We start from the raw sequence: 71,277 nt of genomic DNA, 5'->3' as shown, positions 1-71,277 counted from the left end.
AACATCCTTTGCCAGCTGACCCATCACCTAGACGTGCCAGTCGTGGACCCTACAGAATCACTGGCTTTCCCATTTCACGTAATGGCGCTGCTTCCATACCTGCTTTTGAACTTTGATGACCCTGCTCCATTGTGCGTCCGTGCTGCAAAGGCCATTGCCCAGGTGTGCATGGAGAGATCGCAAAAGCTGGAGAACCTTGCCACAGTAATGACTCTCTACAGCCAGCACTCATTCAGCAAAGAGAACCTGCAGTGGACCAAGTGTGTGGTCAAGTACCTCTATGATGCCTACTCTCATGTATTCATTAGCATAGTCTCTTTCCTCGTTGAGACAGTGGAAAAAGGACCTCCCTCGTTAATGCAGCATATGCTCAACGTCCTCTACTGTATTCTCCTCTACATGGACATCCAAAGTGCGGCACAGACAATCAATGCTGACCTTCTGCGAGCCATTGCTCGCCACGTGGAGGGCTCTCACTGGAAGGACGTGTTAAAGATCTTGAAGCATGTTGTGGCTCGGTCATCCAGCTTGGCTGCACCGCCTTCATCAGTTCCTGCGTCCCTTTCGGGTGTAACCACAGCTGATTGCATTAGTATTGCCTCCAGCACTTCATTTGCTGAATCGGAGTTTTCTGCCAAGCGAGAGCTGCCCGGTCGCACCATTGATTTTACGTTTGACCTCTCCATAACCCCCGTCGTAGGCCTAAACCCCGACACCAAGGAGGAGACAAATGAGACCAAAGAAGAGAAGAGCTCCCCGAGGCGCAGCTTGTCGCACAATCATTCCTTCAGTGAAAATGGCTCTCTCGGTGGCTGGAGGCGCCCTTGGCTGTCGCAGGGACGAACTCGCGAGCACCTCATCAGCCTGTTGACGGCCTGTGGCCAACGTGTTGGGCTTCCTAAAAGTCCCTCGGTCATTTTCAGCCAGACCAGCGACGTTGCCGAGCGTCAGTCCTCCATGTGCAGCAGTACAGAGGAAGTGTCTGCCACCAACAACGATGTCTCGGCTGACAGCAAGCTGGACGATGGCACACACAGTGACCAGCAGTTTGGCATCTTTAAGGACTTTGATTTCCTCGAGTACGAGCTGGAAAGTCAGGAAGGCGAGAGCATGGACAACTTCAACTGGGGAGTGCGGCGCCGGTCGCCCCCCAATTTCGAGGTGCAGTGCGCAGGTGTGGTCCAGCCCTCTGGATCTGACTCCAGCATCACTGTGCGCTACAGTGTCGCCACACCCAGGCGGGAAGAGTCATCTGATGACGATGCTGGCAGTGTTTCACCCCTCTACGATCACTCGGAGCTGCCAAGTTGCACAAGCAGCCTCGTCTTCCCCGCAATTTCACTGCCTCTCAAAGGCAGCTTTCGGAGACCTGGAAGCCCTGTGTCGGTATCATCGCAGAGCTTTGTCAGTGATGGTGACCTCACCCTTAGCAATACTTCGCCGAGCTTCTCTCCACTGACTGCGACTGCACCGCCACTTGATGATGCGGAAGATGCCTGGAGAGCGAGCCTACACCGCCTGATGGCTGCCTCTTCAGAGGACACCAGTTCCATCTACCAGACGCTGGGGCGCCTGCTACGAGAGTCATTCCGTAAAGTCTCCCGCATGACACGAGAGTCCTGCCAGCTACTGTCCGGCACAGACTGCCTCCGCCGTGTGACTGCCCTGTTTCTCAACGTGCTTGATGTGCTGGCCACTCAAGCAGAACTGCCCTTCGTCTATGTGGACCCGCAAGTGACTTCCATAGTAAGTGGCTCCTCTAGGGGCACAGCTTGTGTATTTATTTATTTATTATTGCGATAGCAACTATAGGGACACTCCAGGCACATTTATGCTGTTGCCATCGCTGTGAGGTTCCGTGTAAAGTCCAGTGGCGATAAAGTCATCGCTGCACGCCGTATGCTGCATGTGCGAGAGAATGCGCGCAAGGGGAGCCGACAATTGCGGCTCAGTCTGGTGCGTGCACGACGGAGGAAGGCAGAGAGCAAACGCGAAGTCTTCCGTCGCGCGAAATACTGTGGGGGGTGGCGTTGTGCTCCGGCACCAACTGCGTATTTCGCGGCCAGGCACAATCTTGCGCACGAAAGGAGGAAAGCGGGGAAGCAGTGCGGGAGGGAGGGGGCGCGGCTCGTCTTCCGCCAGCAACTGCGCACTTTTGGCGGTCGTGCACACCGTATATTGAAATCGATCTGCAGATGGCTCATACCTTTGTGAGCGCTGTGTTTTCGCTGCTCAGTTTCTGTTATAGTGATAGACAGCATAAAGGTCACTTCGCTCGCTGCTGCTGCCGCCGCACTTGCTCACGCTTGCGTTTGGACAGCAAGTGTCCATGGTCATCGAATGTTATGTGTTCATGTTTGCTTGTGCGTGCTGACACTATGCTTGTTAATTCAGTTAGTAAGTGAATGTTTCTATGTTTATACCACCGATAAAACTGCTATCCTTACTTCGTATAGCTGTCTACTAATTTGCTATCGCAATCGATGCTTCGCCTTTTGGGCGAAACTGCTACTTTGTTATTTTATTTATTAAATGCATAAGCATTTCTATGCCTACCCAACGAGGAAACCCGTCCGTCTGTCACATAAGATGATCGCTTTCAAATAGGGCCCACAGCAACGAGTGAATTGACCGTCGTGCTGCTTCTCACTTCAGCGCACGAACTAAGCGGTGAGAACGCAGCGTACACGAAGCTGTCAGCACTCGCCACACTCTGTCCCCATCGCAGATCGCTTTCAAGGTAGGGCCCGTGTGGCCGTGCTATACGCAGCCACCGCTGGAGTATGGTTGATAACAGTTTATAACGCTTCGACGTGGATGGATATGGCACTAGAGAGCGATAACGGCTTGTAATGATCGGAACGTCATCAGTGCACCTGGCACCGGCACCTTCATTAGTTTGCTTGCGTCATCAATTCACCTTGCGCCGCCATTGGCAGCAGTTCGTGTTTCCGCAGCGCTGTCGCTATACTGGTCGGATCAAATTTTATAACATTGATAATGACACCGGGCTGTGTGGAGATGAGCAAGTGGCACAATGCTTACGCAAACTTAGACAACTCCCAGAAGAATTTCTACGTGAATTTTTTAATTTATTTACATTTGCAGAATAACTTCGTGGCTGTTATTTGTGGCAACAATACCTTTTGGTTTGGCTCAGGTTTGGCTCAGTTTGGCATAAAACCTAGCTGTGATTAAATAAGTCACTAAGTCACGGTATATACTACGACCTTATATGTTCCTTTTTTTCCCACTTATCTTGCATATTTTCGCCTTGGTATCGGTCTTCTGCTGGAAACTGGGGGTGTGCGAATACTCAAATATTCGATCTCGAATCGAATTGTGAATGTTCGAATAATTCAATTCACGAATCCAATATCTAATATTTGATTTCGGGAATATTCAATTTTTAGAATATCGGTACTTACCTTCAGTGAATGGCCTGGCCGGGGTCGGTACCCTGATACACGCAGCATTTGTGTTTCGCTCTTTCATTGAAGACGGCTGCAATGGCACTCTAGATGACGCGAGCCAGAAGTGCTGTGTTTGAGTACTACAAAAGCACCAATAGTCTCCATTAGTTTGAACAGCATCTGTGAGAGAACACTGCAGCTTTACTACTGTCACTCAAAACAATCTGTCTCACTTGTAAAGTTCCAAGGAGTAAAAAGTGAGCATTTCATATTTGTAAATAAATATTTATGTTTCACTGAATGAAATTTGCAATCATATATTTGTACTTTAAACATGTTCTTGGAGCATTTCACATCCGAAAAGAAATATGAGGCCTGAAGCGGTTATAACAGGCGCCACCAATGACTTCACATGAAAGACGATGTGCGAGGTTGTAAATTCACTAAGCACAAATTAAGGCTTTGTGCCTTAGTAGTGCCCCTGCTGCTTCTGGTTCTGACTTCTCATATAACAATGTGCTCTGTCCTTTGACTCACACAAATTACATGTTCTTCTTTCTCTCACTGTGCAATCAGGGCCGCGGAGGAGCAGTGACAGAGCGTCTGCGATGCCTGGTGCTGGAGGAGCAGGAGCACTGGGAGACGTTCTTGGAGAAGCGGGAGCATCTGGCGGAGGCAGCGGATGCCGTGCGTTCGGGTGCCAAGCTGGAGGCCCTCGGTGAAGCCCTCTCCCAGGAACTCCTCCTGGAGCAGCGCCTTGACCTCTGCCGTGCCCTCTACCGGCTACACTTTCAGGTCTCTGGAGCTGCCTTGTGATGGCCCTCTGTACTCCTCTGAAGCAGTATTGATCAGCCAAGTGTTAAAGGAAGATCAGTTAGCCCCTTGTGATATTAATATTTAAAGCGAAGCTTTCATTGTGGTGTCTGGCTGGCTTATACCCTTGACACATGGGCGAAAGTGTAGTCCTTTGCAGTAAACCCCTTTTGTTACTCCGAAAGACCCTTTGCAGAAAGGAGTTGCGCCGATAAACACACGGCACTGCACCAACTTCTTTAGGTAGTTCCTCAGATGAAAGCCGCAAAAGAGAATAGCACTGCTTGTTGAAGCAGCAAGAGAGAAAATGTTTATAAAAAGCTGCGTATGTAGATTACATTTAGCGATTGTAGATTGTACAGACTCCATTTCACGACACAATCACATCAAAGACGAAATAGCAAATGCCACTGCCGGAATTCAACATGGCGGCGCTAGCGACGTGATGTGAGCGTTTGAGAGTATAGCTAGAGTAAATCTTCACTGTTCAACAAATTGCATTACCGCCAAAAATTAAAACATTTTCGCGACATACAAAAAATACTTACGGGGCACCGTAGTTTCGTGACAGGTTTCCTTCTATTGATGAGTTATGCTCGCTGTATGCGAGAGTACACCCTTTCCGCTCGAAAAGTAGATGCGTGATCTGCCTTCCCGTAAAGGAACTTTGCCAGAAGGGAGATACTCCTTTGTCATGTGTCACTGCACTTGAATACCTTTCCGGTAGATGTCCCCTTACCTAAAGGACTAAAGTGCCCGTGTGTCAGGGGTGTTAGATGCTTTGGTCAGTTGGGTTGGTTGGACTCTAGAGAAAAGGAAGAGGGGTGGCACCAAGAAGAAGGCAGGCGGATAGGAAGTAGCACATGCTAGTTGCTTGGAGCAAGCGTTAACATCATCAGGCTTTCACCGTAAAGTAAAAATGGCATGAGCATTAGGGATGACGTGATAAACTAGCACTTGGTCAGACACAGTAATGGAGTGGACTTGAATGCTTCACTTATGGCGTCTTCAGATGGTCACTGTGATCTTTTGAATCCAAATGAACCGATTCTGGAGCCACTTTGGATCCAAGTAGGAGATATCTTGCACCACCCGCATAGCTGACTGCTTTTTGGAGCAGTGAGAGAGAAGGAAGCAAAAGTTGAGGGGAACTTCCAGTAGCGCAGCCAGCGCTGCCACTGGTGCCGGCTGCATTAGGCGTAGATGTAAAACATGGTGGCATACGAGCGGGAATCCCTCTTCAGCACAACCACAGGAACAGATGGAGTTACATGACCAGAAATTGACCATATTTCTCAGCTACTTTGACGCCAATACTGGGAGCACCTTTCGGCACTCCGATCTAGAGTCAGGCAATCTGGAAGGACCATCCCATGCAGGCGGAGCGTTCCTTTTTGGCCATCTAAATGTAGCCTTTTGGGAGAGCTTTAGCGCACTAAAAAATGACCATCCGAAGGTGTTATTAAATCGATTCTCATAGTGCGTGGAATGTGCATGTTTTTTTTTTCTTTTTTTCTTTGTATGTGAAGAAAGAATAATATCGTAATTCCACATGAAAGTGCTTGTATGTGCAGTCAGAACGACAATTACTTTCACTCCACGTGATGCCCTGGGGAGAAATATCTGGGTTCGTTATGAATAAAACCGGAAAAGAAGCAGACGTCTAACACAAAAGGATGCCTTTTATGTGCAAACATTTTCTCATTGCATTGCTTTTGACATGGAATGCAAGTTGCCTCAATCTTATGGCGTCTTGTACGACGGCTAGTATTGTGAATGTGAAGCTTTCAATTTATGCAAATGATTTGTGCAGCATTGTGACACCGTGGCATACTGATAGTTATTAGACAATTACACACGATGTCTGAATCCAGTTTTCACTCAAGCATTCAGACCCAGTTTAGAAGCTTAGAAACATTGCGTAGCAGTGTTTATTTGGCTGGCTGGCTACATAAAGTTACATGGACTATAGACTGGCCAGAAATTTCTGACCCATTTGCAGGTATGCAATTATGCCATATCTGTGCTTGTGTATATTGTTGTGGAGCGATCCATACATGGATCAGCACGATGCTTAGCAGAGCGACAAAGACGACGATGAAGACGCTAGCACTTGGGCCAGATCGGACATCTCTTGCCCTAGCCTCCTATGTATATATTCTGTAAATATCTCCTTCGCCTCCATCTCGCTTCCGTCACAATATCTGCAGCACACACCATGCTTTTCCCTAAATACAGGTGAGTGATGGGGCTGACTTAGATACGTGTCAGCTTACAAATAAAGTGACAGCCTTTTTTGAAATATTTTTCTGTTTATTTCTTGGTAAGTAATAGAATTACTAGAAGTAATTGTAGTAATAAAAGCTAAGGTGAGAGATGTAGTAGATATATATTTGTGTCTGGTTGTGTTAGTATAAATAGGGCTTTATTTGTGTAATAGATGTTGAGAGGTAAACAGTGCAATATAAAATGGTTGCCACATAGTGCTTCCTTTGTGCTTAGTATTCATCATGTTGTCAATTTCAAGACGAGTGACTTTTTTTTTATTGTGTGCAATTGATGACACAATTGATGAGGTGGGCGCTCCATTTAAACAGGCTCTCCTTAGTTCAAACTCCGTCTTATTAGAAATAACTTCAGGACCCCTCGGAGTTCGACCAAAATTCTACTGGTATATGTACTACCGCGCTCAATATAAGTTGCAACATGAAAATCCACTTTTTTGGTGTGTGTAGGCACTGCCATGCAGTGCCCGTATGGCAGCATGGAAGTGCCGACGCAAAAAAATTGCTGAACACAATTCCGATTATTGGTAGCACCTTGTTTACAAAAAAAAAATGGCACTTGTCATTTTTATTGTTGAAAGAACTGACGGGTGCATGCCCATGTTGCAACTCTTATTGAGCGCAATAGTACACCAAGCTGTTGAAAAATTAACAAAACTGGTTTGCTGTTCATCACTCATTTTGTGCTCTAAGAACCATCTCCAGTTGGTTGATTTGTCAAACATGATAATACGAGACAAGTTTTCTATGTATGCCGCAGTATTATGCAGTGTTCTACGAATGTTCATTGGAATGTACATTTATTTTCCATCTGCTTTGCTGTCAGAAGCATAATTTCTGAGTCTAGAAAAGACGCAGACAGGAAATGTAGGGACAACGCGATCACTGACTCATGTGTATTCCCTCTAATCTCTCTTTCATGCTCTAACGCCATGAATGTATTCAAACCTGTCCAGTTCATGGTTATTTTTAATTAAGCAAACTTAAATAATTTGGTGACCTAGCAGGGCAACCAAAATTATGGATTTGAGTTGGACTGATGGAAGTTAATGAATTGTGCAAGTTTGAGTCAATGAGCCAACTGTGCCCCAGTTAATGGGGCAGCCAGATGATGTCACAGGTGTTTTAGTTTACTCAAAGCTAATGTCTAGTAGATGACAATGGCATCCGTGTTTTCCACTTACCATGGTTGTCATAAGAACCATGCATGGTGCGTTTACTGCCACCAGGTACAGCACATCTCAATTCCCTCTCCTTACCTACATTTTTTCCTTGCTTCCTTTTTGCTTTGTATTACCCATTCACCAATTAGCGCTCTGGCCATAAGAGACAGCATCATCTTATCACGTCAACATTACATGCAATGATTGCAAAGGCTTGGCTCACTTAATACATTGGTGCAAACATTTAGCAAATTCAAGAAATGTCTGAGCTCATTGAACCTCTGCCGAGATGCGTGCCTTGAATTGTGAAATTTCCTTGCACCCTACGGGTGTGCTGCTTCTGCTTTGCATGGAACAAAGGTGCTTCTGGCTTTTCTGAGAGACACAAGCCTTAATCAAGTCCTGTAGGATTTAATCCACTCATGTATCTTTTTTATTAGATGGTTTCTTTGTTTTTGGTTGTTTCTTTCACAAATGCATGTTTTTTAGCTTCTTATTCTTTCATTTAAGTGATGAATGGATGGATGGAAAAACTTTATTATGGTCCATTGGGTCGCAATAGTTTCCTAGCCCGAAGTGGGCCGCTCCCACGTTGGGACCGAAAGGCCTAGCCTATCGGCCGCTTCGCAGGCCCGTCGGACTGCCCATAGCTGTTCATCTAATGTGAGACTAAGAAGAGTCTAAAGAACTGGGCTCTTTCTTGTGTCTCGGCTATTTCCTCCAGTGTATTGTGCATCCCTAGTTGCATGAATCTTTCGGTTTCCATGTACATAGGTAGCCCAAGAACTACCTTGATTACCTTCCTTAACAATGCATTGAGTTTGTCTCTTTCGGATCTCTGCCACTCGTGCATGGATGCTATGTAGGCAAAGTGACATAGCACAAAGGCGTGAAGCAGTCTAACGACGTTGTCTTCTCTAAGCCCATGTCGGCGGTTAGTTACTCTTTTGATAAGCTTAATTGTGTTGTCCACTTACTTAGCGATACATAGAATCCTTTGATTATTGGACCCGTTGGCTTCAATCATCAAGCCCAGGAGCCAGATGGAGTCCACCCTTGGGATGATGCTTCTGCTCCTGGTATAGAGCGTTATATCGTTCTCCCCAGGAGGAATCCATCCCCTGGGTTTGCGGCCTCTTCTCTTAGGTCTGTATAGTAGTAGTTCCAATTTGTTGGGTGAGCATTGGAGTCCCGTTGGGATGAGGTACTCTTCAGTGACGTTTACGGCTTCTTGTAATCTTTGTTCTATTTCTCCGTCGCTGCCTCCAGTACACCATATCGTGACGTCATCTGCATAAATGGTGTATTCCATGCCTTCGAGTCTTCTAGCGAGACCATCATGGAGATATTAAGGAGAGTGGGCGAGATGACCGCTCCTTGGGGTGTGCCTCGGTTGCCTAGCTTCATTGTATCTGATTTTAGGTCCCCGGCCTTGAGCGTGGCCATCCTTCCACTGAGAAAGGCTTCGACGTATTGATAAATGTGACTACACAGACCGAAGTTTGAAATGGTTTTGAGCATAAACATATGGAGGATATTATCAAAGGCTTTCTCCATGTCTAGTCCCAGTACTGCTCTCGTGTCCCTAGTCTTGTGGCTGATTAAGGTTATTTTCTTCTGTTCTGTTCTATCTTTTTGGTCATATCTTTCCGCCTACTCAACTGTCGTAGTATGTCAGGCATTTCGCTTGGCTAACCCCTCCAGCTCTCACCATGGTCTTTCTCCCTCTCACTCTTCATCACTGTCTATCGTTATCACTTACCTTAATCACCACTACTGCTTACTTCATGTGGCTCGAGTTACAAGTCATTGGAAAATGTGGTCACTTGCCAGCCAGTCTGGATGACACAGTCACTGCCCCATGTTGTTTCCAATGAATGTAAAGATGACAGCCTGCCATGTCACTACTGGGGGTTTCTCCTTTGCTTCAGTAGTTTTCGCTGTGCATTCTCACCTGAGAGGATAATGCCAGCTCACTTCATGATTAAACGCTTTGCTACAGGTCCTGCTGCTGCTAGAAGGCTACCGGCGCCTGCTGGAGCAACTTGGCTGGGCTGCGCCGCAGTGGCAACTAGCCGACCTGTCCCAGGAGCTGACGGCCGTGCGCAGCGAGGTGCTGCGCTCTATTGAAGACACTGAGAGTGAACGACTTTCGCCACCACCTCCTCAGGGCGCTGAATCTGCCGACCCCGAGGACACCCTGGCTGCACTGCTGAACGAACGGCGGTGGGCCGAAGTGGCCAGGCACCTACACGGGTGGGCCTATGTCTCACTTTGCAGTGAACATTGACAACAGACACAGCAGATGTGACTTCCTCTCTTTGCTTCGATTCAGATGATCATGGTTGAAAAGCTGTCTTTTGAGCTTTTGCCTAAACAAAATCATGAGCTTTACACTGTACAGGGACATCTACATAAACAATAACGAACCTCTTTTACAGGCTCGGCAATCACAACATAATTATGAGCACAGATGCCTTGGCTGTAGTGCTCTTCATCTGAAACACACCCAGCCTAACCTTGCCTAACATAATTTGACTCTGACTTGCTTTGTCTTGGTTCAGACTAGCAAAATCTGACTATCCTGTATTCCCTAGGCAGGCTGTAGCCTAAACTACTTTACCCTAATGTAAACTAACCTAACCTATGGGCTTTACTCAGGAAAATGTTACGTAGCTCGAGTAGGAGAACCAGTGTCTTACCATTCACGAAAATAAATCCCTGTTGTATGTCACCATGGACTCAAGAAAGGTGAATTGAATACTTTTATCGTACACACTGTGGGGTCTCACGCATGCTCTTGGGACAAAGGAACGACAACACAGTAGTGCAAACAATCAAGCACCGTTCATACACTAATACATGCTAGCCGAATTACTACCAATAGAACATTCAGATGGGCGCGCGACAAATCAAGGAAGTCCGACTCACCGCGACCGGATAGCGAGCGAATATGTTCGCCCCATACTATGACACCATCGCCTAGTCGTTCACGTGTACGGTCACGCGATAGGTAGCGCGTTCGAATGATCCGTGTTCATCCATACCGGTGTCCTGCTCTTAGCCTCACAAGAAGGTCCCACAAAGTGGGCCGGCGCACGCGCGGGACGTTCGCATCGCACACCGACCCCAACCCGAAGAGGGACCGCGTTCTCCCCTTTGCACCCACCTAACCCCCCGCCGTCGTCAGGTGGCGTTAGCAGCGCAACACTAGCGCCATCTCTTGTAATACACTGCAACTCCGCCGCCGTAAAGCTACGCGGTGAAGCCGGATTACAGGAGCCATGCGGGGAAAACAACATCAGAGGACACGTGGGAGTCACGCATCCCCACAGCACACAGGCTGTAGTGAACACTGGTTGGATGACATGGAGGTATTGAAAGCAAATCACTTGTGTCCCTTGTATGGGAGGTAAACATAGTTCTTACTAGTCCTGTGTTAGAGTTGTAACTGAAAAAAAAAAAAATTAAATTCTCGGGTTTTATGTGCCAAGACCACAATCTTAACATGAACCATGCTGTAATGGGGGCTCCATATAAATTCTGAGCAGCTGGTCTTCTTTAACATGCACCTAAATCTGAGTACATGAGAGCATTTGCATTTCACCCTGATCGAAATGAGGCCGTTGCGGCGGGGATTGCACATGCGGCCTCGAGCTTAGCAGTGCAATGCTATAGCCACTTAGCTACCATAGCAAGTGAGTAGTAACCGAATGTGAATTTTGAGCACTTGATTATGCTGCGCAGCCAACACAGCCCTGGAGAGGAGGAAGACCTAGAAGCTGTGCTTGCCGCCTACTGCCAGCATCTTAGCCAGCAGCGAGCGGGCATGCCGCCATTTTTCGCCATGACCCATCCTGATCCAGACCTGGCGGTAGTTGGACAGCGGCTGCGGGAGCTCAGTTTGCAGCTGTCCTCTGCACTGCATGCCTTGGATATTGGCGCTGTGGCAGGCGCCATGGTAACATCGCCGGACCACACCTGCGTTTTTGACTCCTCGCTCTTCCGCAAGTCTGACTGCTGAAGACTTCAGTCCCAGTGCAACGTATAGATCACCACGGCTTTGGCCCATCTGCACTGCCACCCTAAGGTTGTTGGCCTGTCAGTAGAAGCATGTTGGGACTGTTGCTTCCACTGATGCCAATATGGTGCACTAGTGCTATGCCAAATGCATCTGACTGTCTTGCTCTTTACAAACTGGCTGTCAACACTGAGCATTAATAATATACACAGCTTCCATACTTTTTCTTTAAAGCTAGTCACTTGCGTCAGCCACTTACCACCAGGCCTGTCTGTCTTCCTTTAGATTTCGGAGGTTACTTAATTTTACGTTGGTTCTATTGTTAAGTTACTCCAACCCTATTTTCATTAACTATTGCCTTCTCTGATTTTTTTCCCATCAGAGTCCAACACGGTTCTGGCATATCATAATACGACCATTTATGTTTGCAGATTCTGTTGTAGTATGTAATTCTCTAAAAAGAGGTTCATTTGCATTGCAATCATAGACGGAAATGTGTGCTCACGAACAAATAAGACAACGCATATATTGACATTTTGGCGCCCCCTACAGCCACATTCTTCTGAAGGGATGAGATGTACAGGAGCCACGATAATGTGCGATAAGAGTGATGAAATGTGTGCAAATATCTCTCAGACAATTTTTATTAAACATATAGTAGTTACATTTGCATTTCTAGTACTACAGTGAAATCCCGACAATTTGAAATCTCTTAATTTGAATCAGCGGATAATTCGAACTTTCTTTTGGTCTTGCCAAAGCCCTATGAATTTGAGTAGATAATCCCGTGAATTCGAACTCCAAAAACCCTGCAATGGTTATATCGAACAAAATCTCACACTCCCATGCACTGCTTCTCAGACAAACCTGACCCAAAGGCGAAGGTTTGATGCTTCGCTGCTACCGTAATGTCAGTAAAAATGAAAAGGAAAGACGTTTGGGAAGCCAAGACCAACCGGAGCAAGCCAAGCAGCGTGTGCCCTCCTTTCCCATCTGGCTTAAGAGGAGCAAGAAGACCTCTCAGTACGCACTTGCTCACATTACCGTGTGCTCATCTGCCCCATTTAATCACATTACGCCATGCCAACGCTTGATCACGTCATCTTTAACACTGAGCACACAGGAGTACAGTACGCGTCAAACCGCTATCCTTCTCATCTCACCCTGGCAGTTTTCCTCGCACCGACAGCAAACAGCATGCAAGGTGCTATCTTATCACACTAGGACCTTATATGGAAGCTAGGCTTCTTTTAGTGCATGTTGCTCATAGATCGTGCAAAAGTTACACTTTTTCAGTGCGAGCCCAGTGACGATTTCAGTTTTGCGCACTGTACCGCAGAATTGATCGGGTGCTATATTTAAAGGAGCTCTCCTCTGTTTTATTCGAATAAACTCCTGGTCCTCTTGGAGTTCTAATTAATGAGATTCTACTGTATCATGCATTTGCCATTTGTGGCGTTCATAGAACTCGCAGAGTTCACCTGCAGTCGCACAGTTCAGATGCACAAGCTTTTTCTACTGCAAGCTTTCCTTAGCCCATCTTCTGCAGGTGTACTTTGCAAATGTAAAAACTATTGCTTTGATTACAGCACCGATCGTGTATTAAGCTTCAATTCTAAGCCGATACCAGTGGTAGAAGAAATTGGTGGTAGAAAAGAATGCACAAATTTTTCGTACCAGAAACATTGTTCATTAAAACATGTGCATTACTTATCTTACTTACGTCACACAATCACTCGTCTTCCTCATCGACACCACTTAAATGTTTCATGCTGATCAGTTCCTAGTACGCAAAAGTGTTTATGTATTTAAGTAAAATGAAGGCTTCCATCTTGCGATAGCTACAGAACTGGATCACGTTAGTTATTGTGCAATCTCTTGCTCCACGAGGGGCAAAGTGATTTCATTAGTGACACACGGTCCACTGCTCTATCTTTATACTGGTGAACTTCGATATATCGAACATGGGTATTACAAATTATCGGGTATAATAAAGTAAGTCTAAACTGTGTTCTGCCGATATCAGCGTGTAACAAATACATTTGACTTCCGTTAATTTCACCCTGATAGGACTGAAGAAATTGATCGAAATATCCGGCAGGTCAAATTAAGCAAGATGCAGAAAAAAACACCAAAACACACCGCTCATTCATGTGGCTGTATTTTTCCAATTTGAACACGCCCCCGAATAATACGCACGGCCACTTTTACTGTGTGTCCAAAGTAGAAAACTAACGTAGAAATGACATTAAAGAAATCTAACGTGCGCACATTTTTTTAGCAAGAAAAATGGGCAAGAGTCTGATAAGTGCTGCACGATGGCAGCCTGTTTCCTAAAGTCAGCTTCGCCGCAATACATCCGTGTTATGCGGTAAAACATACGAACGCCGCGAATGCGGTTTTGGTTTCGTATCTGATGCGCACCGTGCGAGCAATTTGTGTCCGAATGTTTCCAGAAAAAAAGAACAAGGCACGTGTTAGAATATGGTAAATTCTATAATGAGACATTGTGCACAATGGTTAGTGCTTTAAAATCTTCCTAGAGTCGGTCAAAAATAAATGTTTTCAACTGGAGATGACGTGTCTTCAACGCATTCACCGTCCCCTAAATGCCGCTAAGACGCTTCCACTAAAAGGGTAACTATTGGGGTTACCATAAGGGTCAGGCACATGCGTGCTGACTGGTCATGTTCTAATTATCCAGTGAAGGCCACTTTTAGGATTGAAATAACAAAAGTTTGGGCCCATAGAAATGCATGGGCACCGGCTGGGACTTTCGGTTGGGTTCAAATTAACCCAAAAATTTAATTAACTAGAGTCTAATTAACGAAAGTCTACTGTATATGCTTATAACAAATATCGGATATAAAAAAAAGTATTTCGTGTTGGGTGCTACATTGTTATAATGTGGTGGATCTATGTAAAATAAAATCCGAGTTTCATTTTGCCTGTATAGAAAAGAATACTTGGCTTAGACTCGAGTAAATATGGTACGCCAATTAGTCGAGAAGTGTGATGGCTCTGCTTTTAATGGTTTGTTAGAAGCATTTCTGCCATCAGCTTTGAGCACTAAGATGTAATTGCAGCTGTTGCTGACGAGGAGTGGTTAAGTTAGTTTGCAGGGATAAAAGCAGATTTACTGTCATGAACAAGTAAAATAAATAGGAAAGTACAAAATAGAACACCTCTCACGAGTAATAACTTGAAAGTGCAACGATGGCGTGGGCCCAGGCTAAGCATGCAATGCGAAACAATGCTGACGTCACACAAAGTAACGAATGTGGAAACAGAAGACTGTGTTCGAGTTAGTCCTGCTTTGTTCACAAATCATTTGTCTACAATAATAAGGATGCATTTGGCACTGCACTAATGCATTCATTTTGGCACCTCCCCTTGCAACTGTCAGGAATTGTTCCCATTTAGTAACAGTAGAGCATTTTCACTATGGCAGCCTTGCATCAAATTTTTTAAAGGGATCTTGGGAAGGTTTCGATTAGTTTTTATCAGAGAATGAAAATGTTCCAGTGCTCCTGCAGTGTGTGTACTTCAGCAAACTTAGCTCCGCATTCTTTCAGAGACCTCTTAAACCATGGAAGTTTGTAGTTCAGTTTCCAATTTTTTGTTGTATTTGGTTGCAGTTCACATAAAATCAGGTGCAAATTATAGCCATGTATAGAGAAACAGCCATATAGTGGTAAAAATCAGGTCAGAATCGGTAATCATGCTCAGAATAATTAATAAGTGATAGAGGCACTGTTGCATGGAAGCTGATTATTCTTGACCAGACAAGCTAGGTCAAACCCTAGAATTCAAAAATGAAAAAGCTACTGCAGTGGAGGCTGTGTGTCAGTAAACTTGCATTTGATACTTTAATATAAAGGCAAGCACTCCGGCAGGTTCGGTGGCCACAAAAGGCAGCAAGCTTCTCTCAATGGGAGAGCACAGCCTCCCTTCTTTAAAGCTAGCTCACAAATAGTGCAATCTTCTGTGTGCATGTGTGTGTGAATCCATTGCAGGGTACTTTCACGTGCGATCGGTCTGTATGTAGCCTGTAGTCATTAGGTCTCAATCACAGGACCTTTAGTCTCCAACCCTCCTTGAAATTGAGCACATTTGGTGAATGTTAGTCACTATACTTTTGGTTCCTCAAGAGCAGTTATGCCTATTCCTACATTCACCAAACGGGCTGTAACTGACACTCTTACACGAAAGTGACGCGTGACCTGACTAGGAGAAACAGTTTCGCCTTTCATAAGAATGAATGCTTACTGTACGCCTGTGTGAATGTGAAAATGGTGGAATTAAATGTCATGTAAAACTCTTTTTGCATAGCAACACGTGTCTGTGTACATGGTTTTGAAGTAAAATATATTGATTATGCAAAATATATGTCTAAGCGTAGTTCTTTGTGTGGCATTCACATCGATCGGTAGATCAGTGGCATTTAACATGGCAAAAGAATACAGCGGCTACGAGAGAGGCTGCAGTGGAAGTTCCCTAATGATGTCAACATGCACCGAAAGCGCGATACACGAGTGTCATCTTTGTGCTTTGCCCCCATCGAAAGGAAGGTGTCACTGTCTGGAATCGAACGTACAACTTTGTGCTCGATATGCCATAACCACACAATGGGTTGTGCAATATTGTAATATAGAGAAGGGAGATGGAGGTTGGGTCACATTTATTCATGAAGAGACAATAAGGTCAATCTGAGGGAGGCACTTGTAACCTTCTATGCTGCACCAGGGGAAGGGACACGGATAAAAAGTTATGGTGGGCTTAACAAAATTATTGGCACAATTAAGCCACAGGATTTACTTAAGCGCAAAATACGAAGGCTCACAAACATTGCTTGGTCTTTTCTTGCTGCTAAATGCTGCGATGATCTACTAGACAATGTTGGGCAGAAAGCAATAAGTTTGGGACCAATTGCTTCTGAGTGACTTGGTGATAGCGTGATTACACACCTCAGCAGAAAATAAAATAAAATGCCAGCCTGTGAACCAGATATCCCGTACATTCCAATTGTGAGACCAGAAATTTTTCTTGGGCTAGAGGCAGTATCCTATGAGAACAGCTGCTGCTTCAGCAGTGATACAGGATTTTGTGCTTAGGGGTTTCGAGTTCTTAGGATGGTACACACTCACCTTCTGGCTGCAAGCCAGGACGTATTAAGTGGCACATTTTACATATTGAACCACAACAGAACTGCTTGTATTGTCAAGTAAGCTGCTATAAACACAGACATTTTTATGCTTTTCAGATCAGCTTTAACTTACATGTCAGCTAATGAAGGCAATGGTGCATTGCGTTCACCACTTGTGTCTTGCTTGCGTTCTGCTTCATAAGATCCCCTTTCCACCTTGTTCAATAGGTGCCAACTCCACACAATAAATCTATTCGTGAAGGCCTGATGGAGTATTGGGCTGCTGTGCTGGAGGACCAAGGTTCATTCCCACCATTAAGTACTTGAAATGTATTCGTTAACTTTCCAAAGCAAGCAAATGCCCGTGGATACGCAAAAGCAGCTTTGGCTTGATATTTTGCCCGTGTACCATTGTGCCGGCTCCTCTGCAGCTTCCATATTGAGAAGCATGCAATTTTAGCTTAATTGGGGATTCACCTAAGAATTTGGTGGAACTTTAATTAGTGTTAAGTTCTATGTACATCTGACATTTGTGATTTCCTGTGAGCCTGTTGTGTTGCGTGACTATAGCATTAATTATAAGTTGCATATGAGGAATTAAACTTTGGGACGAAAGAAAAGCAGACAGAAAATAAAATGTAAAAAAAAAAAAAGACACCAAGAAGTTTTACATGCGAAGCGTAACCATTAAATTGACGACTGCTTGATGGACGTGAGATTGTTTTGTTTGTGTGTGTGTGCTCGAACAATTCGGCCAAATACATTTGAAAGTAAATTGAAACTCGCACGAGATATTAACTGCGAGTCATTTTATTCGTTCTCAAAATCATCAAGCCCGGTGCTTGGCGAATTATCTATGCACACCTAACGGCTCCAATCACATTCTTAACAAGGCATAGACGCAGAGAAATAATATTTAACGAGTTTCTGCACCAATAGAACCACAGTTTAAAAACTGCGCATCTATGAGAACCGGCACTAGAGGCACTTGCAGTACGTGCAATATTCTCGGCTCAGTTGAGAGAACATCACAGCTGCGCAAAAAAAAAAAAGTCAAACAGCGCTGTGCAGCCTGTGAGATGCGAAACGAACCACAATAAGCCACGTAGCCGCGCAGCTTTGCACACACACGCGCACAGCTACGGCGAGCGGCCATCATCGAGCGCTGTTTCGCCCCGAGGCCACAGATGTCGCCACGCGTATTGCCGCCGGGCATGCTGGGATAGCTTTGCTCTCTCGTTCGCTGTTCGGCGTTCGTTCTGCACTCGCGTCTGATTTTGGTGTGTTCCCGCCGCGGTTTATGTGGCCTCTATTATTCTCGCCACCGTGCTAGTCCCCGCCGAGTGTGTCCCGCAAGCGTCTACCGAGACTTCCCACGCGAGCCCAGCAGCTTCACCGAGAGCATTGAGCTTCTGGTGAGTATTTTTGCCCAGATCTAGCAGTTAGGCCTAGCACGGCGGTGTTGATGGCTCATCGGCGCTGTACTCGCTTCTCTCGTCGGTCCTCCCGTGTTTTGTAGCAGAGCTTTGATTCACAGTTTCACTTGGAGCCTGCAAGGACGCACGATCTCGATCTGAAGGTCTGCTGGCTATGCAGGCTTCACGCGGATCGCACCGCGCCGGTTGCTGCTGAACAGCAATCGCCGGCAGGAGTGCTGGTCCCTGCGTTGGGATCGTTCCATTCCTGTGTTCCCCGATATATCATGATCCGCGCGTATCGCTGCACGCCTCACTGAAGAGAAACAAGGAAGTTAACGCGGTGCTATTGCGGCCGGAAAGCAATCTGCGGGCTACTCGCGAAACTCCGGAGCCTGCTGTGCCCCGAGCGAGCAATTTCGTTGGTGCTCTCGCCTGGGGTGCTGGGCAAGAGGCGGGCGAACTGCCGCTGCCTGCGCTCACGATAGTCTCTTGCATATTACATACGTTCGTGTATTTTGCAGCTGCAGGCGGCAGTGCTCGCGACCCGGGCGCGCCGGCGCCGCCGCGCTGTTTGCAGGATGCTTTTAGCGGAGATGATGTGCTTGTTTCTAGGTATTTGTACTACGTATACACACGAGACGAGGCGCGCGCTCTTAAAAGATGCGGCGCTGAAGGGAGGCGCTACCCGGGAGAACCATTTTCTTGATGGGAGAGCATTAGTATTAGCGAGCGACCAAGCTTGCAACAGGTTGCGTGTGTGCGCATGTCCCACCAACTGCTGGCCGTCGAAAATTTTCTTCCGGGCGGGGACCGTTTCGCTTTTGAGTGCGTCGTCGCACTGCGAAACTAGCTGACGACGGCGCCGAATTTTGGAAGCCTTGTTGAAGCGACACGTGTCGACGACGCGATCGACTCCCGTTGCAAATTGCATTTGTAAACCGCGAACGGCTCTCGGTTACACACGTTACGTAAACCAGCGTTATGCAACATTGAATGAAAAGGTCTTTTTTTTTTTTTTTTTCGCCTGCGTAAACATGAAAAAATTTACGTAAATCATTCTCATTCAGCGTCAATCGAAACCGGGTCCCTGTACACGTTGTTTTTATTTTATTCAAAAGAAAAAAAAAAAGATGTGTTCCTCCACGCGATGCTGGAGCTGGGTTTTCGGTGTCCCGAAACCTCGACAGTGTGTCTGTGTGTGTGTGCGTGGCCCGCGTCGCGGGAGGGACGCTTTCTCCTTGTGCGAGGCGTGTCGTGCAGGAAAGCAGCACATCGCCAGCAGCCGAAAAAAAGAAAAAGCTCTGAACATGCGATCGGTCTCTTTGTAAGAAATGCAGCAAAAAGAGAGAAAATGAATTACAGAAGACAAAAGGGGTGCACGGACGAGTGAGAATAACACAAAAAAAGGTAGCGATGTGCACAAATTGGGGGGAGGGAAACTCGAAATTAATCGATGCGCTGACATTTTTACTGGGTCCGCCGCGTTGCGTGCGTGATGTGTTGTGCAGGGAAACACGAGCGCGTGCGCTGGAGCTCGCGCTGTTGAGGGGAGAAAGGGTGGAGCTACCGGCAGCTTTTTTTTTTTTTTTTTTGCGGGGGGGAGGGGAGTTATATGCGGCTTTCTCTCGTACGCGTTTATTTGCTTCTCCCTCTCTCTCTCGCTAGTCCGTCGTCTGCTGCCGCCACGTCGGTCGATAGATATACCTACCAGAACCCTCACTCGCCAGAGCTTGCAGCGCTAACATACACAGGCAGCTAGCGGCGAGTGTTCGTGGACGCGAACGGGAGGGAAAAAAAAAAAAAAATCCCTCGGTGGTAGGGTGCGCGCTCGGGCTGATTAAAATCGCGCCGCCGACGCCTGTAACTGGCTCGTCGTTGCACGGCAAGGCGGCGGCTGCACCGCATTTGCTTCCAGTATCCACCGTGGCCCCCTTAATCTTCGCTTGTCCGAGGAGTGTGTGTGCGTTTTGCTTTTCCGGTTTTTTTTTATAATTAATTTTTTTTTTTCGCTGGTCGATCTGGCAGTTTTTCTTAGCCGCTTGCACGGCGTGCCGTTGCCGCTGCTATTTTTCTTCATTTCGCGTACCTTCGCGCTCTCCAGAGTTCTTTTGGAATCGGGTAGTAGCGAGAAACACGGTCTGTTGTATACGCGTGCTGCTGTGGCGACGTGCCGCTCGTGTTGACACGCGACAATTGAATTTCGCCTCCTCGGTGCAAGCTAATTAGGCGGTGGTGGCGACGGCGGTGCCGTTCGTGAGAGAAGTTGCGCCTCCGCCCCAGTTTTGTCGTGAATTCGCTACTGTTCTTTATTGGTTATTTTTGTCACCTCGATCGTTGCGACTTTAGGTCGGACGAAGATGTATACGCGAGGTACTGATAAACTCCACGCACCAGTCTGTGCCGGCTACTTTTTTTGTACGCGCAAGTTCTCATTCTGTCGGCACGAGAAAACTTTATCGCCTGCCGAGTTGCCGCGAAATTTGCTCTGAAAAAGCAACGGCCGTCCTAACGGGCTGGTCTTCCATCACTTCTTTCGATCGTTTCCACGTGTACGACATTCTCTTCTGCTTACAGCCGTTTGCAAGAACCGCTTGCAAGCCGTGCGTTTACTTTATTTCACTTTCCTTACATCCGTATTTTTTTTTTAATTTTTGGGTGGTGCCGAAGTAGGCGCCCGAAGAGCTTCATGGCATTTGCATAATGACGCTTCCGTTTCACTCCATGGACTCCATGGTTTCACGCCATTGACCGCCCTCGCATAACTAGTCATTAGTCCTGGCTCTCAGGAAGTTTTCACTTAGCATTCCCTCTGAAACACCATCATCCCAGCATAGAACTACTAAATTGTACTCGGGGACCTAGCCAATGAGTTTAGGCTAGGTGGTGTTGGTTTAGGACGGCGTCGAGAAGTAACTGGTGTCGGTGGGAGAAAGTTACTCCCCCCCCCCCCCCCCCCACACACACACACACAAGCGCACTCAATCTGCTACTTTGCCCCCTATCCTGCACCGTTGAATTTGATTTCTGTAAAGCATTAGTATTTTCGGACAGTGCTGCTGGCCGCCTTCCATGCTGACAGCCACCAAGCGCGGCCAAAAGCTGCGAGTTAATGTTATTTTCGGCTAACCTATTTATGCTAAAATCTGTAAGTAGTTCTTGTTCACCATCTGCTACAACTCCTGTAATCAGTACCTTATTATGTTTAAATTGTTCACGATGTGTCACAACTGCTGTAATCTGTACTTTATTATGCTTAAATTGTGAAGGAGGTCCCATTGCAGTCTCTGACTTCGGGACCTCCTTCTGTATATTAACAGCCTGTAATCTTTTTATTCGCTTTCAATAAAACCGATTCTAATTCAGTGCAAGTGGATACTGCGAACAGTTCACAAATATGGCGTCCGAGCGCCAACATTTGAATCACGCGCTTTTACAGTGCACGACCTCTTGCTATTTGTGCCTTTGCCTTCCCTCCGTTACTTTGAGGGAAGCTAAAGAAGTACAGTTGGGGCTTCGGCCCTGGTATTTTTCTTCCCCAGCTCTACTTTGCAACCGTCCTCGCGCGGACGCTCTATTTTTTATTTTTTTATTTTTATTTTACGTGACGGCGACCGCGCCTTCCGTCACGCGAATATGAGTCCTGCTGGGGTCCGCTGAAAGAGATGGGTTTGTGAGACCCTAATTAAATCTGGAGTCACCCTTCGAGGGAGTCTTCGTCGCCGGTCGTAAAACACATGACCGGGAGAAGGGTACAGGAATAGCTCGCCTTTGGCGCCCGCGGAATGATGATGACGGACGGAAGAGACGTCCGCCGCTCATAGCGCGCGAGTCCCCGGAAAAAATAAGATAGGCAAAAAGAAACGCGCACCCGGCGAGCCGCACATATCCGTTCGATGCGGCTCAGCTCGCGCGTCTCCCATGCATGCGTGCGCGTGAGAAGGCGGCGCACGCCAAGCCGATGCCGTGTGGCGTGTTGCTCTCGCTCACTCGGTCTCTCTCTCTCTCGACGTCGACGACTTGTTGTCCGGTCGTCGTCCGGGCAACAGAAATCGCGAGTCGTTGGCGTTCGAGCATTCTGTGGCCCCTGCTACGCGGGCGGCCATGCATACCCGACCGGCGGCGCGAAGCCGTGCCTGCCGGGAGGGGAGGAGGGTGGAAAGGAACGTGCTGACGTAGAGACGAGGAGACGCGAGCGGGTGTCTCTTTCTCGATGCGTTGCATGTGGCGCGGGCTTGGTTTCCTCTGTGTGTGTGTGTGTGTGTGTGTGTGTGTGTGTGTGTGTGTGTGTGTGTGTGTGTGTGTGTGTGTGTGTGTGTGTGTGTGTGTGTGTGTGTGTGTGTGTGTGTGTGTAATGCTAAAGGGTCGTCTTTTTTCAGTCGCGTACACGTGCCAGACGTGGCGCATACCACGGGGTCTTGGGAAAGTTGCGAAACCGTGTCGGCTGTCGGCGGCCACACCTATGACAGGTTGTTGCAGCGCCTGGTTGATCATCAGAGCCCCTTAGCGAGAGGCGTTTGCGCCATCCGAGGCCGTCACGTTTGGGCTGCGAGTGCTTCGTCACGTGCACTACGTGGCGAGCTCGCTTACGCGGCCTGTGACACCGTCTAGAAGGCGCGGTCGTACCTCGCAAACGGCGGCGCCACAGCGGTCAGACTGTACTGCCGAACACGGACGCGAGCAGACTGACGGAATGGACGAGTTTGGAATGGCGATAACATTTTGCACAAATCATTAAACCAGCACCGAAAACCAACGCGACACAAAGAGCGGAGAAAGTGGACGAAACGAACAACCGGTTCGGTAAACTGTGTGCATCTGACTAAACCCGCGTATTCATCGGCCGTATTCTCTCGAAGCGAGCAGAGCGGATTGTCGGTTCGTGTCTCTTGATCACGCAAATGCCAGCGAGTGAGTCGTGTCGAGCTGGCGTAGCCGCAGGTTTGGGCGACTCCCTAAACATTAAAGGCGCTTCGGCTGCTTGCTGTGTTGGGGTCGAGAAGGTTACGTACAATCGCCTCACTTTCCAGGCTTACGTTCTCGATTATCGAATGCGCTTGCGACTGCCAGTTAGCCGTTCTGGATAATCTTATGTTGGTGGTGCACATAAACATGAGTAGCGGTAGTCTTCATCGATTACTTTCGGGTCACTTTCGCAAAATTTCGCGTGACCTCGAACCGGGCGCGTCTCGCCTACGAGCATCCCTCCTCGTCCAGTGCTGAGTTACGCGAAACATCGCGTATGTGATCGACCGAGAATATGTCGGCGTCTACCAGCACGCTGACACCTCTAGTACCTAGTCACACGAAATATCGCTAAATCTAGTCGACTGAAACACGGCCTCAGTGCTCTCGGCATCTAGCGGTTCGAGAGTTGTCGCAGTTCCCACGACGTCTTGCGATTCCGCCTTCGTCGATTCCGCCTTCAAGGAAACTAGTCGGCTTGGTACACACTTTGCTTTTAGATGCGAAGCATCTTATGGTCGTGGCTATGTCACTTCCTCCCTCCCTCCGCCGTGCGGCGTCCACACCCCTACTGCGCATCCTCCTCCCCTCCTCTCCGGCTCTCCTCTCCGACGCCCCTCTCCTCTGCGGCTCCGCGCGCGATAATGCGAAGCAGCTTAGGTTAGAGACGCGACGGCAGGCGCCCCAGAGGCACCGGCAAAAGTTACCGACGCCGCGCGCGTTCGGTGCGAACGCGGGCAAAACGCCGACGGCGTCGACAACAGTTCTGCGCGTTGCTGGTGCTGCTGCATGTCCAAGTTTATACAGCTGAGAAAAGTACCTTGAGTCGACCACATGGCTGCTTCGCATACTACTCAGGGCTCCCCTGCGGGAAGATGGTGTATTTTTTTGTTACACGTTTCGGATGCATCATCAACAACCAAGTTTATGTCCACTGCAAGACGAAGGCCTCTCCCATCGACCTCCACTTAGCCCCGTCGTGCGCCAGCTGACACCATCCTGTGCCTGCATATTTCCTAATTTCACCCGCCTTCCTCGACTGTGCTTCCTTTCCATTGGCAATAATTTCTGTTTAAGTGATAGGCATTACATGGCCGGCCAAACCCCATTTCCTTTTCTTCACCTCAGCTAAACTATCGCTTACTCCCATTTGCTCTCAGATCCTGGTATGCTCGCACGCCAGGTTCAAATGCGCACATTGCGAGTGATCGTTGCTTAGAAACACTGAAATCGGAGCTTCTGATAGGCCGTGTGGCCGGATTCATTCTACGCGGACCTCTCCACCCCCCAACGCTATAAGAGTGTGAAGAGGATAGGATACTTCATATATTCTACAAAGATTGTGAGTGCTGATTGTGCAATACAAGCCCCACGAAACAGCCAAGAAAGAGATATGGTCGAATTCAGGAGCTGCTTAAAACTTGGAGGCCCATGCATACAGTGCGTTAATATAAATGGAATATTAGGTTTTCATTTAAAGCCGGCAATGTTTCCGGCTCTCGCGCTGAATGAAAGTTCTAGGGGAGGGTTCTTTGACGTTCTGACTTTTGTAGGGTTGGTTTGATCTCAGATTAGGGGTTCCCTTTTATATTGGTGCAGAGCGTACATGGCCTATAGTGGATGCCTCAGCTGGTTTTCGAACCATGTGTTGCAAGTGCTGAAGCAGTGCACATGCTTGCCGCGGAGAGCTTTTTTTTTTTTTTAGAGCGCAGCTCGTAGGTGCCCGTTACGCGTTGAGCGGCGGCGTCCTTCAGCTAACCGAGCGAACGAGCTCATCGAAAGATGGAAGAGCGAACGCGGAGGGCAGCGAGGGATGAAAGCCTGCGATAGCGAAGAGAGCGCGATGAAGAAAGCGGTAGAGGACGGTATGGCGAAAGCTTTAAAAAAAAAACACTTAGAGAGCTGCGCTCAAATTTCTCATTAGGTCGTATCGTAATCGTCGGTGAACTTTTTTTTCCGGCCTTACACGGGTTTATGTCGAGCTAGTGGTGTACCGCACGGATCGTTTCTCAGCGCTTTTAAGATCCGTTGCTATTTTGTGGGCCATCAATTACAACCTTCTGTCGCTTCTCCTTCTCCTCCCACGTGCATAAGCACACAACACACAAGCTGTCGTGCGCCTGTACGCAGGTTGCTCGCGGAAAATTTTGCTTTGCGAGGAAAACGCGTTTACAAAAAACTCGCGTTGGAGGATTTCGGTGTCTCCGAGCTCGTCGACCTGGCTTCGACTTTAGTAGAAGTGCGGAAACGCGAGAGGTGGACGCAACGACCTCAGCTCTCGCGTGGCGTTCGCCGTGCCCGGTGCGCAGCCTTTGCTCCGAAACCGAATACCGGCAGCGATTGCACGAGTGCGACGCAAGCGCCAAGAGGAGTCGTTCCACGCCCTTCGGCGGCGCCAGCGTACCCTGTAGAGTAGCTCCTAAGCGCGAGGAGAGAAGCGTCGCCGAGTTCACGTTTTCAGGCGCTTCGATGCAGCATGAGCTCGCACAGACGTCCACTATCTCGCCTATAGCGCCCCGAGCACAGCGCTACCAGTTAATACCAAAGCAGCTACTCGGGGCAGTATTCTCGACCGATAACGACGCATAAATATCACTTTCGCGATATTTATGCGCCAACGTTCCTGCCACTGTGCGAAGATAGTCAGCAGGCTTGGAATACCGTTATACCCCGACGCGAAATCTCGCGAAAGTGATCGCTCGAGAATAGCGTGCTGAGAACTGGGACTTACCTGTCCAGCCGACTATAACCGTTGCTCACAGTCTTTCAAACCAAGCAGCAACGAAATATCGTTTTGTTCGCCTCGCATCGAGGTGCTCGAGTGCTCTGGGCAAGAGTACGGACCATCGTTACATCACCCCGCTATGGGACAAGCAGGCTGCAATGCGCTCTTTGTTATCGGACACTGCGTTCTAAGGAGGGACGGCGTCTTGATTATGTTGATCCCTCAATTGATCGCCCATCGCTTTCCCATACACCTTTCTCTTTTTTCCAAATCACGTCGTCCTTCTGCCGCCCCTAATATCTTTACCTGTGGCGTTTCCCCTGCCTCGCTCGGCTGACTGGCGGGTTCATTTTCGCGGTCCCGTCAGTCAAGCAACACTGAACGCTCGAAAGGAGAGAGAGGGGGGAAAGGTGCGTAAGGTTTCACGAGTTGACAAAATGCAAAACTAAAGTTCGTGACGGTGCCCGCACCGTTGTGTGTGTTTTCGAGGGATCTCCTTTCGCTGATGTGTCACGTCCATCGTGACGGCCCCTGTGCGCCACCTAGCTTCGCCGACAGAAGCGGACATGGCGAAATAATTCTGCCTGCAGTCGCACTTCTCTTCGGTTGTTATTTTCACTTCGCGTCGTCGCAGATTTATGTGATGGGATGGCGAGCAGAAATGTCGCGACCTGCTAGCACTCCCGGGTACTGGATACCGGGCCGCAACACTCCAATTTCTAGTAATACAGTGTTTGGCCGCTCGCGCGTACCGCGTTTCTAGGTGGTTTCTTTCGCCGAGGCGCTCGAACGTAATCATATGGTTCGCATGAATGCAACCCTTGGAAGCGTGGCTGTATGGCTGAGTGGTTACGGCGCTCGCTTCGGGATCATGCCTGCGCTGGTTCGAATCCCGCCCTATCCAGAATTTTTTTTCTAAATATCACGCTTTTCTTTTTTTTCCTCTCTGTTTGCCAGCGCGGTCGCTTGAACCCCGGTGCCACGGCGGCAGCCGTGGTGCCGGGCGCCGACGCGAAGCGGCGGTCGTTGGGGTGTTGCGGAGCGCAGCGTAGCAACACCCCAAATAAAAAAATGTGGTTGATCCCTCTTATATAGGAATCGGTATAGAACATGAAAGTGAAACGTGTCTTCACAGAAGTAGTGTAATGTTTATTGCACATTGATATATAATGTCTATTGGTGTTTTGTGGCTAAAGCGCCCTTAGGCGTTGATGCACCCACGCTGACGCCTGGTGGCACGTCTCCTCCATCACGACTACCAACGTCGATGACCATGAGCAACCGTCGTGCATATGGAAGCTGCACTACGCTGCACACGCTAGCACAACGCGAAAGACGAAGCACGTAACTGACACACTAATACAACGCGCAAGACAAAGTACGTAACTGAATCGTCACCGAGTCAAATCAGCGCGTACAGCGCGTCGTAATTGCAGCCTCCGCGATCAACTTCAGAAACATTTTCAGAGCTAATTGCGGAGGCCACGCTCCGCTGTGCTGAGTACGGTGAACGCCACCTAGGTGGCGTTGGTAGTGCTTCTTGATGCCAGCGTCCCTTCGAATGCTGGCATCGAGGCGTCGTAGTGCTGAGACCACCGAAGCGTTCACTGTCGGTGCGCGTTAGTGTCATAATGCAGTACTTCTCTTTTCTGCTCGTAGGCGGCGGCACCGCCCCGAGCAAGAGCGCGGGTACACGGAGGAGTGTTAGATATATAAGGCGCGTCTGTGTAGCTCTCTGCAAATGCGTTTGTGGCGCAATGGGTTAAACGCTCGGCGATCTATCGTCGCGGACCGAGAGGTCGTGGGTTCGATTTCCAAATTTTGCATGTTTGTGGAACTTTTTCTTCTGGTTTCTTTCTTTGTATTATGTTCTATGACGTATTTCCGTGACGGAAATACGTCAGTGAAGTATTGGTGGACCCCGGCATAAAACACTTTCGTGTTAAAAGATACTGCTCCAGTCAGGTAGACTGCTCCCTCCATGATAGTGAGATTATATTTGGATCATCAAAACAGTGATGCGTTTATAATACCACCGATCCCAACAGCAGGCTAGTCACCACCAGCCCAGCGTTTTCTCCGTCAACGCCTCGTCCGTTCCAACGGCGGCGGCTAGAAACATGGTACGCGCGAGCGGCGCAGCGTGCATGGCGCCAGCGGTCGAGCGCTGTATCTACTAGCAATTGGAAATACGCTACCGGGCCGGCGGTTGTGCGAAGCGCAGGCTTTACACTATCGCTGCGACAATCTTTTCACTTGACTTTAAATGTCACTCCGTGGTCCTCAACGCGCCAATATACGAGTGCACGCAGACTGAAAACAGAGCTCGACTCTTACGCGCAAGTTTTATTAAGTCAAGTTGTACCGATTGGCTCGCTACTGTCCGTACAAGGCGCCGACTTTTCTTTCTGATTCCTCTCACCAGCCTAACTTGGAGTGGTGAATAATCTAGGTTTTTCTCGGAACGCCAGAAATTGCGAATACGTGCGCCCTTCCATTTCGCGCGCCCAGTTTCTCCCTGAGCGTGTCTTTACCTTGACTCGCCTCCGCGTAATAATATACCGGCCTGTCTGCAGTCTATCTGATCGTCTCTCGTTCGTGCCGTGCGGACTGCGCCGTGTCCGTGCATATAATACCGTGTCAGGCACGAGCATCTTATATAGTAGCTCGTGCTGCGCTCGGCCAGTTGCTGAATGCTCTTCCCGACTGTCCATTGCGAAATCAGAAGCGGTGAACAATTTACATAAGAACTCTACGCTTTATTTTATTTTTCCCCCTTGTTTTTTCGCTTATCGCTCGCGTGACGTTACAGCGTGCCGCTTCCCCTCTGTTCGGTAGGCGCGCTCTTTCGTCCTTGGAGCATTTATCTGCATCGCTCAGATTCTCCATGCGTTGCGAGCGCGTTTCCGTGTAGAGGGCTCGTTGGGGGTTCCGTTAAGCAAGCCTGCTGTGCAGGCACACTGCGCTCGAGCTTTCCTTATACTGGCAGCAGCGCCAGACCGCGTAGCCTGTAGCGAGCGAAGGAAGCATATCTTTGTGTAGACGTTATGGGCTTTCGACGTTATGCATTCACGATGCCCTCTATAGAGCAATCGTTCGTCTCGAGGCAAGAGCTTCCATGTTCTTTTCTGCAAAGGTTGAAAGGGGACAGGGAGAGAGGATAGCGTAGCAAGAGTAAAACTATTTGCATATTGCGCAGTAGTGTAAAAAGTGAATAAATTCGCTTCCTCTCGTGTATGGATGACGGGCCAATAGCGTTCTTGTACCTCCTGCTCACCACCGCACCGCGCATTTGAGAACGCATGGCGCCGGCTCGGCTTCGTGGGGTTGTGGAGGGTTGCGGCATGTTTACTCTTGCAGAGCACGAAGCCTGGCATATGCCGCAGAAAACACCGAGTCTGAAACCGTGAGACTGGGCTGGAAAATGATCCGGCGCAGCGTCGGTCTTCTCGGTCCGACCCGCGCAGGGAAAGCGAAACTTGCGCAACCCAAAGGCCGTCGTGACAGCAACAGGCAGCGCACATAAATTAGTCCGCCCTACTCCTACACGCGGGAACGATGGGGCCCCTGGTGCCAACGGCAAAGCGCCACATTCCCGCCCAGATAGCGTTGCTCCGAAGCCCAGGCCCCGGGTCGTTGTGTCTCCGTGGACGAAACGGGGAGTCGTAATTCTCTCAGAAGAAAGCTATCGACCCGAACGAGGGGTGGTATTCTTCAGCCATAACGTGACTCGGTGGTATATACTTGTCAGTCAGATTTCCAGTGCAGTACGATGCCGTATTAGATCGACTATTCGTCGTCACAAAGCCATAGGTTTACGCCAAAAGGGACCTCGTAGCGAAGATCTGAGTAATTACTTCCGCCTAAATTGCAGATAAAGCTTTGGGCCACTGGTGACAGAAGTAAACAACAGGTTAGACAAACGGCGGCTAATTCGTGGAATTACCACAGGTGGCACCCCACGCTTCGTTCTGTTCAGTGACAATTCGAAAGACACCCTCGATTAGTAGTGGGTACGAAGTGCTGACGTGGCGTTTTAACACTGCATCGGGACTTGAAGGTGCTAGGCAACACTGAGTTCAGGCTGTTGACGTAATGCAGAAGCATGGCTGCCTGTTGTGCCAAGCAGGTAGTTATGTGGTATTTCGGGTAGGTGACAAGTAGGCAAGTAAAGAGAAGTCGGCCTTCGTAGCTATGAGGCCCTCAGAAGTAGCCAGCTTGGCGCAACACGGCCAAGCCATGTCGAACATTTTAAATGCGTTAGCATGGAGCGGAGAGAGAGAGAGAGAAATTTATTTACAGAAAGGCAGAGAGATCGGCCTGAGCTGTAACTTGCTCTGGCCTGGTACTCTACACCGGGGGAAAGGGACGGGGAGGAAAAGGCTTAATGAATGATGATGATGATAAGAGGAGGAGGTGTGTATATACAAGTTTACAACGTTGTGGCATCTCTAAAGCCGTGTGTCCAGCCCAGTGGCTTGTAGAAATACTATAACGGCACTGGTTATCAGGGCTGCGCTGTTTGCATTGGGCCAAGGACCTAACAGAAACTCGTCTGATAGCGGCCTCTTATCGACTTTTGCAATTGAAGAGACCAGTTTCTGTCGTTCTTGCGCGTACGCGGGACAAACGCAAAAATATATGATCAAGTGTTTCTGGTACCTGGCAGTATTCACAATAGCATGGAGCGGAAAAAGTGTATGTGCGTGACGTGTTCCCGGGAAGTCTGACTCTAGGTAGAGAGAGCTAAGAAGAGCGTGTGTGTATACGGTGTAACTGGAAGCACATCACCGCCAGTTGCGCATCGCTTCTCCGAGAAGCAGGACGTGTGTCGAGTAAACTTCTGAACAACACTTTGCAATGAACGCGGTTTAAATCATCCATCAGGGAGATCAGACAGGTGCGACGTAATGTTAACTCTTTTCTCTCGCATTTACACTATATACCCACTGAATGTTGTTGCCGCTGCTCGACAGGCACGCGTCTTGCGCCTAGCGGTGTGAACGTGCGGAACCGTTTTCTTTGTCGTGCTTCCGCGCATTTTTACCGGCCGCCACTCGTGGCGAAATGCATTTGCATCGCGCACGGCGATGCGGCTATCAGCGTTCCGGTAAAGGATCGACACGTGGTTTTCACGTTTCTGTTGCCGCTGACGTATTCTCGGCCTGGCAACTTGAAGGAACGTAACAAGTTATCCCTGAACCTGTAGAAGGGTTCACTTACCCGTTCTCCCGATGTTTAAGGACATGCCCGCTCCGTATAGCGTTCGAAGTTATGTAGGCGGGAAGGTGTCGATAGCCTTTGCCTACCGCTTAATGCGTGACGGTACCTTCACACGTATCTCTTTACATCCCCGTCACACACATGAAAGTGAAAGGCGTGTATATAGTGGGAGTGTAGGGGAGTGAACGAGTCTCTTCTCATTGTGTCGGGGGAAATGCACTTCCCATTGTCTGGTACCCGCGATGCACTGTCTGGATTGCGGGCTTTCGTGCATAAGCTGCGCCGAATTATTTCCACCGCCTCTGCGTGAAGTGGATTTCTGCAGAGCACGAAAGCAATCCTTCGTCGCGACTCTTGGTGTGTATCAGGACTTGTTCCTGGGCTAGTTGGTTCATCTGATTCTCTTAATCTTCTAGTCTGATTCTCTTAATGAACAGCGTGGTTCCGACTCGGGAGCCTCGCTCGGGCGAGTGTCCGCTCCCGCCGTGTGTGGCGTGATCCCTGCGACTGTCAGTTCGTTCGCGTGTCCGCGGTGGCGTGTGTGTTGTGTGTGTGGTAAGATTTGAGCTCCCAGTTTCCGGCTGGCATACGCTGCGAGCGTTGTGGTTGCTGACTAACTTGTTCCGCCGGGCATCTGGCTGAAGGCGGCGATATTTTGCCCGGGTTCTCGGAAGCACGTCTTGTTAAGATAGATTTAGAAATAGCTGACGCTAACTGCCGCGCACATTCTAAGTGCCACCGACAAGGGCCCCCGATGCATCTTTGCGAAATGTGCGCCGTCTCAATCTCGGGAGGCCGCGCGCCTACCAGTTCCCTAAACGCTAGATGGAACGCGCTGCGGTCATTCGGCTACCTCGGAATGATGGGGCGGCTTGTGGATTTGTCTAATTTTCGTTCTTGCGGCACCCGACTTTCTGGTTGCTTTATTTATTACGCTTTATCCCTCTAAATTTCCGGGCAGTCATTTTTCTAAACGCCACGAAGGCAATGAATTTCAGCACTCGTCCATGAGCATTGCCTGTTGTTGCATTTATGACGTGGTACTTTATGAAAATGGTGAACTTGCGAACTCACGGAGCCCTTCATTCCCGTGCTGGCAGGACCGCCATACTTGCTTACGCTTTTAAAGCAAAGCTTTATTTGTCTAGGCGAAATCGCCTGTGTACAGAAAACTATCATCATCAGCATTGGCTCGTGTCACTGCTCTCGCGTTCGTCGTCGTCTGCTTCCACAGCTGGCTGCGTTGCCGCTAATTCTAGCGTAGAATTTCGCTTCTCTTCTGCCGTCGTAATGGGGAAGCCGCGTTTACGGGGGGGTATGAGCCGTTCGTTGTCTTAGGTAACGGACAGATTTAATTTTCAAGCAATTTCAAAAGAATCGCAAGCGGCAATGGCAGGGCGAGTGCTGCTAACCACGCCGCCGAGCAAACTGGAGACATCGAACGTAAGCGACAACGGCGGACTGCAGGCATACCGTCAGCGACGTCATTCTCTCCGTCACAGCCGAACGTGTGTGTAACCTCATTATTGAGAAATACTTTAATGAACCCTCGGGATTCACCCAGTGGTGAACACCGGGGCCGCACGTTTCAGCTTCGCTAGTTAAGCATCTTGACGGAGTGGAAGGGCCGACGTTTTCTTTCTTTTTTTTTAAGTTAGGCAGCTCTAGCTTGTCTGTAAACGTATTTCTCTTTACGGATTACTGGGTTACAGGCCTACCGGAGGCGTAAGCGTGTGCAGCCAGGTTATTGGTGCTACCTGGTGGTTCGAGGTTTAAATAAAAAGGGCACACATTTAGTATTTCAACAGCCTAGTATATTCTACTTAGCTGCGGGTGCTACGTAATCGTTACATGCAGGCTTTTTTTTTTTTTTTTTCGCCTAGGGCACATGTCTAATAAAGCTTTGTGGTTAAACAAATCGTCACAAGATGTCACTGTCAACGTTGTTACTGCCGTCCACGTTTCCGGTAGCTAAAACTTTCTAGTCTACCTATGTTTATAGCGATGCAGGTCATTGCTTTTGCGAGAGAGCTTTCAGTGAAACGCCTGTTTTGCAAGCAGGAAAAAGAAAAAGACCACGCAAATGTGGTATTTTTCGTGGCTAGTGACCTGGGGCTTCACATTCCCGATCGGTCAGAGGTAGGCCACAGAACGGAAGTGGCCTACGAAACGTCCCTGCGCGACTCGGAAAATGCGACGGTGCGTTGAAAAGGTTCATCCATGCGAAGACATCGACCTCTCCGACTGCTAGGACGCATTGTGCTCTGGGGAGGCAGCGCTTGTACTATAGTTTCAGTTTGTGTACTTCCGCCCCCCCCCCCCCCCCCCTTTTTTTTTTAAAGTTCACGTCGGTTCATTTGTTCCCTGGTTCCAAGCGCAGATAAGCATTTACGCATGTCCACCCTCTCGCGGACATCGGCGAGATTTTATCCTTAGTATTCTCTCCATATATATCGTTTCACTGTCGAAAAGAAAGTATTTGGGTCATCTTAGGGAGAAATGAGTGAACCCGGTATCAGTATACGTATCGTCGATGTTTATCTTGCGCCGCTCGAACGCCACGAAATTGCTTCATTTTGAGAGATGAGGGAGCAAAAATAAGACATGAAAAACAAAGTGAAACAAAAAATGACGTGTGCAAAAAAAAAAAAAAATGAGGGGAGGGGTGGCTTATGGTGTACGTCATTGCTATTGTGTTAGCGTAAGTCGCTCATCTTGAGGCCTGTACACTGCGGCGGCATATCATACACTGGAAAGAGCCGTGGTCGATGGCACTTAGCTGACATTTCCACTGGCTATGTATGCAAGAAAGGGACTGGAAACGCGACGAGAAAATGTCGCCGCGGTGGGCCAAGTGCAACGTGTGCGCGTGCCTATAGGATTGTGCCGTTATCGTTGCTCGATTGTCTTAGCGGTCTACAGTTGCGTAGGGGGGACACTCGAAGCCGCACCCACATTTCGTCTCTTACGACTAGCGATACTTGAGTCGCCGCTGTTGCCGAAGGGACCTTGTGCGAGCAGCCCGCGTAATTCCTGACAAATCCAGAATGGTTCTTGAGAGCGTCGTATACAGGTGTTTGTTTTTTAATGACCATACAGAACTTCTAAGCATCGCTGTGTCACGTAGCTTAATTCTAGTCATTGAGCTTGATTACTCGGAAGAAGCGGACATTCGCACAAGAAATCGAAATGCATAATCGACTAATTAACAAAAATTCACTAATGAACTTTTCCATTGCGTTACGGCGCATATTGCAATTTACGTAATTGTAGCCGGTGAGTTTACTTGGAACGAATTCAAAGGATCGCGCGGTTTTAGATATATGCATGCGCCCTGGAACATGCGGTAAAAGTGCACGATTGTTCCAGTTAGTTTTTTAAGCAAACCGACGTTTTATGCATTGAAGTACACAAATAACTGGGACGCCCATGTATTTCGTCGCACACGTTGGGAATGAATATATCGAAACTGCGGTCAATCTGAAAATTTGTTCCAAGCGGATGCGCCTTGCGAACTCAAGGGCTGCAATTCGTAAATAGCAATATGTGCCGTAAAGTGATTAATTAAAACGTTTATTAGTAGACTTTTGTTAACTAGTCGATTATGCGTTTCGATTTCTCGTGCGAATAATGTCCGCCTCTTTGAGTAATCCAGTTCAATGACTAGAATTATGCTATCTGCCACAGGCGATCTTCAAAAATTCTGTACGGTCAAAAAAAAAAAAAAAAGGGGGGGGGGGGGGGGGGACCGTCGGTATATGATGGAGCGTGTGTACACAGGCGCTTATATCGTCTTCAGAGTTAACGACTGTTTTGACTGTATTGGCGGCTGTCTGGAATGGCTATCGTTACGTAAATAGATAGTAACAGTGCATTTTTCTTTTTCGCTAACGTACTAAAGGCAGTTGCGAAGAGCACGATGCAACGAGTGCGATGCCTTCCGAGAAACACATCCGAAGGAGAACTAGTATCAACGGATAAATTCGTTTTAGTACAGCGTGTATGAGAGCAAACGCGAAGACTGAGTTAACGCTGCTTGCGTGTACGCTGCCTTTGTGATTCAGGCTCCAACGTTGAAGGAATGAATCGTGGAGATTGCGCATTCAGCGCTCGAATGAGTTGAGTTAAAGAACTGATTCAGCAGTTTCACGAAGCCACCCTTTATGAAGAATATGAAATGACTCCAAAGCGTCGGATTATTTTTTTTTTCTTTGTTCGTGATTGTTTACTTTCGAGGATTCACTTCGCTCTGTAGCTTCTTTTATATCATCCACCACTCGCGGCCGCGCGGGCCACTGTCGAAGCTCCAAAAAGGAATAGCGTTGGAATAGAATCGTTTTATGATGATGATTACATTTCCCCGGCTCTGAACGCCCATATCTACGCGGCGTCGGCGGGCGTCATGGCCGGCGTCGTCTATAGTGTACGCGCAACGGCTCCTCCGTTATCTGGCGAGCAGGGTGCAAAGGTTCATTGCACCTGGTCGTTAATTGCCACGCCAGCGCTCTCGGCACCCTCGGGAAGACCGCGCGGTGTGCGCAGATGCGCAGCGGTGCCCTTGCGCACCGTGCGCAATGTGTGCTGCGTCGGCAACGGATGACACAGCTGGCGGATCGGATCAGACGACCGGGCGCCGGAACGAACAAGCAGCCCGTCGTCGGTTGTTCGCTTCGACTGCCGGAGCCTCCTCGCGTTGCTTGCGTTTTACGCCGTCGTCGAGTTTATCGGCCGTTTATTCAGGGCCCATGTGTGGCGGCAGGGGAACTCGCGATCGTTCCTTGAGCGTGTCGTTGCCGGGCTGTTTACAACAGAAGATTGCGGTATTTGGCAATCTTCAAGTTATCCAAAAAGTAAAAATTCAAATTCAACATTATTCTGCTGGGTCTAGGAAATAGATAAATATGCCCTAACGCTACAGAGCAAGCCGCAATGCAGTAAATGCGGTAGTTTCTTCTAAATATGGTCACAACTGAGACACAGTTCACAAAAACCATGTATCTCATGCTTAATCTTGAAAATTTATTTCTAAATCACAGTAATCACTTTCTTTAAATTATATATAGTTGGAATCTACAAGAATTTAGCTTTTTTATGGTATATACGACAACTTTATACCTAAGTAGAAGAGCCGCCTCGGTTGCTTCAAAAGTTCTGAAAATGCTCGTGCCGCCAGAGTGGGACCGCCACCTTAAGAAGACTAATAGAACGGTGCAGTAACCGTTGTGTCGTTACCGAATGCCCAATGGCACCGTCCGGGACGACGCTAAAGCGTTCTTTTCCTCTTTCGGTCTCATTTTATCTATGCCTCTGTGTACATAGGGGAGATCAGGGCCACTGTTCGTTAGACCCCAGAAGAAGAAAAAAAATTGACGTGTGCCAATCTGAGAAACTGATACATCAAAGACAGCGAATCTGAGAGATTTGTCACACCTTTCGTCGGAAGTACGAGGGGTCTGTTTGCTTGCTGTTTGTTCTTAGTGCTGAATCATCACCGACGCTTTGGTCAAAAGGCCTTTTCCTGGGCTCCTCACGCAGGCTGCGTTGTTGACCACGCCGTCAGCTTTCAGCGCTCTGACGCAGGTGTTGTTGCTGACTGATCTTCAGTTAACATTTGATACGATCACGCCGCCGCCGCGCGAGAGCGCTTGTGAGGTTCCCTTAGCAGCTTCGCTGTAAAAAAAAAATAATAATAAATAAAAAATGATATTAAAGAACGGGGTCTCCGCCGAATTTGACAGTAATCTCGCCGAGCGCCACCGTCACACATTTTGGACTGGGACGAGGTCATTCACATTTTGCCGTTGCTGGCGCAGTACTCCCGAAATCGCGGTCTGCGCAGCATGCAGCAGCGACGGGCGGAATAGTTTTTAGTTATACGTTGGCAACGTCCTGTGCATCGGCTTGTCGGCAGACCAAGGGCGATGTGCTTCAAGTTTTTATCTTTGCAAGTTCGCCCAACAGGTGGTGTGGCCTCATGTGCGGACCTTTTTAAGCCCTAGCCATATCTCACTTCACATAATCATGTTTATCGCGGCAAAAAAATGGTCGTCGCTCGGCATCCTTGGAATACGATGAGCGAGCAGAGCGGGGAGATGAAGCAAACGAGGGAGCACCACGGCCTCGGCACGGCGCGACCTGCGCGCCTACAACCCCGGTTCTTGTGCGCGCGAGAAAAGCGCAGCGACGACTTGGTGACGTCGCAGTCACCGTTTGTATGCGGAGTCTCTGCATGCAGCTTTCAGCGTGCTACTAATGAACAAGGGAGAGTCCTAATGTACAAAACTGTGTGACTGGAATGGAGTTGAACTTGAGTTTTGGGCACCCACCCCACGAGTGTACTGGTGTAACGTTGTTCCAGAGGCGTTGTTTTAGTGGTTCTAAGGGCTGCACATGTGACACGTATGTAACACCGCCGAATGAAAAACACACACTGGGACGCGCATTTGAAAGTTCGATGCTTGACTCCCGCCAGAATTTTTTTAAATATGAGAAATCGCCGTACATGCAAGCATGCATCTGGACTTGCGCTTGGCGCGACACTTTGGCGTTAAGCGTCTACGGACGCTTGGAAACAATGATCATAGACCACGCATCGACATGCGAACACCATTGAAATCTTGCACACTTTTCTTAACAATGGGTAAAAATGTTCACCGGTGACAACAGTGCTCACGCGTCGCGCCCAGGAAACGCTTATACACAATTCCTTCGGTTTTCCTCTGTAGCCGGAAAGCGACGGACAGCTTCACGCCTTGTTGCTTGACAAATGAACTGGGGAAAGTCTGGGAAGGTCAAGAGGGGGCAAATTTCGTCTTTTCGCCTCCCCGGTGATGCATGAACGCTTCGCAAGAAGAAAAAAAAAATGAACACACACTTGCGGAAGAGATTCGCGAGGTAGTTCCCAGCTTCCTTTAATATCTACTGACCTTTCGCAACCTCGGTAAAAGTCTTGCGGGACCTCCTTGAAGATATCGGTGATTTCTAGTATGTTCGCTTCGAATTTGTATCGCGTTTACGTTCTCTCATTGTTCCCCTCTAAAGTCTTCTCATAAACCTTTTCACGGCACCGGAGACCGGACGGTTCTGTCACAGTATACAAAAAGCGGCTGAACGCTCGTCCTTAATAAAGTTTATCCTCCGCTCCGTTCAGCTTCATTTCTGTACAGCCAGCTGATGGCTGCCGCAGTCCAGTCTTGAATATGGCGGTGCGTTTCGAAGGGTCCGTGAAAGGACTGCTCGTGCGAAGGCTGAATGCCTCGGCGTGTTTTTTGCAGCGGCAGATTTTAGGAGCCTCCAGTCGTCTGTGTTTGTGGGGACGATCTCCGAAAGAATCCGCACAAGTCGGCGTCTAGGGGGTAGTGAGGTTGAAACATACTTAGATAGTAGAGAGTATTAAGATAGATTAGGGGGCCCCAACGCTTTCATCCCCCTAATCTAAAACTCTCTAGTACAGCTACGTGCACACAAAGTTGGGTCAAGTTGGCTTGTCAGGTTTCTGTAAACGTGAACGGGTCGGGCCGAACAGGCGCCGGTGCGAATTCGGTTAACCCGCCTGCAAAGCGTGGTGGGTCGACTTGCCCAACCCGCTTGGCAAGATGCGCATGTAAACGCGGTCTCGTGGTGCTGGGTCAGCTCGATTTCTGACTGGACCCGTCTAGTTCATCTAAACGAGGAGAATAGTGACCGCAGCATACCTAGGTGATTGGGCAAGTCCTTTAAATGGACACTGAAAATAAGAGCAACGCTTAATCAGTTTAGCCTGGTAAAGTGTTCTTCGAAGACCAACAGTTTGTTCATTCAATTTGGCACTGAAACCGCGTCGCTATAATATACGTTAGTGTGACCTGACGTCACGGATTTCAAACGAGTTTTACTCCTGTTCGGGTCATTTTGGCGCGGACAGTGTCCCAGAAACCTGCTATGTGGATCCAGTCTGGCTCTTCTAACATGTATTGTAGGCCCTCCCTATAGACCCGGGCGTATGCGCCGTCAGAATTCATGACGCCACGGTGAGCTAGTTCGGAAAACTAAATAGCGGAGCCGCCACCCGTTTTTAAGTTTTTGCATCTTTTCCGGCTTTGTGTAGGCTATGCTTCCTCTCACGCCTAGAGTGGCCGTTTTACTACAGTAGGAGCGTAATATTCTGTTATATATTCCTCCTCTCTGTTTGTTTCATATTATTATTATTATTATTATTATTATTATTATTATTATTATTATTATTATTATTATTATTATTAGAGTAGCTTCAGCCAGATGCTGCTTAAAATCTGTTGCGTGCACGGTGATGGTGCGTGATTGCCAAGCTAGCGTCGCCACCCGACTCGTGTATTGCTGATCCGTCGCTCACTGTTGGACGTGTTGCTTCGGGAGCTCGATTGCCAATCTTCGTTTATAATTCCTTCCTTTAATTTTACCTTGAGGTTTGTGTTTTTTCTACCGCGCTCATGTTTGGTTCCATATATACGCTTGGGCGCAAAAGCATGCTACCGAGATGTTTTCCCGTGGTACCTCCTCTGGCTGCCTGCCCTTGCGAAACTGTTTTCGAGAAAAATGTTTTCACATGCGTGAGTGGAACGCTTTGCGTTAGTTCCCGTAACCCGAACTTGGCGTTATATAAAAATAGGCCTTCGTAGAATAAGGCCTGGCGCACCCTTGACGAAGGAACAAGAAACTGATCGTACTCGTCGTTCATATACGTGGAAGGCCAGAATAAAGGCCAGCGTCGAATCTTCTTACCCTGTATTGTGTTTGACGACGCTTGCCGTGCAATAATGACGTCTACCCACGCATCGGGCGCTCGTGTCGCGCATCGCGGCAGCCGTTTTATAATAATAAGCGCGTTGGCGTGCCCTTTGGCGGCGCGATTTGCGAGTCCGGCGACGCCGTAGCTGCGCGGCGGTCGCCGCCGCGCCACGCAGTCTTTTCCGTCGACTTCGGTCAGCGCGCGTATGTCGGAGTGAGTCAGCCGATCTTCTTCTCTTGCTTATTGCATACCGTGCGGAACGCCTGGAACGTTCGACTAGAGCTGCTCGTGTCAGTCATGTCCAGCTGTGCACGGAGAGACGCGTCATCGCGACCGCGTAGTTTCCTACAGAAATTGTTAGAGGGGGAACACCGTGGCGCTTTTCTCTAACGGTAGTTCCAAGCGTGTCCCTGTAACGCCTAACGTATCTTGTATGCCACGCTGGTTTTGATACCTCGAAATTGCGCCAGATTTTTCAGGCTTACTATACTGAGCCGCTTCTCGCGATAAGTGGCTTTCTGGGTATAACAGAGGGGTAAATTGAGAGTACGGCTCAAATTATTATTTCTTTTTCTTCGAGGGCCCCTTTAAAAGGCCACTCCGGCCATTTTTTGACCATGATAGTAGAATTGTTCCGCAAATTCGCAAATAATTTTAAGGAAAAAAAACGCAAAATCGAAGCCTGACTCAGCAGCCCAGCGAACCTCTTTGTGTGACGTCACGAGCGGCACATCAGCGGGGAAGGCGCGCAAGGCATGCCGGTCTCGCCCGCGGGGAGAAAGAATGAAAGCAGCGTGTCATGCAAGTCATGAAACAGCCGCCGACGTCTTGGTGCTCTCATGGGTAACTCTGAAGTGGCAAAGAATCGGGAATTAATTATGGTAATGGGTGCACGTATGGTTATGATAGTAACGTTAATGATAGTAAACTACAATAATGACCGTGACTCAGCAAGAAATGACATTGACTCAGCGAAAAAAATATTAATACTCAAAAACCCTCAGAATGGGTTCGGACGTGGACATTAAGTGAAGGAGACACTAAAGAGATGGTATGGTGGTAGGAGTCAGTCATGAGCATGACTCAGCAAAAATGACAATGACTCAAGCGAAAAAATATTAACACTCAAAAACCACTGAAATGGATTCGGAAATAATGATAGGTCATGGGGGACATGCGTGTCATGTAGGTCATGAAACAGCCGCCTACGTCTTGCTTTCATGGTTTCGTTAACTTTGTAGGTTCCCCCGCACACTGCTCCGCATAACATCGATTACCACAGGGCGTGGGATCTGCCGGTTTTTTTTTTTTCCCTTTTATTTCTTGATAGTTTCTTGATACGAACCACAAATTACGGCTGGCTTAAACAGCTTCGCTGTTAAAATTGTAAAACGTGTTAAAAAAAAAAGTGCTCGCAGCGTGCGGCTCTGGCGGTACTGCAGGCCTTGCCTGGGAATCGGCGCGTCCGGGCTCGAAATGCTCGCAGCTGTGGGATCGATGCACGCGCTCGCCACCTGCGTGCGCAACGTCGAGAGCGAGTGACGCGCTGTATACAGGGACGCGTTAAATGGTTGCACTATTCATGGCGGGGGAAAAGAGAATGTCCCTCTCATGGCTCGCATTGTGCGACTTCATTGCGAAAGAAACGTCTCCCTGGTCGTCGTTTGCGATTCACGAAACTAAAGGTGTTCGGCTTCGGAGGGTGGGTGTATCTTTCACTTAATGGTCTCTGCCGTTTCTGGCGTCTTTCTCGCTAAGCCCCGGAGTATCGAGCTGCGTCGCAGCTTTGAATAATCTCACACACAGTTGCGGGGCTATTGGCCGCTCTGGCGGCGTCTATAGTGAAGTCGCCGCCAGCCGCATGGTGGCGAAATGGCGCGCGCGTGTCGCGACTTCGATCTTGATTCGAATTGGCTACCAAGGGGACCGAGGGTTGCTGTCCGGAAACGATAATAGTTATGAGTGCAATTTCACCCTTTCTCCGGTGTCAAAGTGACTGGCGTCTGGATATCTTCGCTTGTTTTTCGGGTACCTTGCTCTACGTCACTTCCGGCGCCTCTCTCCCCTCGCTCTTGGAACTGGCGGTCATTTGGTGGCATGGCCGACCACTTCTGGCGCGATACGCCAATAACGAGACTGCGCGGGTGCTCTCGCGGTAGTCCGTTTCGTGATGGTTTAGGGCTTGATATGCTTACGATGCGTAACGTTAAGGGGCAGGAAGAGAGCGGTGTGGATTAGAGCAAACGTAGGTGGAACCGATATTCTAGAGACAGAAGTGGAGTTGGGCAGTACATTTAAGGCGTAGGGCAGATGACCGCTGGTCCATTAGAGTTTTTACAGAATGGGTGCCAAGAGAAAAGACAAACGCAGTTGAGGACGGTAGGAAGTGGGATGAAATTAAGAAAAATGCAGACATAAAATGAAGTCAGCTGGCGCAAGACATTGGTAATTGAAGATTGCCTTCGTCCTGCAGATGACATAAATAAATGCCGATGACGATGCTCATCATGCTTGAAAGCTGGGCACTTTGTACTGAGTTCACCATATAACTGTTGCGCATGTCTATTTGCGGCGCTTGGTCTATCGCGAGGTCCCCGAGCTCGAGGTCTCTCTTTCGGGCGTTCTTTCACTCTTGCGTGTCGTAAACGTCCAACCTTCACCGGGCGATGTGCGTCCTGTCAATGCAATCGAGAACGTGTAACGCTGATTCAGAGCGAGGTGTGCCATTCTCCCGCAGGTCATAGCTGCAGTCTGCGTGCTCTGAAAGAGGGAGCTCTCTGAAAATGATCGATCGCGAATACGACCCCGGGTTCTCCGCGCCTTTTTCTTTATATACGATTACAGCGTAAGCAAGCGTGTCAGCAGTCGTCGTGTTCGACATTGGCCTGGGTGTTGTACCTACTTATGGTTTTCTGCTCGCAGTGGCCCGTAATGAGTATGTCACCTCGGCTGAGGCTGCCCGCTTTGCTTCGCGCGTCTTGTCTGGCTGTTTGTTTACGTTTTCGCAGCCGCTTTCTTTATTTCTTTTTGCTCCCTTTCTTCTTTCGCGAGCTTTCGTCACCAGGCCCGTTGAGCAAGCTGGCGGAGAGCGGCGTCCGGTGTGGTTCAGCGGACGCGTCCGTCGCACGCTTGCGTCTCCCGGGGCAACGCGCGTGTTTTGCCTCTTGTTTGGGCGTTCGGGAGAGGTCTTGGTGTGTTTCGACGCGAGCGAAAGTCGAGGAGAGAGGTGGGGAAAAAAGGCTGGCTGGCTGGCTGGCTCGCTTCCCTATATTTATTTATGTATTTATTTCGCTCCCCGCTTCTTTCCGCCGCTGTTGCTCCCGTCGGGGGACAGCCTCGCCGGCGGTTTGTCAATATCGCAGCCTCACTCGCAGCGACCACGGCTGCTGCTACACTGTGGCGAAAAAGCAACAGCCTCGGGGGCTGGTTTCATCGCTGCGGTCATCGCTCCACATCCCCTTTCGGCCACGGCCACACACGGCTTTCAAGCTTCTCCGTTTCTTCCATCTTTGTGTATCTCGTTTCGCCTCCGTTGTTACTTTCGGTTTTCTCATCACGTTTTATTTCTCCGCCGCTGTTTAGATCGGGCTTGCTTAGCTCGGTGGCCCCTTATTATTGCACACCCTGGCGCCGGTGATGGAAGCGAGTGTGTATAGTGCTTTATTGCTTTTCTTTTCTGCAAGGTATGGCGTGACGTTACCCCTTCAGTGTTCCTGTATAAGAGCTAAGAAAACGTAGCTTAGGGGAAATGAGGCGGCAGTGCTTTCAGCTCCAGGCTGCGTTGCGCGCGCAGATGCGGTAGGTTGGGAGGGGTATTTAGCGCATTTGCAAAGTACTCCACCCCACCGCACGGTATGAGTTTTGTTGGAATGGCGACGTGAATACTTTGGGGAAAGAGGCAACTGGCGTTCAAAGAAGAGGCGAGGGTATATAGTCTTACTTTGAAAGCGAAAGTTGCCAAAGCCTGAGTATATCACGAAGCTTGAACAAAAGTAGCCGAAGCGATGTCTTCGTAAATAGAAAGCTTCGTCAGTCGGAGTAGCTTACCGGGGGATCGAAGCCAAGACTACGGTCTCGCAGAAGCACTCGTTCTATCAACAAAGCTGACCTGATGCTCAGCATTTGGCGACGCGAGGGCGAAAACGTCGACTCCCACATCTGAAGTTGGTTAACCTATGGCTGTTCGCCTCACGCATCTGGAGGACACATGCGATGCGATTCGGCGTCTTAACTCCGCTTATGAAAATCCGCAATCAACAAGTTCGAACGTGTTTGCAGCGCGCGGGGGTTGTCATCTTTCTGACACGTCGTATCGGACGCTGCGTCGGACTGCCGTAATTTCCTTCCTGCATGCTTGACATCAGCCAACGTCCAGCGGCCCCTTCCTTCGTTTACAAATTCCAGGCCTGCTTTGTTGGTAGTTCGTCCGAACGTACGCGCATACTCTTGCTAGAGTGCGGACCCCTTGCCTGCTCTTGCGAAAGTAACGACGTTATGCAGACAGAGCTCGAATTCCAAGCAAGGTCTCTTCCCCAACCCCAGTCGGTGACGCCGAGAGCGCGATTGCGGGCAGCGCAGCAAGTGCAAGCAAGGGCCAAAACGCGGGCGCAGGTCGTCGGATTAGAGAGACTCGGGTTTATGGGCGCAAGAAGCAGAGGAGAGGTCACGAGGCGGAGGCGAGTTAGACCCGGCTTATCGAAAAACAAGCGGAGACGAAAAAAAGCGCAAGCGATATGTCGCAGTCTATACCGAGAACGAAAAACTGAGACAAGGAGAAAGGATTCCTCCATGGGAGCAGACAATGCAACGCCTATTAGCTTCGCGCCCACGCAGTACTGCAGAGTGGATGGATGAAGTGCACAGCGTACGTACAGTCCGTTTCACACTTCGGGAGAAAACTCGGAGCGCCTTGCAAGGCGCTCAGAGTTTTCCCCCTAAGTGTGAAACAGACTGTACATTCCCTCGCAAGTTATGCAAAGGGCCTCACAGTACTAGTCGTGTGGCATTTTTTTTTTTTTGTCTTAGAAAACGTAACACAATGATTTTGCACCTCGTTGTGGAACGCGTATACGATGCAAGTATTCACCAATTTGACATATTCGCTTCCTGTCTTCCCCGATGGTGACGAGATATGGCGCTGGCGGAGTGACCCTTCGGCTGAACATTTCCCGCGCGACGTTTGCCCTGGCGAACGGAGAAGTTCGAGTGAGAACCAAAGCCCCGGTGCTGAGCCCGTGTTTGATTGGTGTGTCGTCGGGTGTAATGAAAACTATCCGTAGGCGACTGGCAAATTCAGCGCAGGGAAGTTTTCTCGCAGTTATTATTATTATTATTATTATTATTATTATTATTATTATCACCATCATCTGTTTGTTTCCAATATATCAGTGACATTGCGCGATTGTGAAAGCTGTGATTTTCGGTGGAGTGCCTGGGCGCGTGTTTCTATGTGCGTTCAAGCCCAGTGCTCGACCGCTGGCGCCGCCATGCGCCGCTCGCGCATACCATGTTTCTAGGTTGTTTCTTTCGCCGAGGGCGCTCGAACGCAATCATGTGGTTCGCATGAATGCATACGTTGGAAGCGTGGCGATGTGGCCTACTGGTTACAACACTCGCTTTGAAATCAAGCGTACGCGTCTTCAAACACCGCCTTGGCTAGAATTTTTTTCTTGGTATCACGCTTTCTTTTGTTTCTGTTTGCCAGCGCGGTCGGTTGAACCCCGGTGCCGCGGCGGAAGCCGCGGTGCCGGGCGCCGACGCGAAGTGGCGGTCGTTGGGGTGTTGCTGAGCGCAGCGTAGCAACACCCCAAATAAAAAAATACTGTTCCAGTCATGTAGACTCCTCCCTCCCTGATAGTGAGATTATATTTGGATCATCAAAACAGTGATGCGTTTATTTAGGAATACCATCGATCCCTTAACAGCAGCCGCAGTCGTGCGCCACCACCAGCCCAGCGTGTTCTCCGTCAACGCGGCTAGAAACATGGTACGCGCGAGCGGCGCATGGCGGCGCCAGCGGTCGAGCACTGGGCTTGGCTTTTGCAGCAGCCTAACAAAGGATGGCATCTGGGTTTTTCAGAAGGGAGCTGGAAACGGTGGCCTGGCCATCGGGGGAGTTCAGGGCAAGACGGTGGGTGTGCTAGACTAGCCTGAGTTTTTTTTTTTTTTTTTTGTTACGGACATAGCTCCCAAGAATACTGAAGATATATGGCTGTCTGGAACCGGGAGATAAATTTAGCGTGGAACGAATAGGATACCAATATACGGGAGAGAGGGAGAATAAAATTTTATTTGGAAGACAAGTTGGAAATTATTCCTCAATGAGTGGGGCCCTCAGTAAGGACTGCCTTGCCATGCGTGACTTCGCGAGCCCGCTGGATCAGCCGTTGCTGTTCCTGCCGGCTTGAGCTGAGCAGCGCAGACTCCCAAGAGGAAAGGATGGGGTTGGGTATATCAGGAGCACCCGAAGGGTTAGGGCATTCCCATGTAGAGTAGTACACCGTGGGTTTGGCCCCACAGTAGGGACAGTAGGAAGGGTATAGGGTGGGATAAAAGAGATGTAGCATGTAGAGACAAGGAAATGAATTTATCTGCAGTTGCCGCCAGGCAGCGGCAGCTGCCCTATTAAGCGAAGGATGAGGAGGGGGATAGTTATGGCGGCCCAGTCGGTAGTACTGGAGCGTCGCGGTATAGTGTATAGAGGCTCTGCCGGTGCGTCGTCTGGGTTGGACAGCTCTTCCGGTGGTGCCCGGCCAGTCAGACCTCGGGAGACGGCATTAGCGCGTTCATTACTATGGATAGAGGCGTGTCCAGGAGTCCAGACTATACGCACCCTGCGCAACGCCGGAGGGGGGACAGAGGAGAGGATTCGATGTGTATGTGCAGTCACAAGTCCTTGCGCGAAGGCCCGGCAGGCAGCCTGCGACTCCGTCACTATGGTGATGGGGGAGTCGTGTGGGAAGGATCGAGGCGTGGACAATGGCCAGGGCAATAGCTCCCTCCTCTGCCGAGCTTCGGGGGGTGTCTGATCGGGGTTCTTCTGGACCAAATAAAGTTCATTTCGCCTCACCTCGTGGCACGCCTTCCTGGGTAGCGGGCCGCGTCAGTTTAAATAACCGGTGTCTCTGTGGTGCCATCTCAAAATGCGTGCCAGGGCCCGAGTTCGGGCACGTCTCCGGCCGGCGTGTCGCTCGGGATGCACACTGCGGGGAATCGGAGCGACTTGAATGCTAGCGCGTAGAGCAGGAGCAAGGTGATATTGCGGGCGTCGCAGGGACAGGGTAGCCAAGACAGAGTATAGTGCAGCCCTGACGGGTGCGCCTGATACGTTGGAGCTGACCGTTGCGATGAGCCTCGAGAAGCTCGCCTACGGTGTTGTGGATACCAAGCTGAAGAATGCGTTGTGTGGAAGCATGTGGAGGCAACCCAAGAGCCGCGTTCACTGCCTTGCGTAGAAGGACGTCCATCTCCTGAGTCTGAACGACGGTGAGATTCTAATAGGGGAGGTGATAGGTGAGCCGGCTAATTATCAGAGCCTGCACTATGTGGAGGACATCTTTCTCGCGAGGCTTTGCCATCAGATTGAATGTGGAGGCCTAAGATACGGAGTCAATTAATGTCTAATCGGCATTGATCCACTAAGTCGTCGGCCTTCGTCGTTAAATTTTTTTTTTCTCCCTCTCGCTTGTCGCCCTAGCGGCAATTTATTTTATTCGTCTCCGCTCATTTTCTGCCTTCGACTTGTCCACGCCCTCTGTTATCGTCGCCGTTCTGGGACTCGCCACAGAAGGATCAATCCGTTTTTTTTTTTTTTTTTTCTTCCCCCAAGTTCTGATGAGCGCAAGCAAATCCTTCCACGGCGCTCTCGTCGGCTTTGCAGGCGACAGCAGCAAATGCGTTTGTTGTGTACAGCGCGCGTGGCGTACCTGCTGTCACGCCAGTTTCTGATCGTGACGAGGTCGCGCGCACCTGTGCCGGCGAGTGGCGCGCTCTCGGCGTCGCTGTTGATAGTGGTGGGTGGTAGCTGGAGTCCTTGCGCGGCGGGTTTCGACTCGATCTTCTAGTCGGTTTGTTGCTTGAAAGAAGAAAAAAAAAAAAAAGAGGCCAAGTCGCGCGTGCCTCCGCTCGATACGACGCGAAATGACTAAGCGCGGTGTGTGTGTTCCGTCGCGTGCTACGCTCGGCTCGATACGACGCGAAAGGCTCGGGGTATGTGTTCCGTTGCGTACATACACTCGGCGCATCTTCGCTCTATTTATCAGTAACTCGACAAAAGGGAGTGGAAAAAAAAAAAAAAGTTTGTTGGTGTGTGCGTGCTTGGCTGAACGAAGAAAGCGACCGATCGCGCCTAGCAACTCGTACTTTTTTTTTTTTCTGAAGTTGCCAACCGCGCTCTCCGGTCGTCATGACAGTGGTGCCTTTCTTATTTGTTACGGGGTCTAGTTTTGACATCTCGAGTTCCCCCTGTGTTTCGTCGCGATGTGTGTAGTTCAGTTAAGTCCTTGCGTGTGTGTGTGTGTGTGTGTGTGTGTGTGTGTGTGTGTGTGTGTGTGTGTGTGTGTGTGTGTGTGTGTGTGTGTGTGTGTGTGTGTGTGTTTTAAAGATTTGCTACGCAAAAAACTACGGCGCCTCTCTACATGATGTATTAATAGTCTTAGCGGTCTGTGCCAGCTACCAGGCGCCGTAGCGCTCTTGTGCCTTCATGGGCGCTACCAGCCTGGGCCCACCGCTATTGGTCCCGCGGGGCCGCGGTGTACCGTTCCCGGGGCAGGCCGCCAATCAGCAGCCGGTCTCTGCCAGGCAGTGCGTGGTTTTGCCCCTGCTGGCGGGCCGCGGCGACGCCGGTGGTTCTTTCGTACCAGGCCGGACGTCTCACCCCTCGCCCCAGTAGCCGCCGGTGGAAGCAGCAAGCGGCCCCCGACATCGATTCTGGCACTGTTGCTTATTGAGCGGCCATCCCTGGGCAACGCGTGGGGTGCCCTTTTTGTTTTGGCCGCCGTCTCCCGCGGCAACGGCTCTCGGCCTTTTTTGACGCCCCGGCGGCTGCGAGGGGCACAACAGGTGGTCGCTAGCGCGCGGTTCGGCCGCCCCTCCCCGCGTGCTCTCCGGTCCCCCCCCCCCCCCCCCCCTTATTTATTGTGCAACCCTTTTGGGGCGTAGTGCCGACTTGCTGCTTTTTTCGCCTGCTCGAACCGCAACTGGACTTCTGACTGAGCCCTCCGTCTTGTGCGTTGCCTGTGTGCAGGGGTGCGGTCGCCGTTGAGCCTTCGGACGGTCTGCAGAAGCGGCAGCGCAGTGACCACGAGCCATGGACAACACAGATGGTGAGTGGCGGGCTCCTTTGCCGAGTTGCGATTTTTACTTTTCTCTCCTCAACCTGCCAGCAGGTCACAAACCGGAACTACTGCTCTTGATTTGGCTTGTGGATCTTGGTTGAGCGCTACTACATGTGCAGGGACCCTACGAACATTTTCTTTTCTTTCCTTTGTTTTTAAATTCGAGAAATGATTAAGATGACCCCATCTGTAGATGTGAATGGGCTAGGCTAGGCCAGCAACAGGTCCTTCTGAACCAACACACCCGGAGGCGCTGCCTAACTTAACTGAGCGTCTGTGTCTGATAGGGAATCTGTTTTTAGGTCTCCTGATTCGTGGCAATGGAAACATTATGTATAGAATTTATGACACATGCTTGCTGTGTAGTCTTCGCAGTGGCAGCCATAAAGTTCTTGTCACAAATTGTAAATTTGTAAGGCAATTTATCAACTCTTTAAAGAACTTAAGAAATCTTTAAATGCGTCATTGGTTAGCTTTTGTAAACTAAAAGCGCTGTACGTTGAAATGTTCACTCCACAAAGCCCAAACACCATTCCATGTCAGAACAAATTATTCGCCTTCCTTTCTACAAACTGGGATTACATTCGTACATAATTAGGTGTTAGTTGTGTAAAACATAAATGCAAGTGTGGTTTGCTGAACTATCCACGACTGGAATACTCAATTTAGCATATCCGGAACACTATTAAGTTTCCCGTGCTTAAATCACGATTTTGATGTATCAAAGTTGGTGTAGCAAGAACGTTGGGCTTTATAGGGTTAAAGGGATGCTAAAGGGAAATAATAAGTCTAGCTAAAGTGATAGATTAATGCTCAAGAACGTCTAAGGGGTCAGTATTATCACAAAGTTTTAGTAATTGAAAAAGTGAGGTAAATGCAGGACACAATTTGAAACTCACCCAGGACATTCAAGTACTAGATCAATTACTTAGGCACTCCTTATTATTATTCTATCACTAGTACTCAACTACTCATAATAAACAGATTGGATTGCATTATAAGAGGGAAGAAAATGCTTCTTGTCCAGTTCTGTTAAATTTTTAGAAAAGTGAACTCATTGACGTTATCATTGACGACACATGTGGTATCATTGACGACACATGTGGTCGAAAGGTTTCCTTTTCACTCGACTCTGCATTGCCCGTGCTTTCGTGCTTCAGTAGTTTCATTATCATGTAGTGCTGCGCTGGCTTTTCTGACTTGCGAAACTTGCACAATCTGCAAGTAACAGAGAATTCCACGTCTATGTGATATTGCTGGATGCCTCAATGGGCCGCCACGCTACTTGACCAAGAGAAGCTGCAGTGGCGAATCCAGCATTCTCTCTTGGCTTGGTTTCTCCATGGCCGCGCATTTTCGTTTTGCACAAAAAACCGTAGTGCCGTCTGACTGATGCCGTTTTACTCACCGACAGCAGTGAAGGGCGGTGATGGCCTATGCATCGTCATCACTCCCCACTCGCGGGCAGACAATTTGAATTGTGCTAAAGGTATGCGGAACCTTCAGACATTTTCTGTTAAACTAAGTCTCTTCTTGGCTCAAAGCAAGCGCTGCTATGTTTCTGGAATGGTATTTTAACGGTCTACGTTGACTTAGTATTTGTCTTTAGTGTCCCTTTAATCTTGCATAACGTGTGCCACATCATAATGCAAATGAGCGAAGTTCTCCTCATATTGTTAGGGAGCTAAAGAACAGGCCTGAGCAACTAGGAGCAAGTTCATCTTTATTGGCATTGATAGCATAACATTCAGACACAACTTGAATCCCAAATTGTTTCTTGTGCAATGGCCACCGCTATAAGGTCTGGTGCAGCTAATATCTTGTTCACCTCTGAAGCTAAGATAGTGGTGTGCATCTTCAGCACAAGGAAGATGAGTTCCTGTTCTGCTTTTTTTTTTTTTCTAAACCAGACATTAGTGGAGAAACTGGATTTGCTTCCTGTAAGTGTAATATATTCAAAAATATTGAAGGTCAGTGCGGTTAGATGTAGCATATGTAGAATTAATTCTACATATGCCTGTATTCTAGCTGCACAATGAGTTTCTTGACACTTGAGCAGGGACGAGTGTAATTTTAATACATCTGCATTTCGCTTTGTGCTGTATGCAATGTCAGCTTACACCATCGTTAATGCGCGCTAGTGCCTGTGTGTATGGCCTGAAATAAAGTGTCATGCAGGCCTCTTGTGTCTTTCTGCCTGAAGCTTTTCTTCATTCTTTTATTTTTTGGAAGGTACAGCTCAAGATTTCAGTGTGAATCCAATTTCTCTTACCTGCCGAAAAGGGAGTTTGCCACAGTTTAAAATGGAGTGGATGACAGCCCCTTCTCGCCATCATTAAAAAAGGGCTGATGTGTCAGTGTAGTTGTTGACATACATTTTGTAAAAACTTCTCTCGGCAGATCATGCTCGAACTTTACACTTAACAAAGGTGTAGAAGTTCAGATGCTGGTAAAAGCATTGAGTTGGACTGCCTCTTCTAAATGCATGCCAAATTAGTCAAATGCCTGGCAATGCAGTGGTGAATTTGCATTCTGGAATGCAGGAAGCGGGAGTGCCAAGCGGGAATCAACTGACGATGGGCGGGCTGACGGTGAGGCTCCGAGCAAGCGACCGAGGAACACTGGTGGAGGCCGTGCTGTTGACTGTCCGTTTTCTGCTCCAGAGCAGAGTAAGGCGCCCACCATCTCCCTGTTTGACTTCACATCGTGTTTTATCGAGTTTGCATCGAGGCGTCATGCATCTCACTTACTGCCAAAACCCACCATGGTGGCTCGGGGTTTATGGTGTTTTGCTGCTGAACAAGAGGTCACTGGTTTGATTACTGGCTGTTGCGGACACATCCCAGTGGGAGTGGAATGTGAAAGTGCTTGTATTCCATGCTTTCTGCACATGTCCCCGCAAGCTCAAAGTTAATCTGAAGCTCTCTGCTAAGGCATATTCCTCGTTGGTCATTGTGCAGCTTTAGAATATTAAACCCCATAGTTTAATTATTCTTTTTTCTCACCTGTAAGAGTATGTGTGCAGTCAAAAGGTTATAGCTTTTATCATAGATCCCTTAAAATAGCAGTAATATGTATTACACGATGTCAATTGCACATAGAGATGTCAATTTACTGCTGGGGTTAAGTTAGAAAACTTATGAGAGTAGTGGTCTCTCTCTCTCTGTATTTGGAACGCTGGCCATTTATTAACAATTCCTTAACACAGTGCAGTAGAAGAATGACCTCCCTCCATTTTCTTTTACATGCATTACTCACACCAACGAACGTCACTAGTTGCCATTATGTAATTGAAGCCAATTAGTGCTCAAAGTATTTCCACTTGGTAGGTATCCCCAGACTAACACCAGTGTGAGATGCCTACCTTGCACACTACTTGTGGAGTGCATTGGTGTGTTCTCATTATTTTCTCAGAATGCTTCTCTCACGCACTGTGGGACAAAACTATATAGTGTGTCAGTGTATTTTGTGGCAGATATTAATATATCAAAACTTGCACCACTGAATACTTTAGTAGACATACATGCCTTGAACACCGACTGACTTCATATGTGCAATTGAAGCATGTACTCTAAAGTAATTAACTAGTAAGATAATAATTAGTAAATCTTAGTTCACTGAAAATTACTGTTTGCACAATTCTGATCTTGTCTGGTGCAAATAACGTGCCACCAAAAATGACTTTGCTGTACTGTTTTGGGCTACTCAGTCCTTGCTGGTATACCTTCGTTCACCTCACTTGGTACACATCCTGCCATAACTGAAGATTCCTCACCACCTCTAACGCATGTTATTGCCTCTGCAATGGTCTGGCTTTCTAACCGATGTACTTGTTTTGGCCTCTCCAGTTATGAACATTGGGCACCTGGGCCAAGACTTGCGATAGCACAGTGGCATTCATCATTGATTCTTTCACCATGGCTCCTTGTAAAGTGCTGTTGTCAACACTGCACATGAAGCAATGCAGTAGCTTAACGCCAGCAAAGCTTGTGAGTTCTTGTACTTTGTACAGAACTTCAGAGTATTTCTCTCCCTATATTTTCTACAGAATGCTGGTGCCATCATTGGCAAAGGTGGTTCCAATATCAACAGCCTAAGGAAAGAGGTGAGCGCATCATTTTTCTCTGGTCCTTCATTCTTTCTTGCTGGTTTTCCAGTTGGCTTGCATCTTGGCTGCCTGTTTTGCATGGCTACTTGGGCACAATACCACCAACTCTCGACGGAACACACCAGCCTTTTGCGATCATGTGCAAAACGTAACCAATAACTCGTTATTGCGCGAGGAGCTAAAGGCGCAGTGCTCCTGTATTCTGTGAAACAAAGCTGCTGTTGCTGTTCCACCTTGATCAGAGAAGATTATTGTGCTTCAAAGGACATACTTATTATAAAATGTGCAAAAATGCTAACGACACATGGCAAGCACGAACTACCAACTTTGTAAGTTTTCCTTACTTCTTTACTAACTAGCCCGTAGTCAACCACTCTCGGCCTTTCCTGCTTGCTTCTCCTAAAAGTTTTTTCAACATTGGCAAATAATATCGCTGCTGGTGCATGCGTGTAATCTAATTATTCTTCGCAACTTGTACAGCCTTACTGGCAGTGCATTAGGCCAAAGCCAAGGGCAGTGTACTGGTTGCACACACACACACACACACAGAAAACCTGAGTACTGTGTGATGGACCCTTAGAAGGGACACTAAATAGGAATGCTAAGTTGAGCTGTATTAGTAAATTGCGCTTATTCAATTGGCAAAAGGGCCACTCATAACTGTGACAGGAGGCATTCTAAGCCAGAAAGAATGAAAGACAGGTTGCGCTGCCACCGTGGAGTTACTATGCCATCTTACCGTTATGCCATTGATCTTGACAATGTCTGCAGCGCTTTAGTTAATTGTTTGTTTGTAAGCGAGGACTATGTTGCATTCTGGATGAATCGAGCTTAACCTAGCATGTTTAGAGAACCCTCTTTTGCATCAAAATGGCTCAAGTATGAGTTCACGCTGTTGGCTGGCACAAGAGTTTCAGCCCTAAATTTGGGGAGGAAGGAGGTTAGCCTCCGTTTTCCCCACTAGTTAACATTTTCCTGCCAAACAAATGAAAATAGAGGCTTAAAAGACTGTTACCAGTACATATCTGCCAACTCCCGTGAAATTTTAATGTGTATGAATTTGGGCTCATTCTAAGATTTTACAAACATTTCATCATGCTTTATGAATAGTGTTCTATTTGCGAAAATGTTTTAAGGTGTTGAAGATGGAATGACTGTGCAAGGTTGCAAAAAATGAATCAAAGACTGAAAGTGACTGTGTTTTTTGCACAAGATAGTATGACTAGTATGATAGTTGGTGGTTCCTGTTTCCACAAAATCAAGAGCACCTAATCTTTAAGTGGGTCCGTCGAGCTGTGTGTGTGTAGTGTGGCCATTGATGGCGTTGCATGTCTGCCTGTAGTTCTGCAATGTGCATGACATTTTGTGATTGCTATTAATAGTGGAATATGGTAGCATGTTTGAAAATGTTATCACGACAGCCATCAGAATGAGCAATACCTGCAAACGTTTATGGTTTGGTTTGCACACTGAGCAGCTAATGACATTGGCACACCTTGTTGTTGCGACAACGGTCGTATGATAAACAAAGCAGAATAATAAATTATTTGTACCATTTCAACGTTATGTGTATTCGTGTGACTAAACGTGCACTTTTGTTCATATCTGTCCTTAATATTTGCGAAGTCAAATGCAGTCAACCTGCAGTAATTCAAACTCCTTGGGTTCATAGGTATTCGTTTAAGGTATGCAATGTTGAAGGAGACAAACTAATAAAAATTACTACGGTATATTGTACAAAGTGAGATAAACACACAACCAATTTTTTGCCTCCTGAAATGAAATCGGGTTTAATACGGAAAAGCTAACAGACACAGGAGAATAGATGGGAAGTACCTAGGCACACATAAGTCGGTTGTTACAGCTAAGAATGCATAACTAGCTCAGGGAGGTTTCATAGTCATGCATGTCAAGATACAGATCAGCACAAATACTGAACACAGACGTACCTGAACATTGATAGTTTTGACTGTGCTGCTCTGTTTCTGGGAAGCCAACCACCGAAAGTACAGAATGCAACGAAAACATAGTGGGCCAACCAAAGCACTTGAGATTGTCCAAATCGAGTTTGAATTATTGCATGTCAACTGAAATTCATAAATTTCGAGTTTGTCATTGGGGAACCATTAAGTGCAGAATAGGTTGGGAACAGTCATGTGGGTTAGCAGGTTGGAGCAATTTGAAGGCTGATAAGGAAGTTGTCTTTGGTATTTAACTGCACGCTTCTGCAGTTTTAAAGCCGTCATTGCCTGTTGTGATGCATTTGTTTTTCCTTATGCACTTGCTCTCTGTGCTCTATGTAGTGCTAGGCTGCTCTGTGTAATGTAGTAATAACACACTTGCCATTAGCTATGGCATCTAATGTTCTAACCACCTCTTAAGAACATGCTTGAACACTCTACCCAAGTGACATGTTTAGCTTTGGGCTTTGTGCCAGTAACCATGGTGTTGTTGGCTTTTGCATAACCAAAGCGGTCAGTCTTTTGCCTAAAATTGCATGCATATTCAGCGCAACAGATTGTCTGCATACATTGCGAGAGAGCTCAGACACATGCATAGCTAGGTTGGGTCCCTCAGAGGTGTCAACCTGCTGTGTTGCTTGGCCCATTAATTGAAGTACAACGAAATTGCTATAAGAGCCTTGCAGCGCTTTTACACACGGTCAGCATGGAGCAGCAGAATGATTCCCACATTCTGTGAGCACTGCTTACAGTTTTATGGCGCAATTGCAAGCGGCAGCGCAAGTTCAGTGGGCTGCGAGCTGCAGCTGGTTGGCAGCTCTGCGGTGAGCTCGGCTGTTTGCAAGTAGCATGCACCATTCCACAGCTTGGAGACATTTGCTTCGTTCCATAGCTACGAGCCAAAGCCCGGTGGAAACAGTGCACCTGCTTGCAGGCAGTGGTTGTGTGTCGCAGTTGGCCGTGCGCTTTTAAAGAAAATGTGGTGGTGGTTGTGATGGCAGTGGTGGTGGCAGCATTGGTGGTTGGTGAGAGTGGTATGACCAAGTGTAACGGAAGGAAGGAGGGAGTTGGGCACAGTCTGAGAGACAAAGTGAGGAGGAGGTGGGACAGTTATGCAGCGCGCGTGTTGAGAGAGATAATATAAAAAAAGATGGGAGCAGGTGCCGAGTCCCCCGTTTCCCCTGCAACGTGTTGTGTTCTCTCCCTCCCCGTTTCTCCATGGCGGACCCCCTCTTCTCGGTTGCGCCCCTCTGACCCCGCAAATCAAACACGCCGAACGTGCCCCTGTGCCGATCTGTCCTCTGTCCTCCCCTGCCCTCGGGGGGCAGTTCAAAGCAAGCATATCCGTGCCAGACTGCCCCGGCCCAGAACGGTAGGAACTCATCCGTTTCCCTTCTTGCGCTATCTCCCACCGGCAGAGCCCCCACTCGGGCCGCCGGCTTGACGAGCTCCTGTGTTGAGGGTTGACACAAGCACATTCTTAATTGCTGTTCACCCTCGCAAGAACTCTGAGCTGTTGAATGTATCGCTTATACCATATAGCACCCTGCCTGCAGATATTGTTTTGGACCATTATTACTTTGCCTAGGCACATTATTTCATGAAGCATAGCATATATTGGGTATTTGTAGGATAGGTACTGGAAGTATCATATCCACTGTTAAATTTGCTCATATCATCTTATCAAGCCTGTAATTCAGAATGGGTTTGCCCACGCTCTCCCCTGTAGGCATTCAGATTACCATGTATAGCTTGGCAGCACCTCTCTACTGAGCAAATGTGGAATCGAGTATAAAAGTTAAACATCATCTTTTTCACGAGTAGGAGCGGCGTAGCATTAATAACTAGTTGGCTTAGTGAACTAGTACAGTAGACTTCCGTTAATCGAGTCCGGTAAATTAGATTTTTTGGTTAATTCGATCTTGACCGAAGGTCTCGTCCGGCGCCTATACCTATGGGCCCACATTTCCGTTATTTTGATGTCCAAGTCGGTCGTCGTGAGATACTTTGAGCTTGACTTGTCAGCTTCGCCGCAATAGAGCCCAGTTATGCGGTGAAGCATACCAAGAAAGGAAAGGGCTCATTGTCACGGAACATAGTACGCGTTCCTCAATTACACAGGCACGCACGCGCCATCTCCGGTCACAGTACGAGCCCCTAGACACCTAATAAGCCTACTTAACGACCATTCAGAGCTGTTTCTGACGTTGCTGTGGCGATTTGAGCCCTCGTTTCGCCCGCCATGCGTGTCTCGTCTGAGACCGTTAACGGGGCCTAGTATGCGTTCTTTACTTATACGCACACGCATGTGCCGTGCACCGAACAGCGGAGAAAAAACATGTGTTTTGGGAAAGCTAGTGCAAAAGAAGGTGGTAAGATGAAAAAAACTGTTTAAAGCTAACAAAAGAGCAGGCGTCTATCTAAAGCTCTGAAGGCCTGCCAGTAAACTTATTAGGTGTCTCCGTGCTCGCACTGTGACCAGAGACTGTGCTTGTGCGTGTGTCAATTAAGGAACACTTGCTATGTCCCCTAACACTTGCACCGTTCTTTGCTTCACTGCATAGCATGGCTGTATTCCAGCAAAGCTAACTTCAAAGGCAAATACTGTCAAATGAATGAACAGCGTGTTGCTGCATTTTTTCTGCCATTTGTTTAATTCGACCAGTTTTATCAGTCCCGTCAGGATCAAATTAACGCAAGTCGACTGTACTTGATGTGAAGACCAGTCAATTTCTTTTAGCACAAAATACTTCATTTGCCACTGCTCCCCTTTCTGTAGAACTGGAAAGGGTTGACAAGGACTAACCACTTCATGGTATGAAGGTGTCTTGTGATCTTTTCTATGTGTGCCCCAAGCTACTAACAAAACAGGGAAGAGAATGGGGACTCCGCTCCTGTGTTGCATCAGGCCTATGTAATAAGGTTGTAGTGTTCAGAGAATGATCTGTTGTTGCTTGCTTCTTAAATCTGTTGCACGTAGGACATTTTTTATGCATTATTTAAGTGGCGAAGATTATGTTGGAGGGTTAAGGCTAAGAAATTACTTGTTTAAAATTACTTCGAAGGCAGAATCTTCCAAGTCTATGGCAGTTGTGGGTGCAGCTTGCATCTTGCTAGAATAAGTGAGAATTTGTTTTACCATAAGAGAGCCTCTGTGCATTCTAGAAAAATGACTTAACTCAGCATCCAGAACAGCAAATTTACAAACAGGCTTTCCTGGTGAAAAAAAAAAAAATGAACAGAAAGAACAGCAGTTATGCAGGCTTTTTTGGAGTGAACGGAGGGCGCTCTTTTAAAGAGCAGGTGGACAGGCAGGCGGCTGTTCTTGTAGTACCTGTACGGCTGTTGGCGTTTTTCTTTGCTTCTGTGCCCTCGTCCTTGCATCCCTTTGTGTGTCTTGTGCCCTATTGCCCCGGGTGCTGCCCCTCCTGTGACCCCAGGATCCTTTCCATCGTGGCTGACCTGGACACGCTTGGCGAAATTCTGCTCAACATCATTCCCAAGTTGGACGACGTGAGTACCATTTGGCTTGCGTACTGGCAGCGTCTTGCATGCCTGGTTAATAATTACAATTAAAGGGGTCCTGAACCACCCTTCAGGCTTGGTGAAAAAAAAAACAGATAGTCCGCAGATAGCGTGAACATCTCAGCCAGATTTTGCAGTCGTGCACGGCTTGTAGGGCTCGCAAACGAAGCGCTAAGTGGCCTTTCTCTCAAGCGCTCATTCCAGCAGAAGCCTGCTCCTCACTCTTTTCTGGACAATTTATTTCGTAATATAGCAGGTTCCCATACGCTGCTGCTATGGTGAATAGCTGACGTAAATCAAGAAGGGTGTTTGGATCAGTGTGCTTCTACTGTTACTGTGTATATTTATTGATGCAGCTTAATAAACAGGCTGAAGTTAGCAAAAATATGCTTTGAAATTTCGATAACAATAATGTATTTCCGGTAGAAGACTATGGTCTGCTTACCGGCCGCCGCCACATTGCTTATTGGTGTTGTAGCCGTCGAGTCTTGCTAATTTAGACTTCTTTTGAACACTTGACTAGCCTGGAGCCATGAGAAATGTAAGGTCAGACCACACATATGCTTGCCAGCGCGCGCTCACTCCTGGCTGCTCCTGGTCTCCCAAGAAGTCTGCCAAGTGTGCAAAAGTACCAAGTGTGCAAGTTGGATGTCGCTACTATCTGTTGGTCTAGCTGGTGCAGGACAAAGCCAGTCTACACCATGTGGCACAGCCAGACAGAAGCATATGAGTGCAAGTGCACATTCCAGCCCTATTGTGCACATCGCAAACGCTGCGCGTAGGCACTGCAGTTGCATATAGCTGCGGTCTGCTACGTAGTGTAGATAACGCAGCCGCGACGAGTCCACTGGTTGGAGCGCACTGTGGCTGTTTGGTGCGTCGTAGGCACGCCAATCAGAAATAGTGGCGCCAACGTGAACATCCAAAACCAAATGTGTACTGTGCGCCACAGTGACGTTCAGTAGGTGGAGCGTTGTGGGCACACCCCGCACCGTCATAGCCTTCGCAGTGCAAGTCATCGATGGAGTTGTTGTATTGCCAACAAGTACACTTCTGCTGAATGGTTTGAAGTACTTTTGGTGGCAAAGTATTTCTGAAATAGTCTAATTTAACTTCAAATGCATTTATCAACTTCAACAAAAAGTGGTTCATGGTCCCTTTAATAATAATAATTGATTGCTGAAAATAATATTGAATGGTAAAATTAAGTCAGCCTGCCGAAGGGCAGCATTGTTTCTTACTCCAAGACATAATTCAGCTAACAATCAATACAGCTAACTTACTGTACTTGGCGTTGTGATGGCAGAAGTATGCAAAAGTTTTATTGTCCGAGGTAGTAACCTCCTGTAATGAACAGAGCCCAAGTAAGGGTGACAGGTGCTGGGAAAGCTATCCTTGTTTATAAATTACAGATATAATTTTATTAATTTCTGCTGGATTGCTGTCAAACGGCGCAGTATCAATATTTGTCTTGGGAAGCCTGTACTGGGCCCACATGAAAATGTCGCAAAATGCAGGCCATTGTGTGAAAATAAGATGCGAACTGCATTCCCATTTTTACTGATCTTTTTTTCCCACCCTGCTGTTCACTTTGAAGATGAGGTCGTGCATTCTTGTGACTACCATATTTTGATGGTGGCAGAGTAGACTTGAGTATAGTTGTAGGAAACCACAGGTGGTCGCAATGAATCCCAAGCCATCCGCTGCTGGCATCTCTCCTCGTGTGTTGCTTCGGATCAAATCAGTGTCATTGTTGACTTTGTCCATGCTTCCAACTTGGCATTCTTTGCAGTTTGCTCAGCACACCGGCCAGAACGGAGGCTCGGAGAGTGAAATGCGCCTGCTCATGCACCAGAGCCATGCCGGCTGTATTATAGGTCGTGCGGGCTGCCGCATCAAGGAACTCCGCGAGGTTGGTTGACATCTACCATGAAGAATAAGTAGGCATGCTAATAAGTAGGAACTCCGCGAGGTTGGTTGACATCTACCGTGAAGAATAAGTAGGCATGATACAAGGACAAAGATTAAGTAGACGTGTGTGTGCTTTTTGCATCAAAATGTTGTGTTTGAAGCATTTGTTTATTCATATTAAGGATATTGGCCGCACTTCACTGCTGACTCTGTCGTTCACATGCAGCATCTTGTTTGCGGTGTTTTGGGAAAGTGAAGAACTAAAATTCCTCATCTTGCCTAGCCATGCCTTACAGTAGAATAAGTATGACATAATTGTTTAAGATGAACATAACTAAAAAGGAAGGTACCAAAAGCAGGAGATGGTAAAAATACTCTGCAGTGCACGCAGTGTGCCTCAGCACATCATGCCTCCACATAGTACAAGGATTGCGGTTGTGTCATGTTCTCCTAAAACGTAGAGAATGTTTAGACAGTAGCTTTTACCATGTGCAAGACAGTAGAAGTCTTGTTCGAACTTCTGAAATTGTTACTGAAGCTATCCTCCTCTGCAACTCCACCTCATTGGTTGCTTTTTTTTGCTTTGGAACTTTGCAGTCCACTGGGGCCAACATCAAAGTTCACGGCAGCTGCTGTCCAGGATCTACCGAGCGCATTGTCAAAGTCACTGGCTCACCTCCTGTTGTGGTGGATTGCATCAAGCAGATTTGTGACATCATTGGAGTGGTAAGAAAAAAAGTATGCTGGTTAATAGCCACACCAGCCTTCGTATCTCTCAGGTGCATTAGTGCATTTTCAACAACAGTAGCAGTGATAAAATGAAATAATTATTTGGTTCTGAAGCAGTTTTGTACCGTTGTAATGTTTTTCTAAATTAAAATTTAAAGTTGTTTTGTATTTTAGCAAAGAATTCATTGGTTCTGGAGCAACTTTATGGCTGCAAAAAAGTTTTATGCCTTTACTACACTTTACTAGTCGATACATACTCCCACGTGCATTTAAAGTTCATAGGCAGACGGAGTGTAATGGCGTACATGAAGCGCAAGGTGGATGAATATAGTAATCCACGAAGGGGACAGGCCAGGAAGCATTCTGGTTTCGTGATGCACTCGCCCATGGTGTAGCACATGACTGCGCACATTCCAGCCAAGCACAGTTTGACTGCTTATTTGTAACTGCCTATGGTGCACAACTGGATATCGTGCAGCTTTTTCATACTTCCACTTACTTTCGCATAGAGCTAAATGTCTGTGCATGCAGTTCGGAAGACACTAGCGCAGAACAGTACCAGTAAAGCTACTAGAAAAGCCTTAAAGACAAGCCTTGCGGTGAGTGCACTTCTGACTGGGTGTGCGGATGGCGGAGGAAGCACCAATGACAATTCAGTCAGGACGATCTAGTGCGTGTGGACACACAGTGAACAAAGAGCAGGAGAAAAAGAAACGGAGCTCAAGCGAGGCCCAACGTGAAGTGTTGTGGCCCTGTTATGGTATGGGCACACTGGTGGCACTGGCTTTTGAGAAATTGCAGTCTCTCGGGAAAATGGCGGCAAGTTTTTCTACTCTCTCAGTGCAGTGCCTGTCAAATGAATAAGGGGGCTCTGGTTGAAGGCAAAGCGGCATGACATCAATGCAGAGAGGCACAACCAGCTTCTTTTCAGGCTAGCCGGCCTGATGAGCACATCGTCACGTGCAAAGCAAGCACTGCTACAACTTATTATTCATCCAAAATAACTAGCGCTATAGTAATCTGTAAGATGTACCTTTAGTGACGAGCTGCGGCCACTCCCAGACCTCTAGCATAAACAGAAACAGTGGTGCAAGTTCTACTCTGAAGCAGGGTCTGGCCGCTGGTAGACTCTGGCAGCTTGCCCCGTACACTCTCATCACAGCCTATACACCACTAATGTCATCCAGCATTGAAGACTGAGTGCTGTTTTTTCATGTGAAAATTGATGCCAGGCTCACAACCATAATTCATTCCAGTGCTTATGAATGGAAGCTCTGAAGCCGTTTAGATTGAAAGAATAGTTGTCTCACTGGAAGTGTTCTAAATCAGCAATGCATCAGTCCATTTCTGGGAGTACAGTAACTGTGCACATTTTGCCAGATAAGAAGAGAGGAAAAAAAATTCATGTTCGTTATTAGAGTAATAAAAAGAAACATTGTTAGTGAGTTGCAATATGAAAAAATATGAAGTGTTTGAGGTTTTTTTTTTTTTTATTGAGAAAGGAGCTGCTGAGGGATTGCTTGTGCTTCGCATTTCTTCGTTCCATTCCAAATCCTGGTTGACTGTTGTGTGCACCTTTCTACTCACAGGCTCCTATCAAGGGCCTGAACAAGCCATATGACCCCCACAATTTTGACCCGGAGTTTGCCCAGGAGTATGGTGGCTTTGGTGAAGGGGCTGCAGGCGGTGTCTCTGGAGGTGGCGGATCACTTGCAGGGATGTCTGTGGGTCCAACTCGTGGGTAAGCTAACGCTTTAAAAAAGCATCCTGTGTCCCCCCAGCAGATGTCCTGCAACATATTTTACCAAAGCTGTGGAATGCATCTGGCACTTTGCATATAATGGAAGATGTTGTAATTTTGATACTTCACCTTTCATGGCTGGGCAGCAACATGCTCGAATACAGAGCATGTGCAGTTCTGTGCTCACTTCAGGTAATGGACTGAGCCTGACTGTCTCTGGCAACAGGTACTAATTTAGTTGTGCGTCTCTTTGCTGTTTAAAATGTCACATTATCATGTAAGCCCAGGTGACTGGCATTGTAAACAGCTACATTACATTGACATTGCCCAAGAATATTTGCCAGAGTGCAGCATTTTGCGGCACTCAAAGTATAACCTTCATAGCTCCATCTTGGCCTTTGCCACTGAGAAGTGCTAAGGTGTGTCATCATTTTGCTGTGACATTAAGCACCGAGGGCATTGAAGCACATTTCCTTGAACTCATAACCATGACAAAAACCTATGCAGCATTTGCACTGCGCATCGTAAACCAAGAACCTATAACAACAATCAATGACACCTCAGCCTGCATTCAGATGATTCCAGATGCTTCTGTAATGGCCAGAATTTGCAGCCAGAAGCACACACAGGAGCACCCAAAATTAGGCAGCCAAAAAGATTTTAGCAATGAAACAATCTTGCCACTGCCAAGGAGGTGGCATAAATTGAGCTGACGACAGTTGCTGAAGACTGGAAATCAAAATTGAAAATTTGTATTGTGCTTTTCAATGCAGTGGTCGTTTGTCAATTTTATAGAGCAAACTAATGTGAAAAATTAGCAGTGCTGATTTTTGTGCTTTCTTTCAATATGGTGATTTCTTTTGACATAAACAAAAATTGAATGATCAAAAATTTGGCCTATTGTCATAGAGCATCCCAATTGCACTGTCAAGCATAGTACAATAAAAGATTTTGAGAATTTGAACAAGCTTTGAACACCTGAGTCTAGTAATACTCTACTCATGTATGCAGTTTCTTTACCACATTTCAAAAAATGATGCAGGGTTCCTCTATAATATTTTGCCTCAACATATTTTGGTGAAACTTGCTCTGTTTACAAATTTTCTTAGCTAAATTTTAAAAATATATATTTTTTAACCCCAATGTGATGACTTCTCAATTTTGAAGAAGTGATGTCTATGTTCTCAGTGCCGATATTGTTGAAAATGCTGCTATACCACTGTGCTGAGTGATGGCAAGGAATGCAAACGACCACGGCTCAGAGAGAAAGTTAGAGAAATAGTGTCTGGGGTCCCCAAGCGTGCATAAAGGGTTAAAAAAAATGTGCATTGCCGTAATGGTTTTCTTTCGTGCCCTCCTTTCCTTCCAACACTTTTGTGGCTACTTCTACCACTACCAGCAGCAGCAGCAGCAGAAGTGGCAGTATGTCCTTTTGGCGAGATGAGCCTGTGGACGCCTTTGCCCGAGGCAGAGGCCCCAAGCGTGGACCGTGGGGGGAGGCTAGCCCTCAGCTTCCCCCTCATCCCTTCGCGGACGAGCCAGCACGCCCCTGGCACTCGCCGCCATCGCTTAGCTCTGGTGGCATGCACAGGTATGCTGTTACACCCCTCCGCCCCACAGAGGAACAGCACAGCTTGACCCGCCTTGCTTCTACTCGGCAATTTTGCACTGCTTGCCGAGTTTACACAGATGCATGAACCTCTGGAGAGAGCATCTTGGATTTTTGGACGAGAGCTTTTGGTGATGACTGGAAATTATTTTTTTCCTCCTGATAATTCTTGTGGCACATTTATTTGCTTTCTCTCTCTCTCTCTCCCCCCCCCCCTTTTTTTTTATTGGCCCTGGTCATTTCTTTCATAACACTTTGCTAACAAGGTCATGCAAGTCAGCTTTAGTAAATAAAATACCTCGAATATCTTTATTATTGTGTTCAAACAATTGCATGAAGAGACGTACAATTTCTCTCTTATCCTAGCCACTGTCTTAAAGCTTTGCTCTTTAACGAGACCTCTCCAGAAATGATAATGCAGTCCTTATTCCACAGATTTGCAGATGTTACATAACACCACCCTCTGCTTACACTTGCTCTGCTAACAGCCGAAGCTATATTGTTTGCATTGTCCCCGGAAAAGCTTAATTGTGTACTGCAGAAGTGCTTGAGGGAGCAGCAGCAATTTCCTGTAAGCGCTATCTGGTTGTTGTGGAAACTACCTGTGCATGTGCTTCTGGGAGTGGTGTCACAGCATGCCGCTGCATGTAGCACTGCTTTGGGGGCTTAGGATTTAGCATGCTTTTCTGTTGCCTTTTTTGCTTTGTCTCTAAGCACAGCACTCTGTAGTCTTTGGCCGCTTCCTACTATTAGTGTATTCTCGGCAGCGTTTATTTAGGTCATTTATAAAGGGACATGCCTTTACCTTAGAATTAGTTGGCTACCGCTGTGACAAAGTCCATCAGTACAACAGCACAGAGGTACACAATTTTTAATATTCAACACAACGTGCCTACACACCTCAAGCCTTGGTGTCACGTGGTAGGGCCCAAGCGCTCATGCATTTTATTGGAGATTTGTTCTAGCTCACAATGTGGTTTCTAATGGCCACGTTTTCTAAAGTTGGAGGGAACAGGGCTTTGTTATCTATGGTGGTGTGTACCTTGGTTTTGGAGCAGCATTCATCGTTTTATAGAGTGTATTTTCATGAACAAGCAGTACAGATGGTGCACATTGAAACATTACTCACAGGACAGCAGCCAGCGTGCAGTAAAGAACAAAGCTGAGGCCATCTAGCTGGATAACAGCTTCTTTTATGACAAATGCTCGAATGAAAATGACTGGCGCCTTATGGAATGCCGACTCTGCTGCATTTCTGCTGTTGGCTTTTTAAGAATTCCATCTTTGTAATTTTAAATGCTGCAATGCTCAGTGTATACCATAATATTATGGATCCCACGGCTTCAGTTCCAGAGATATGTACTGATTTTGGTTTATGTCATTGTTCTTGCAGGGACCTGCCGCGCTCGTACAGAGGAGGTGGCATGCCAAGGGGCGGCACTTATGGCAGGGGAAACTACAATGGTGATTTGCCACTTTCGTTATGACCAGAGATGGAATGCTTTTTAGTGTTGGGAGTGGTCGAAAGGGAAATAGGCAATATGCAAAAGTTCGTAACTAGGCTTTCCCACACAGCTTACTTGCCCTAACTAGTATGGCCGCATTCCCACTAGTAGCGTTGTTAAAAGCCGAGACAATTGTTTTGAAAGCATGGACGGCGGCAGGAATGTTACCAACCCATTCTGACACTTCATTTACGATTCAAGCCCGAGGTCTGCCATTTTGGATACGTCAAAGGAGATGTGTGGTGAAGGGCACTTGCAGGTTTTGCGTATGGTCTATTGGCATCCACCTTGGTGATAAGCACAGAGCTCTAAAATAAAAATAAAAAAACTATGAATTTCTTAATATTGTATGGGTTTCCTTTGTTGCTTCATACTACATTTAGCCTATTGCTGCATCTGCCTTACTGTGCATTCAGAACACTGAATCAGAATACTGTGCATTCTGATTAATGACTCTTGAAAATAGCACAAATCAGCAGCATGACCAACCTTGCCTCAGGCATGTGCATTGTCGTTCACACCAGAGCCTCTTTTTTTTTAAGTTGATAGCAAGATTCATTTAGCAAAGCTGCAGCGACCAGGACTTAAATGTCTTGTACATTCTGGTGTATTTTGGGCTGCAGTAAATATGTATATGTTTAACCCTTTGAGTGCCGGGCGTTTCAAGAGTTTTACCTGCCAATAGCACAATATGAGTGAGGCAGGCCGTAGTGGGAGGACTCCAGATCAATTTTGACCTCCTGGGGTTCTTTGACGTGCACCCAATGCGTGGTACGTGGGCGTTTTCACATTTCGCCCCCATGAAAATGCGGCTGCCACAGCTGGGATTTGATCCTGTGCCCTCGGGCTTAGCAGTACAACACCATGGCCACTACACCACCACAGCAGGTCCTGCTGTGTGTGCCAGAAGTTCTCCTGAAGTGAATTAAATTTATGCTGAAGTAACACGTCAGTAACTATATTTACTATCCTCATGCTCAATATTTTACAAAATTACTTGAGCTTAAATGCAAAAATAGATTCTGCTAATTATTGACTGTAACTACGGTAGGTAGTTAGTATATTACTAAGGAAAAGAAATTGATGTTGCTTACTTTATAAAAGAGAGTCCTGGAAATGACATTTCACAAGAAGTTTTTGAATTTAGGCATCACTAAAAACTGTGTGGGCTTCTCGTGCCGATTCACCATCTGAGCAACACAGATTCGTAACCTTTTTCATGCCAACTGTCGGATACAAATAAAACCTGCCATGAAATTTGAGTTTAACCAGCTTCTGTGCACATGTCGTGACCAGTAGAACATGGAATTGAAATTTATCTTTGGGAAAGGCAGGAAGTGAGCTGGAATTGTTGCTTGCCTTACTTACTTCAGCCATGGCAAAGGTTGTGCACAGGTGTCCAAGTGAGTTAACTCGGGCCTGGCACTGATAAGGTGAAATACCATAGTCTCAACTCCTACACACATTTTAGGAACTCTGCTAAATAGACTTTATTTTTGCAAACAAAAGGGCATAACGCAGGCAAAAAGTAAATTTTCGTAAACTCTTCTACTATGCCATGGGCCATTTTGAACAAATAATCTTCGCCAAGTAACTGTCAAGAACTCGGCCATACATCTTAATCTTTGTCTCAGAAGTAACCATACCATTGCAGTTCAAAGCATTTTTATGAAGTTTGCTTGTTTGTGTTCCTGTGAAAAAATGGTGCTATCCTGCCTATATATTTGTACACGTGCTAACAAACTTCACTCGTCTGTAATTACAGGAGTTATGTATACCAATTATTTTGTTACCTTTTGTCATCTATGCAGGAAGATAAAAGGCTGCCTTAGCAGGAAATGGGAAAAAAATTGGGCTGGTCTTGTTGGTATACTAAGGTGAGGAGCATGTCACAATCTTCGCATACTTTTTGAATTTCTATTACATTCCTTCCATGTGTGTGCATGTGCAATTGTAGTGCTTTCAACTTGCTGGACTTAAAAGTTGCCACCTGTTTCTAAGTTTTTTCAACGTCGTCCGATGAAAGGTCCAGCCACGTCGTCTGCGGCGCCTCCTGTCTGGAAGACTAGTGATTTTGTTGTTCTGTTAAGTGGGAAACAAGAAATCACTATCTTCGGACGGTGGGCTGCCCATCCTACTTCAGTCCTCGTGGTGAAGCTTTGGAAAATGCTGTGCAGCCGACCAGTGTGTTTTCCGCGTTTGTTTCGAGTCGCCCTGCATGCAAATATTGCTGCCCATTAAATTGTTTTGCTTACGCTTCATACATGAATGACAGAGCTTGGAGCTGTATTTGAAACCCTTGAAAACCTTCAAAATACCAAAGCACACCTCATTCAAGGCCTTTAACTAAATGTCCCCAAATATTGTGTTTTAGTAAAGCCAAGGAAATATTGCGTGCAAATGGGGCCACAAAGTTGGTGGAATCGAAATCCCATTTCGGATAGCAACTTTGTTGTGGTTTTTAGCAGCTCACTTGCTAAAGCTTTTGTAAACTTCCACTTCTTTGTAAAATAAAGAAAAAAAGGATAGCTCATCTCTGAAAGAAAACCCTTCGAGTTTCAATGCTGTAAATACACGGCGTCGTGAACGAGTCCTAAATGGTCGATGCAGTATATTTACAGTGCCGTCTGTATATTTGAAAAACACCAATTTTTCAACTCTTAGTCATCGAGCAAGTGCTGCCACCCTGTGTAAATACAAGGATTTCTTCCTTTTTTTTTCTCTCTCTCTTTCGCTCTTAGTCTCTTGGTTTTCATTCCACTGCTTCTTTGCACTGGTGTTTCAACGACCGATCACATGTGTGAATGTGCGTAGGTGGTTAGTCTTAGTTTTGTCTTGCGAGCTGTTTCCATTCGTTGCACTCATAAAAAAATTTGTCTAATTTCTAATCTCTCAAAGGGTCACCGCTATATGCTCGCTCGTCTGTTGTTCACAGGGGTGCAATTACACATGTTCACAGGCATAAAAAAAAATGTCCCCAAATATTGTGTTTTAGTAAAGCCAAGGAAATATTGCGTGCAAATGGGGCCACAAAGTTGGTGGAATCGAAATCCCATTTCGGATAGCAACTTTGTTGTGGTTTTTAGCAGCTCACTTGCTAAAGCTTTTGTAAACTTCTACTTCTTTGTAAAATAAAGAAAAAAAAGGATAGCTCATCTCTGAAAGAAAACCCTTCGAGTTTCAATGCTGTAAATACACGGCGTCGTGAACGAGTCCTAAATGGTCGATGCAGTATATTTACAGTGCCGTCTGTATATTTGAAAAACACCAATTTTTCAACTCTTAGTCATCGAGCACGTGCTGCCACCCTGTGTAAATACAAGGATTTCTTCCTTTTTTTTTCTCTCTCTCTTTCGCTCTTAGTCTCTTGGTTTTCATTCCACTGCTTCTTTGCACTGGTGTTTCAACGACCGATCACATGTGTGAATGTGCGTAGGTGGTTAGTCTTAGTTTTGTCTTGCGAGCTGTTTCCATTCGTTGCACTCATAAAAAAATTTGTCTAATTTCTAATCTCTCAAAGGGTCACCGCTATATGCTCGCTCGTCTGTTGTTCACAGGGGTGCAATTACACATGTTCACAGGCAGGCACTGGTACATATATATAACGATCCCGCTGTATGCAAATGATGCTGCCATACCTGCGTTCCTTTTCTGAAGACTTCGCAGTGAGAACTGATTGCCCCTCGTTGGTGAAGGAACAAAGGATTACTTCAAGTTCTTACATGTTTTTTCTGACAGGTGTGCAGCCATTAAGTTTTCTTGTGTGCGCTCATATACACAGTTCGATTACGCTATGGGCGTGCCGGCTGGTTGCCCTGCTGCATCTCGCCACGTACTTCTCACTGGCTTGCACGACAAAACCCTATGTTCGTCGCAATTGGCGAAAAATAATTTACCTTCGGAGGGTTAAACTGTCATACACAATGTTGCCCTAACTCTTGAAAATGCCTTGGAAGTTTTTTTAAAGAGGTAATCAATATTTAATTGCACAAGGACTGCTACTAACCACACAGCTAGACTTTTACTCAGTCCTTGTAAAATCCATAATTATGTTCAGATGTCTGGACACAGCTTGTTCAAAGCCTTTTTGCATACTTTAGTAGTTGTACATAACCCCTCCTCTCTTTTGTTTGTTTTTTTTTTGCAGGTTTTGGCACTGAGAATATTTCCACCTCGGAATGCCTGCCTGCCCGTTGTTTTGCCGTGTCGTTCACTTAAAAAGCTGACTTACACACTTGTTCACACACAGAGGGTATTGGCTGGCAGCTGGAGGGATCATCATTTTCTTTTTTTTGTTAGTTTTTGTTCTTTATTTCTTCATTGCACACCTCATAAGTATTGACAGCGTGGAGTTATGTCAAACTGATCAGCAGATTCTTCACACCATTCAGAGCGAATTGAAGCCGTCAAAACGTCATCCGCCCACTTGTTGCAGCATAGCACCTTTCCAGTGCAAATATGCTTTATTTTTCTTTTATTTTACCAGAGACTGTTTTAGTTGTTTCGAAGGTGCTGCCGTTTATCTTTGATGCTGTGTACAAAAAGAAGAAAAAGGAATAAAAGCTCTTTAAATATGTTTTGGGTACTACCAAGTCTCTCCTCTGTCCACGGTTTGTTAGACACTTGCACACATCTTTATTAGTACACGAACAGTTAGTTCGTTTGGCGCACAGTTCTGCTAGTTGCTGTGCCTGCCACATAAGTGGGAATGTGAAATGCAACAGGCCTGCATCTATGAGATAATCACCTTCCCTGAGAATGATGTATTTTTTGGCATATCATTGTCATATTGTAGATCTGGTCATTCTTAAAGGCACAGTGCATTAAAATTCAACATTGAAGTTGCATTTACGCCTGCCATTTATTTCATTGAATACACTTAGAACCTTGTGAAGCCACTTATGAGAATTGCAGAGAACAGTGACCCATCATGGTAGT

The 71,277-nt window shown here is 47.4% G+C and overlaps 2 protein-coding genes across 5 annotated transcripts in view; both read left to right on the top strand.

Annotated features, from left to right (window-relative positions):
- The window catches only part of LOC119442076 (protein furry), a 34,640-nt gene extending 18,560 nt beyond the window's left edge, over positions 1–16,080 (top strand). For both annotated transcript variants that reach the window (XM_037706796.2, XM_037706798.2), the window contains exons 7-10: positions 1–1,746; positions 3,990–4,208; positions 9,677–9,930; positions 11,422–16,080. The exon at positions 1–1,746 is cut by the window's left edge and continues 1,519 nt beyond it. In XM_037706796.2, coding sequence (XP_037562724.1) covers positions 1–1,746; positions 3,990–4,208; positions 9,677–9,930; positions 11,422–11,698 — 2,496 coding nt within the window. In that variant the 3' untranslated portion in view covers positions 11,699–16,080. The remainder of the gene's footprint in view (positions 1,747–3,989; positions 4,209–9,676; positions 9,931–11,421) is intronic.
- Positions 16,081–40,105: 24,025 nt separating this feature from the next.
- Positions 40,106–70,917, top strand: LOC119442072 (heterogeneous nuclear ribonucleoprotein K). 3 transcript variants are annotated; one of them, XM_049661862.1, is made up of 13 exons: positions 40,106–40,128; positions 49,160–49,238; positions 51,794–51,919; positions 53,299–53,355; positions 56,648–56,691; positions 58,760–58,832; positions 60,637–60,756; positions 61,353–61,481; positions 63,074–63,225; positions 64,628–64,816; positions 66,228–66,298; positions 68,151–68,216; positions 70,487–70,917. In XM_049661862.1, exons 1-12 carry the CDS (start codon positions 40,121–40,123, stop codon positions 68,156–68,158), a joined length of 1,056 nt encoding a protein of 351 aa, XP_049517819.1. In that variant the 5' UTR covers positions 40,106–40,120; the 3' UTR covers positions 68,159–68,216; positions 70,487–70,917. The 3 variants fall into 3 exon arrangements, with proteins under 3 accessions (XP_049517819.1, XP_049517818.1, XP_049517820.1); XM_049661861.1 differs by having other exon boundaries at positions 64,625–64,816; XM_049661863.1 differs by lacking the exon at positions 64,628–64,816.
- The last annotated feature ends 360 nt before the right edge of the window (positions 70,918–71,277 follow it).

This window comes from Dermacentor silvarum, chromosome 2, assembly GCF_013339745.2.
Source record: "Dermacentor silvarum isolate Dsil-2018 chromosome 2, BIME_Dsil_1.4, whole genome shotgun sequence".
NCBI classification, from domain to species: Eukaryota; Metazoa; Arthropoda; class Arachnida; order Ixodida; family Ixodidae; genus Dermacentor; species Dermacentor silvarum.
This window is presented reverse-complemented; position numbering and strand designations above follow the sequence as displayed.

What these genes read in the sequence shown, in the direction of transcription:
- LOC119442072 (XM_049661861.1), top strand. An exon ending in GTTTTCTGCTCCAGAGCAGA is followed by an intron (nt 51,920 to 53,298) that starts GTAAGGCGCCCA and finishes TATTTTCTACAG; the next exon opens with AATGCTGGTGCCATCATTGG. An exon ending in TCAACAGCCTAAGGAAAGAG is followed by an intron (nt 53,356 to 56,647) that starts GTGAGCGCATCA and finishes CTCGGGGGGCAG; the next exon opens with TTCAAAGCAAGCATATCCGT.